Here is a 72,089-nt window from a genome sequence, read left to right on the forward strand (position 1 = left end):
ATGCCAACTCAGCTGCCACGTAAGCAGGTAACCAATTAAAAAATTTAAGGGGATACCAGTGAGAATAAGAACTAAACGGCGGAGCAAGCATCAAGTAAATCCAAGTCCCTTGATGCCTGCTCCGCCGTTTAGTTCTTATTCTCACTGGTACCCCCTTAAATTTTTAAATTGATTTCTTTATAGATTGTTCTCTACATTGCACTTTTGTTGTTTGTCACAATTGTTATTTACCTCACAATTATATCTAACTTGAGTTATATTTACAATATTAAGTATTTTCCTTAGTTTCATGTTTCTATAAATTTAATGTGCTTTACAGTCATTCTAATTTTGATTTTCAGTGCACTAGAATTATTTTCTAGTACTGGAATATATTGCAAGCACACTACCAATGACAGATTGTGTTCTAAAAATTAACTATATAGTACTTTACCCTTGTTTTTCTAATATCAACTATACAGATAGATGATTATTCATCTTGTCAATAAAAATATTTCAAATGAACCAACTGAAAAGTCGGTTGTGCAAAAAAAGTTAACTGATGTTTGGTAATTAGTACTTAGTATTGTGTTTGGATTTTGGATTGCTATTTTAATTTGTTATATAATGTTTAGAGATTGGATTTGGATTATGTGATTATGTATTATTTGGTAGTATGTTCGAAAAATTAGGAAATGTTGAAATTAGGGGATCTTAAACCGAACCGAATCGTTTCAAATCGAACCGAAATCGAACCGAACTCTAAAGTTATATCGAATGGTTTAACTTTTTTAAAACCGAAAAACCGAAACTAAAACCGAAAAAAATCGAACCGAAACCCGAAACGCCCACCCCTAGTTTTGGATATAAGGAATGAAAGTTTGACATTTTGAAATCAAAAATATAAATTAAATCAAAAGTCAGCGGTACACGAAAAACTAGGACATACCCTGATTACACTAGAAACTAAAACTAAAAAAATTAAGTGTAGAACAATTTTAAACAAAGGATTTAAATCAAAAGTCAATGGTACACGTAACACCGGGACATACCCCTGATTACACCAGAAACTAAAACTAAAAAATTAAGTGTAGAACAATTTTAATTTTTAAACAAGGGATTTAAAATACACAAATTATGTTCTGGACACGAGTCCAAAACAACGTCATGTTAAGGAAAAATGCGGCATTTCAGTTAAAAAAAATTGATTTTGTCTCGCCGTTAACGGCGTTATTCGTTTGTGGCATTATGAATGTACAGTTATGGAATTATGAATGTACAGTTATGCAATTATGAATGTACAATTATGGAATTATGAATGTAAGTTATGGTATTATGAACACGAAGCTCTGACACTATGAACTTACAATTATGAATATATAGTGATAAAATTATGAACATAGAGCTCTAAAATTGTGAACATAGAATTTCGAAAATTATGAATTTACAGTTATTGAATTATGAATGTACAGTTATGCAATTATGAATGTACAGTTATGCAATTATGAACACAGAGCTCTTACTTTATGAACTTACAATTATGAACATATAGTGATAAAATTATGAACATATACTCCTATAACAAAATGGTTTGAAATTAAAAAAAAAGAAAAAAAAAATGGAAGAGAACGGTGCCACTAACGGCACCGTTACTGTGTCCAGCATGCATGCTGGACACGGATCCATAGCATAACGATTGCTCATAAAAGGGTCTTGAGACTGTGTGTGTGTATTAAATACACAAAAAGCTATTAAAAAGTAATTGTTGATACTAAGATTTGAATCCTTGACCTTTACTATTTTCAATACACATACTCTACCAACTACTTTAACTCACTTCTTGTTAACATTTAATAATTTTTTTTATACTAATACTAAAACATGTAATATACATATATACATACAATTATACAAAGACTATATATGGGATAGGACTGGGGTGAGGGGACAGCTGCCCCCTGCCCCCCTCTGGCTCCGTGGGGACCCAAAAGGGTTCAAACCACAAGTCTTACCATCTCAACAAACTTAGAATTCATGAATGTAAATGTATATTACATAATTATTATATTGCAAAATTCTATATCTATACAACTTTAATAAGAGCCAATAATATTGTTAGATTCCTAACAGGAACTAAAAAATGTAAGTCAAACAATATGCTATAAAAGATTATACTTTGTGCTCTTCCATTTAGACAATGCCACATTAAAATCCTAATCTAGCCTCATTGTTTTTTGTTTTACCAAACTAAAATGAGAAAATTTCAGTTTTGATCCTATGACTATAGGTGTCTTGTTAATTTCAGTTCATGACCAGGACCAGGAGAGTACGTGTTGGAAGTTATTAGCTTGGATGGGGGGTACGGTGGAACCAGTGGTATGCTTCTACGGATCATTACCACCTTGAACGTTTTGGCAAAGAGGCAGATGGTAAATCTATACGAAATTTTATGGTGGATGCCATTTGTTGTCATTTTGGGGCACATGAAAAATTAACAGCACAGTATAGTACACCAATGTGTGTTACTGAAAGATGATGAGGTGGAGCCGATGGATGAAAATATGTATGATTTTTGTTTGATATCCATTGAATTTGATTTTAATTGTGAATTCAATTCTTATTCTTATCTGTTTCAAATCCTACTATTATATTCTTATTATTATTTTGCAGATTAAGGAAAAGGTAAGCATGGAGACTGGCCTAATTTACCAACTTTCACATAAAGAGCTCCGGGAAGAGTATGAAAAATTTGTTGAATTTTGCAAATCTGCACTCACTTACTATGAGGAGGACCATGTATGTATATCAACTCTACTTTCCTGCCCAAATCAACTTGCCTTCGTACGTTTTCAGAAATTTTTATTTACTTTCTCACATTTATTGCATTTTGTTTTTAATTTTAATTTATTCTTAATAGTCGATATGATGGTTATTGTAGTGCTTGTATTTATATTTAATTTTTAATATCATTAAAACTTAAATAGAGTTTGACACGTGAATTTACTTTTTGCTCAATATAATTATGTCTGTAATGAATTGATTGACTCCATTAACTTTTAATAAAGAAAAGTAAAGTACTAATCTCATGATTTGGAGTCTGGAGATTGTATTTTTAAAATAATAGTTAACAAATTAACAAATAATTGATAATGATAAATTGCAAATGTATTTTAAGAGTCAAGTAAATAGTACAATATACTTATATCTTATATGTCATTCATCATCATGTAATCATCAAATGATATATAAGATATAAAATACATTTGATGGTGGACCATCAAATGTATTTGATAAGGACATGGGCCGTTCTTGTGAGGAAGCCCAGAATGATCATTTGATGGTGGACTACTCTTTGGTTTCCATTGAGCAAAAAAACTCGTTAGAGGCGGGTCCTGTGTACCAGGCCCGCCTAGATCAATGAGTCTCTTATCCTGGAACTGCCGGGGCATAGGCAACCCCGAGACAGTTCAAGTTTTAGTGGACCTTGTCCATAAGAGGAAGCCTGTGTTAATTTTTCTTATGGAGACCTTATCAAATAGCGATAGTATGTTGAGTATTAAACAAAGACTAGGATGGCATGGTTGTTTTACGGTTGATCCAGTGGGCCGGGGAGGTGGTCTAGCACTTTTATGGAAGGAAGAAATCACGGTTACTGTTACTAGCTCCTCCCTAAACCACATTGACACTGAGATCCAACTGGAGGGTAGTGACGCTAAGTGGAGATTTACTGGTTTCTATGGTATATCGGATAGAACGAGAAGAGTGGAGTCCTGGAATTTGCTTACCAACCTTGCGACTCGTAGTAACCTTCCTTGGCTGCTTATGGGGGACTTCAACGATCTCCTTCATCATCACGAAAAAAGGGGCAGACACCCTCATCCCGAATGGCTCCTTAGGGGCTTTCGTCATGCAGTCGACAGTGCGGGTCTCAGGGGACTATTTTTCGAGGGCCACCAATTCACTTGGGAAAAAGGTAGGGGAACGGAAAATTGGGTCGAGGAAAAGTTGGATAGGATCCTAGCAAATGATTCTTGGTTCGAAAAATTTGACATGGCTAGAGCCATCTCCGAAGATGTCCCGTCTAGCGACCATTTGCCTCTTATTGCAACACTTATCCCCACTGCTAGAGGTAACAGAGTAAGGAGATTTCGTTTTGAGAATGTCTGGATTAAGGAAAGCAGATGCAGGGAGCTGCTGAGTTTAATATGGGAGAATTCCAGAGGCGAAGAAATTCCTTTACGGCTGAACAAGTGTAGTCACGCCATATAGAGATGGGGCAAGGATCTGACCAAGAATTTCAATTTGAAAATTGAGGGATACAGGAAACAGATGGATAACTTGCGTGAGAGGCATGACCATCACAGCATGATTTCTTTCCGCGAAGCTCAACGAAACTATCTAGCCACCCTCAAACAACAAAGTGATTTTTGGAGACAACGAGCCAAAGTGTCTTGGTATAGAGAAGGAGATGCAAATACTAAGTTCTTTCATAATGTTGTTCATGGTAGAAGGAAGACAAACAGAATATACAAGCTCATGGATGATCAAGGTCTTTGGAGGCATCGTGGTCCAGACTTACACAGCCTCATATCCACGTACTTTCATAACCTCTTTTCCAGTAGCCCAGGAGACTCTGAGAGGGTCATCAACTGCTTATCACCAAAAATCACTAGTAGCCAGAACTCGGTCCTTCTCCGTAGAGTGTCTCATGACGAGGTTAAGCAGGCCGTTTTTAGCATGCATCAAGATAAATCTCCGGGACCGGATGGCTTTAATCCGGGATTCTATCAGGCTTATTGGGACATCCTAGGTAATGATTTGGTTCATCTCTGTAATTCTTTCTTTGCCTCCGGTACACTGCCATACGGGATCAATCATACACATATTGTACTTCTCCCAAAGAAGAACAATCCACAAACGATGGGGGACTTAAGACCTATTGCCCTTTGCAACGTCTCTTACAAGATCATTTCAAAAGTCATCGCCAACCGTTTGAAGCCGCTGCTTAACTCCTTGGTCTCGGAAAATCAATGTGCCTTCGTTCCACAAAGGCTCATAAGTGACAATATTATGTTGGCTTTCGAAACACATCATTTTTTGAGGAGGAAAACGCAAGGGAAGGAAGGTTTTGCAGCTATCAAGGTGGATATCTCAAAGGCTTATGATAGAGTAGAATGGTCTTTTTTAAAGGCTATATTGCTCAAACTGGGATTTGATGTAAAATGGGTCAACCTGGTTCTGCATTGCGTTTCTACTGTCTCCTACAGTGTTATTCAGGAAGGGGAGGAAATTGGCCACATTCTGCCCAAGAGAGGTCTTCGCCAGGGGGACCCTCTTTCCCCATATTTATTCATTCTCCTTGCAGAAGGGCTAAGCGCGATGCTGAGCAATATGGAGTCTCGAAGCATCATTCATGGTATTGCCATTGCCAGAGAGGCCCCGAGAATATCCCACCTCTTTTTCGCCGACGACAGTTTTTTCTTCATCAAATCCAACCAACAGGAGAGTATGGCGTTGAAAGAGGCTCTTGATTACTATGGTCAGGCTTCCGGGCAGATTATCAACTATGATAAGTCAGCCGTGTTTTTTAGTGCTAATGTTGGCAGTGGCATGAGAGAGTTTTTCAAGAACATCCTCCAGATTAGGAATGATGGTGCAGCCGGCAGCTACCTGGGACTCCCCTCTATCATTAGTCGTAACAAAAGGAACATCCTCAGTTTTATTAAGGAGCGCATTGTCACAAGAATGAGGGGATGGACAAACAGATTTCTATCTAGAGCAGGAAGAGAGATTTTGCTGAAGAATGTTATCCAGGCTGTTCCTCTACATGCGATGAGTCTTTTTCTCCTGCCCAAAGAACTAATTAGGGACATTGAACGAACCATGAATTCGTTTTGGTGGAGGGGGGAATGCAATGGCAGACGGGGTATCAACTGGAAGGAGTAGAAACACCTCTCTTGCCCAAAAGAATGGGGCGGCCTCAATTTCAGAAATATGAGAGATTTCAACTTGGCTATGATCACTAAACAGTCAAGGAGAATGTTACAAAACCCAGGCTCATTGGTAGCAAGGGTGTATAAAGCAAAATATTTTCCCAATTGTTCTATTTTGGAAGCAAGAAAAGGGGGCTGCCCGTCGTATATATGGAGCAGTATTGTTGAAACCTTGGACATAATTCGCAGCCATACCAGGTGGAGAATTGGTGATGGAAGATCAGTTAGAATCTGGGGTGATAAATGGCTGCCAAGCTTAACAAACGCAATGGTGCAGACACCACCTTTCCCTCTGCTTGAGAACGCACCAGTATCTACTTTGATTAGGGAGGAGTCTTCGTGTTGGGATGCTGATGTTATCGGCGATATCTTTGGGGAACGGGATGCAAATCTAATTCTTAGTATTCCCCTCCCTATCGCTGCGAGAAAAGACAAACTTATTTGGAATGATGATAAGAATGGTATAATCAGTGTTAGGGGCTGCTACAAGGCAATTTCTACTCAGTATGATCCTATCAACAAGAAGAAGTGGTCTACCATGTGGAAACTAAATATTCCTAGAAAAATCAAGGTCTTCGCGTGGCAAGCTTGCTCAGGATGCCTCCCAACAGCTGATTGTTTGCGCTCCAGAAGGGTGGATTGCCAGTATTGCTGTTCTTTGTGTCAATCAATGGAGGAGACAACTTCACATCTCTTTATCAATTGCAGTTTCGCCAAGGAGTGCTGGGATCTTAGTGGCATTCCAGTCAGTACCAGTGTCTTCCCCTCCTTTGAGTTTTGGGTCGACCACCATGTGGCCATGCTAGATAAGGATCAATGTCGTCTTCTGCTATTGATCTGTTGGAGAATCTGGCTTGCGAGGAACGACAAGATATGGAATAACAAGATCACCACCAGCAGAAGACTTGTTGAGGGTACGAAGTTGTTCTTGGCGGACTGGAACTCAGCTCTAGAACAGGCCTCTAGTTTCGCCAATACAAGATTACCAGTTATCCGCAAATGGGAGAAACCATTGCCAGGCTACCTGAAGATGAACACTGATGCTGCTATTAATTTAGAGAATAACCGTGCGGGCTTCAGATGGGTTTTGAGAGATGACTGCGGCCAGTTCGTAGCGGCATCAAGTATTCCAGGTGAAGGAGCTTCATCACCGAAGGAGGCAGAAGCCATGGCCATCAGAGAGGCTTTGAGCTGGATCAAGAGGATCAATCTCCACAACGTGCAAATTGAATGTGACGCACAGCTGGTTGTCCAGAGTCTCAACCATGTTCAAGAAGTGTCTTCATGCGATCTTGTGCTTCTTGATGTTATCGATATGCTTCGTTCCCTTACCGGCGTTGCTATCTCTTATGTTAATCGTACTGCGAACAGTGTTGCCCACATTCTTGCTCGGGAAGCCTGTTCTATGTCTGTACGTCAGGAGTGGGTGTCTACTCCTCCCTCTTGTATTGTTAACGATCTCTATACTGATTTAAGTTAATGAAGTTTATTTGATTTCCAAAAAAAAAAAAAAACCGAAAACCACAGATGCTCACCCCTAAGTGTACGACGCGGTGCGGACACGTGGCGGCACATGAGATTGAGTGTACAAATCACCCCACTGCCCCACCACTGGAGGGTTAGGTGCCTTCGCCTACTGCCTTGTCTGTCGTCTTCATCCAAGTGGCTGCTTGGACTTCTATTTGGCTCTTCTCCATCTTCTTCAATAATTCTTCTTCTTCTGCTTGCTTCCTCCAAGCTTTTCCTCAGCAGAGGTACACAGTTTTTGCTGCGAGATTTAAGGTGTGAATCTTAATAAGGTATGGAAATGGATCCATGCCCAAAAGGCCTCAAGAACTCCACAGATGCAGATAACTCGCTGCCCGAGTCAACTCAGTTGCCTCCTCCTTGTGCGTTTCCAGATGAGGTACTGGAAAAGGTCCTTTCTTTCCTGGAGTCCCACAAAGACAGGAACTCAGCTTCGCTTGTGTGCAAGGACTGGTACCATGCCGATAGGCGGAGTCGAACTAAGGTCTTCATTGGCAACTGCTACTCAGTGTCTCCTGAGATTGTTGCCAGGAGGTTTCCCAAGATTAAGAGCCTTACTCTTAAGGGAAAGCCCAGATGTTCAGACTTGAATTTGGTACCTCAGAACTGGGGTGGTGATATTCATGATTGGCTAGTTGTTTTTGCCAGAGCCTACCCTTTGCTTGAGGAGTTGAGGCTGAAGAGAATGACGGTGAGCGATGAGAGTTTGGAGTTGTTAGCTACGTGGTTTCATAGCTTTAAGGCGCTCTCTTTGTTGAGCTGTGATGGTTTTAGCACTGATGGGATCGAAGCCATTGCTACTCACTGCAAGAACTTGACTGAGCTTGACATACAGGAGAATGGTATGGACGATTATAGTGGCAGTTGGCTCAGTTGCTTTCCAGAAGACTTTACGTCACTGGAAATCCTCAACTTTGCGAGCCTGAATAGCGAAGTCAGTTTTGACGCCCTTGAGAAACTTGTGGGTAGGTGCAAATCGTTGAGGGTTTTCAAGGTTAATATGAACATCAACCCACTGCAATTGCAATGCTTGCTTATGCGGGCGCCTCAGTTGGTGGAGCTTGGTAGTGGGTCGTTCCTGCAAGATCTCACCCCTCGGGATTTATCCGAGCTAGCAGATGTGTTTGGCAAGTGTAAAAATCTGAGCACCCTTTCGGGTTTATGGGAAGTCACCTCTATTTTTCTTCCGGTTCTGTATCCAGCTTGTGCCAATCTGACGTTCTTGAATTTGAGCTATGCAACCATTCGGAGTAGTGAATTTGGCAAGCTTCTTAAGCATTGCCCAAACTTACGTCGCCTCTGGGTTCTTGATACAGTTGAAGATAAGGGACTAGAGGCTGTCGGGCATAGCTGTCCATTGCTGGAAGAAGTACGAGTCTTCCCCGCAGATCCTTTTGATCGCAGGGTGACTGAGAAGGGGTTTATTGCAGTGTCTCTACTTCTGCAGGCAAATGACAAATGCTGCTGTTGCTACCGTTGTGCACAACTGTCCCGATTTCACCCATTTTCGTCTCTGCATAATGAATCCAGGCCAACCCGATTATCTCACAAACGAGCCTATGGACGAGGCCTTCGGTGCTGTGGTAAAGACGTGCAAAAAACTGCAGACCTTACGTTCGAATATATTGGGCAGTATGCCAAGAAACTCGAAACTCTCTCAGTGGCATTTGGAAATGTTGCACTGCTATCTGGGTTAGAGAAGTATGAATCTATGAGGTCTCTTTGGATGTCGTCCTGCAATGTCACTATGAATGGGTGTCGTTATCTGGCCAAACAGAGGCCGATGTTGAACGTCGAGGTTATTAAAGAGGAGGAGGGGAGTGATGGCTGCGCTGCTAATAAAGTATATGTCTATCCAAGTGTAGCAGGACGAAGGAGAGACGCCCGGTCTTTTGTTCTCACCTTTTAATGTCAATACCAACAGGAATTTCGCACTATTCCTGCTCTATCTTTCTAATTTGCAGACGATCGAGTGTAGAAATGAGGTTTCTTTTCCACCTGCAATTTGATTCCTGGAAAAGTTTAGGCTCAACTGCAGAACACCCATCCAATCCCAGGTGAGATTGCAACCATTGTTGAAGACATAAAAAGATTTGAAGAGCTTAGATTACTCTTCATCACAGGTTGTTTTGGACATCATTTGTAGAACAAGTGTTGGGGGTTGTAGAGTTGAGGATTTCAGCGGAGGAACCAAAACAATAATGAATTATCGAAGCTTGTTGTCTTTAATCTGTTTCTTATTCAAGAGTTATATATAGGATAGTTCTTTAGTTTCCAATAACCAGTGGAACTCATGTAACCTGTTTATTTCAATTTGATTTCTGCTATTTTATAAATTTGGCCTTTCAATAGTTTCAAGAAAAAGTTAATTAACATGTTATCTCCAAATAATAGATAATTTTTTTTTAATTTAAAATATATTTTTTCAATTTAAATAAAATAATTAAATTAATTAAAAAAACTTCCCGTCCAACCGGTCAGAGAAACCTGTCGGCTCCTCTGTCTAGTTGGATGCTCCATCCAGTTTCGTCCAATTGGACGGAGAGGGCTGCATGGCTTTTCCGTAGAGACGCCAGATTGTTGGCTTATCTTATTATTATTATTATTATTTATAAAAAAAATCAATTTTACCTTCTATTATCTTCAATTTACTTATAAAATAAGTTAATTGTTCAGAATTAAATAAAATGCAAGAACAACAATTTAAGTTTCTCTCTAGGGTTTGCTAGAGTTTTCTCCTCCCCTAGGGTTTGCTAGGTTTCCGACGGTTTCCTTCGTTTTCCGGTGATCATCAATGTTTGGCGACGCTAGTCGCAGCGAGCAAGTGCGTATGGCAGCGACGGAGGGGGATGGTGTAGCGGCGCTGACACGGCGGTGGGCGGACATTGTTCTAGACGAGGAGGAGGATGCCGTGTTTGCGCCGACAGGGACGGCCGAAGACGGTGGCCAGGCGGTGACGGAGCAGACGTGGGGCGTTGTGGGCCGTTTTCTGACGAACAAAATCATTAAGGCAGAGTATATGCGGCAAGTCATGGCATCCGTTTGGCAACCGGTACAAGGGGTTCAGGTTTCGGAAATTCAACCGAATCTGTTCCTCTTTGTTTTTTATCATGAGACGGATGTGGAGTATGTGCTGGAAGAGGGGCCGTGGTCGTTTAACAATCATTCGTTAGTTTGCAAGAGGGTTCCGGATGGTGTGATGCCGATTGATGTTGTGCTGGATACGATTGATCTCTGGGTACAAGTGCATGATTTACCGATGGGATACACGGGGATCCCGATTCTTGAGCAGGTTGGGAATTTTATTGGAACTTTTGTCAAACTGGACGAGAGGTTTATTGGGGAGCCTTGGATCACGTATTATCGTATTCGGGTGTCTATACCGGTTGATAAACCGATTAAGAGAAAGATGAAATTGCTGAAGAAGGATAGAACAACATGTTGGGTTAACTTCAGGTATGAGAGGCTGCACACTTTCTGTTTCTGTTGTGGTATGCTGGGTCACTCCTATAAGTTTTGTATAAAGGCTCGGGAAGCAAGAATACCGGTGGAACGGTATCCGTACTCTGCGGAACTATGAGTGGCGGGGAACCGAGGGCCACGGGAGATAGGGGACCCTTGGTTGGTTCCTCTTGGTGGAAAGCCGAAGGACTTTCCGATGCATGGGAATCCGAGCCGCCGACCGGTGGTACGGAGTAGCCCGGTTGAGGAGGCCGAGAGGTCCGAGGCCGAAGAGGTGGTGGCGGCAGTGGCAAAGCGCCGCCGTGAGAATGGAGGGGATGGTACAGATGTGACGATGGTGGATGGCTCAAAAAACTTGTTTACGGCGGGTTCTGGATCACAGACCCGCCCAGCCCAATGAGTACGCTGAGTTGGAACTGCCGTGGCTTGGGTAATCCACGGACAGTTCGAGAGGTGGTGGACATGGTGTCCAAAAAGCAACCCGACTTTGTATTTCTAATAGAAACTAAGGTGGCGCGAGATCATGCTGAGCGTCTTCGTGTTACGATTGGTTTCGAAGGCTTATTTTATGTTGACAATGATGGTTTGAGTGGTGGATTAGCGCTATTGTGGAAGAAGAATAATACGGCGAGACTCCTTAGTTACTCAAGAAACTACGTTGATATTGAGGTAACTATGACAGGTCATCCAGCCTGGAGAATGACGTGTTACTATGGTTATTCGGACCGTAATAGGCGTGCTGAATCATGGGATTTGTTGAGAATGTTGGCGGCAAAATCGAATCTCCCGTGGGTGGTGGTAGGGGATTTTAATGATTTGCTATATCAGTATGAGAAGAGAGGGGGAAATCCACATCCGAATAGCCTTCTTCGAGGGTTTGGGGAGACGATTGAGGATTGTGGATTGTGGATTGAGGCTTTTGCATATATTGAGGATAAAATACGCCAAAGAATTGGGTCGTGGAATAAAAGGCTATTGTCTCAGGCAGGGAAAGAAATACTGTTGAAAAGTGTGGCACAATCTATGCCTACCTTCTCAATGAGTGTTTTTTTGCTACCTATATCAGTATGCACGGCTATAGAAAGAACGATGAATAGATATTGGTGGGGTTTTGGGACGGACAACCGAGTTCACTGGAAGGCTTGGGACAAGCTATGTGTTCCTAAGAAGTATGGTGGATTGGGTTTTAAGGACCTACGTGCATTTAATCTAGCTATGTTGGGGAAACAGGCATGGCGAATGCTCACTAAGCCTGATTCCTTAGTAGCTCGTGTTTACAAAAGCCGATATTTTCCCAGGGATACTTTCTTTGATGCGCAGGTAGGAAATAATCCCAGTTTTTGTTGGCGGAGTATAATGGCATCAAAGAGCATAATTTGTAGTGGGGTCAGGCGAAGGATTGGGAATGGGGAAACTACATCTATATGGACCCATCCATGGTTACTGGATGACCAGGACCCTATGATACAAACAGAGATGCCTATACAGTTACGAGAGGCCAGAGTAGTGGGGCTAATAGATCAACAAACTGGTACATGGGATAATGAAATTTTATCAGATTTATTTCAACCTACGGATGTCGAGAGAATTATGAGAGTACCTGTATCCCGGGATTATAATGATGCATGGTATTGGTACGGGGACCCGAGAGGATTATATTCTGTGAAAAGCGGGTACAGACGATTGGTGGGAGATTATGAGAATAATCAAGGCCCCTTTATTAATTGGTTAGCTTTATGGAGACTAAAAATTCCACCAAAGTGGAAAATGTTCCTCTGGAGAGCTATTTGTGATATTTTGCCTACAACTACGAACTTGCTTTTAAAGAGGGTGGAGGTGAACCCATATTGTGCTATGTGTGGGATATCACATGAGAATACAATGCATGCATTAGTCTTGTGTGATTTTGCAAGAAACATTTGGGATCAATCCAACCTTACAATCCCCAATATTGTCACGGATATTTTTCATGTTTGGTTTGGGGAACTTCTAAATATTTTAGATTCTGATGGAATGTTATATGCAGCATCAATTCTATACAATATTTGGAAAGCTCGAAATGGTGCAGTTTGGGAGGCATTTTTACCACGCCCGGGGTCCCTACTCAGAGCCGCAGCGGCAGCCAAGACCGCATGGACTCAGTCCCGCCCAGCCGTGGCTGCCACTGCCACTGCTACGCTGCCGACGGAAAACCGCCACGCTGCCCAGGCGAGTCCCACCGCCGACCGCGGTGCTGCCGACGCCGCCGGATCCTCTGTGCCGCCAGTGAGAAGATGCCGGGTCGATGCGGGATATCTACACGAGACAGGGAATGCAACTGTAGGGACCGTTTTATTAGATGGAGATGGAGCCTATATCTCGGCACTAACCGCGCCACTACCGGCCTGTACGTCACCACTTATGGCTGAGGCTTTGGCGTGTAAGGAAGTTTTATCATGGCTAAAGGATCGAGGTGAACAGAATATTGAGATCTACACGGATTGTTTGACACTACAACGCTACCTTACATCATCAACCACTGCGTTTCGCTCTTACGTTGGCTATGCCATTGATAGCTGCAGGCAAATTGCCGTTTATTTTCAGTCATGTTCTTTTAATTATATTTCTAGATCGGACAATTATTTAGCTCATGCTTTAGCCACTACGGCTTATCAGCAACCTGATACTATGTACTGGGATACTCACCCACCAGACATTATTTCAGCATTTTTCTAATGAAGCACCGCAGAAAATTTTCAAAAAAAAGTTAATTGTTCAAATTTAAGAAGTTATGGGTTAAATTGCATAAAATCGAAGAAATGAAGTGTCAATCCATATCTATTCCAATCATATTTTACTAATTATTTATTATCATCCTCTATATAACAATTGTAGGTATTGCCATTGACAAACTTGCAAAACAATTCATCTCAACAATGAATGGAAATCAAAAGATGAATGACTTCATTATTTATTGTCATCCTCTATGAGTCTGTTGGTTTCTTTTTTCCAGTGAACTACGAAATTATTTTTGTTTGTCTACTGGAATAGCTTTATGATTTATTCATTTCATGTATCTGTTTTTTGCTTTGAAAGATTTACAATTCTGTTCATGTTTTAAAATTAAAATATCAACAGTATGCCTGTGTTCGAAGTGGTGGTCCCGGCGACTCATCTTGGTCAACGGCGATACACAAAGATTTACAATACAAAGTTCAACAGCTCTTCACCGCCGGCAATTTGCTATTTTGTCTTTTTCGATCAATAACGACAATTTGCTTTTTTTTTTTTTTTTTTTTGTCTCTATCTGCTTGGAGTTTCCGATAATTACAAACCCAGTTGCGGTCACGTTTTTCCGGAGACAACAAGAAGGTTTCTCCGGTGTTTTTCACGCTGCGTGTTCTCCGGCGAACAAGGCATCTCTCCGGCGTTGACTTTGCTTCTCAAACGTGAGGCAGGCTCTCGACGGCGCTACCCAAATCGTCCGGCAGCCGAGACTGTGGACCCACTGCCGGCTGGTTTTGGGGGTGAGTTCTTTGCTCCAGCGGCGTCAACCTTCTTCCCCGACGTGTGGATCCTTCCAGGTGGTTCATACTTTGGCTCTCCATGTTTCATGGTGGCCGGAGGGGTGTGTCTTGGACGTCCGGCGACGGGAGGTGTGCTCTGTTTGTGCTACTGGTTTCGTGAGGTATTTTCCGGCGAAACATTCCGGGTGAGTTCCTCTGCTAATCGGTGCTTTTATGTTGCTAACGGGTGGCGCCGGAGTTCCGGCGTTTCGTCCGGTTGTTCTTGGGAAGGAAAGGTGGCTGTATTTGGCATCTCCGAGATACTTGGGCGGTGCAATTAATGCATGGTATCTTTCCATCTAATATTAACGCGTTACACTCATCTGCCTGAAGATTCACGCGTTACAAGCTTGGACATGGTCAACGTTGGTCTCTACACATCTCCTTAAGGACGTTGATCATATTAGCTCAAGATCATTTAATTTCTAGATGTGTTTAAACCTTCAAGCTGGCGTAGTGGACTTTAGTGGGCCTTCAATGCACTGGATTTGCTTTAGTGATGCACAACAGATTTATTTGTCTTTCATCTGGGCCTGGGCCTATTTTAAAGGCAAATTATGCCTTGGACCCATGTCCACAGTGAATTGTGGACACGGGCCCAAAACGACGTCGTTTTAAAAAAAAAAAAAAATGTGTCATTTAGTTATAAAAAAAAATCGCGTGTATTTTGTCGTTAACGGCGTTATTATTATTTTTTTTTTTGAATTATGAATGTACAGTTATGCCGTTATGAAATTGTGAACACAGAGCTCTAACATTATGAACTTAAAATTATGAACATATAGTGATAAAATTATGACCATAGAGCTTTAAAATTGTGAATATAGAGTTTCGAAGATTATGAATGTACAGTTATGGAGTTATGAATGTACAGTTATGAGATTATGAATCTACGGTTATGGAATTATGAATGTACAGTTATTGATCGAATTATGAACAAAGAGCTCTGACATTATGAACTTACAATTATGAACATATACTGATAAAATTATGAACATAGAGCTCTAAAATTGTGAACATAGAGCTTCGAAAAATATGAATGTACAATTATGGAGTCATGAATGTACAGTTATGGAGTTATGAATGTACAGTTATTAACATATAGTAATAAAATTATGAACATATACTCCTATAACGAAGCGGTATGAAATTTAAAAAAAAAAAAAAAAAAAAAAAAAAGAGATAACAGTGCCTAACGGCACTGTTACCTGCATGCTGGACACGGGTCCATAGCATAACAATTGTGAGACCACCATATTATATATAATTCTAACAATAGATCTGCCAAGCAGAATTAAACCCATGGTGAGCCTTCATATAATCTCTCTTCAACATGCATGCATCACCATTCACCATTGTCCTATATATATCAAGCTTGGTATAACCTCCTTATTCCTCCTCTTTAATCTCACTCATCATCATCTCCAGAATGGATCCACATCAGAACTTTTAGGCTACTGCTACAGTGCTATTTACCACAACCACTCGTCAACCATTCTATTATTCTTATTACCTACAAACCAAGTAAAGAGAACTTACTAATGAGACAACCGTACCACAGGTGTTTTAATTTTGTTATCTCAGCTCCAGATCAGAGCCGCCCTGCAATATAATATGCAAATCTCACATCTACCATATTCAATTGTAATATACAAAAATTCAATTTTTTATAAATATTTAAAATTTGAGAGGTAAAGTAGGAAATTCACATTTTATTTTCCTTCTTATATCAAAACTACTTTCACAACATTATTTTTCACTTTTTAGCCTCTTATTTCTAGTTTGTTCAATTTTAAAAGCATTTTAATAACTTTAGTATGACTCGTTTGGAACTTAACTCTCGTATAACAAATTTAAGACTTAGCACAAACAAAGAAACACTTTATTATTGTCTTCAGACGTGTGGAACACACTATCCTATCAATTTTCTTTACTAAGTAACAAAGGTAATCAAACTAGAACTTTTGAGATGCATAATGATGTCAAATTTCTCATGTTTCTTTTATGCTTTCAAATGCTCAATTTAATGCCTACAAGTGTATCTATGTCTTACTATTGTGTAATTTAAAAAAAAAAAAAAACAAAAAAAATTACTTAGCATTCAAGTGAATTCTTTTTTTTTCTTTCGATGCAAATTTTTTTTACCTTCAAGTACACAATTTTATGCCTTCAAGTGCATGTTCTTTTGTCTTCAAGTGCACAACTTTTGGGCTACATTTGTTATATATTGTGCATTTTTTTCAATAACATATAACTAAATTTCTAATGAAATTTGTGAGATTTACAAATGATTTGTATGAGTAATTGGTTTAATAACACTTAAGTTGAATAACCTCACTTTTTGGTATCATAAATTGCATCAATTGAATTTGCCTTTGAATGTAATTTTTGTTCGCCTTCAAGTACACATTTTTATCTTTCAAGTACATGATTTTAATCTGTCATAATTTAAAAATTAAATTCTTTACCAGGACTATGTGGTCCAATGGTACCCGGGTTGGACTTCCATTTGGAAGATTATGAGTTCGAGCCTCAGTGGAGGCGTTATTGGTTCTTTGTGTTTCAGTAGATTGAGAAAGTATATGAACAGATACTACAATGTAATAGAACCAGTAACTTTCAAAAAAAAAAATTAAATTCTTTTAATTTGTAAATACAACTCCCTTAATTAAAATTGATAATATGAAAAATAATGAAGAAAATGAAATTATAAAATTAACTAAATGTTTATTCATAAATATTTAGAAATTTGCTTAAATACATACGTATTCTTAAGCATTCAATAAAAGTTAATTATAGAAACACGCATTGAATAAAAGTTAATTATAGAAACACGTGATTGACAGATTATTCACTTATTTGAATTAAGTGAAAAAATTGCATCTTTGGTCTTTAAGTTATATCCAAGTTTTGATTCAGTCCTTGAGTTATCACTGTATTCATTTTTAATTCCTCAATTATGATCGAAGTGGTGCATTTGGTCGCTAATTAACCGTTAAAATTAACGGAAAAAATAAAAAATATTTAAAATATAATTTATTTTGTATATAATTTTATTTTGATTATTATTATATTATTACATTATATTATAATAATAATAATAATAATAATAATAATAATAATATAAATTGTCTTTTAGTTATACACTTATTATTATATTGACTCATAGATGTTAAACGGATTAACTCATAGAAGGACTAAATTAATTAACGGTGAAATAATTGAGGGATCAATCCTGTTCAAATTGAGAACTGAGGATCACATTGCATATGGGGCACCAATTGAGGGACCAAAAGTGCGATTTCCCTATATATAATGTGAATGTGAATATCTGCCCGTGATCAGTCGAAGGCAACTTTGAATGAAGCTCTTATTGATGAGGGGGGAAAGAAGGATGCGTTGTTTTTTTAGCTTGCAACTCATAGCTTGATAGTTGAGTTTTGGACAATATATGATAGATTGAAACTACATTGGAGTTAGATTTTTGAAAGAATGAAATGGTATATTCCTTACTAGTCTTGTCCAAAATTTGTATGTGAGTTAGTTGTAGCATCGATTGTAGTTATTATAAATGGGTATTAGTTGTCGGAGGACCAAAATGGGTATTAACTCTAAAATTTATATGTTGTTTCTGTTTCAGCTACAAATTATCAGAAACCAAGGTGTTGTTTACTTCATTTCTCTGTTTTTCCATTTCCATTTTTCCATTTCTCCATTTTTCCAGTTTTCTATCTCCATTTCTCCAATTTTCCATTTCTCCAATTTTCTAATTTTCATTCCCTATTTCCAATTTTTCATTTCTATAATAATAATAATAATAATAATAATAATAATAATAATAATAATAATAATAATAATAAATGAAATGGAAAAAAGAGGAAGACGTGGGGGTGGGGGGGGGGGGGAATAATAATAATAATAATAATAATAATAATAATAATAATAATAAGAAGAAGAAGAAGAAAGAAAGAAGGACGAAATGGAAAAAAAAAAAAAAAGAGAAATAAATGAAATGGAAAAAAGAGGAAGACGTGGGGGGGGGGGGGGAGGGAAATAATAATAATAATAATAATAATAATAATAATAATAATAATAATAATAATAATAATAATAATAATAATAATAATAATAATAATAAGAAGAAGAAAGAAAGAAAGAAGGACGAAATGAAAAAAAAAAAAAAAAAAAAAAAAAAAAAAAAAAAAAAAGAGGAAGACGTAGCCACGTAGGGGAAAAGAAAGGGAAGAACAAAACACAGACAAAGCGCCACACGCAAGATTCGATCCCAGGACCTCGTGCACTGTTCACGCGATTTACTGTTCACCCGTGTCCACTCCTCCATTTGGAGAAAGCTTTTTATCTATTCTCCAAATTTGTATTAAAAGAGGAAGAATGGAGATAGAGATTGAATTTGGAAGAAGAAATTTAGTAAACAACTTCTCCAATTTTCCATTTCTCTACTTCTCAATTTCTCCATTTTTTGGAAAATCCTCCATTTTTCCAAGTTAGTAAACGACCCCCAAACTTTTTCCTTTCCCACATTTCTTCTCTTCCTTCTTCCCTTACTCTCTGCCTCTCTTTTCCTTTCCGGCGAGACCACCTTGAGCCACCACCAACCTTCATCTTCTACACTCACCACCGCCTAGCTCTCTCTGTTCCTTGACCCCGCTTTCTGCTTAGCCTCGGCAGTCAGCAGCAAGGAGGCCGGCGACCTTTTCTTCTCCGGCGTGAGCAGTGACGGATTTTTTTTTAATTTTTTTTATTGAGCATTGGTCCCCATGTACTTTAAACAATTGGAAGGTAGAGTCCAAATTGGAAGCATTGGCCCCCATGTAGTGTATAAAAAGCATGTAGTGGCTAATTATTAGCAGGATCAGTTTTTTGATTTTTGTGGCTCTGTTAGGATAAATAAATAAGGCCTACCAAAATTAAAATTTATAAAACTCATACCGTAATTTTATTATCTAAATATATAACAAAAAAAAATTATCCGTACATCGCACGCACACTGCACGGAAGGAACAAATCGGATAGTCAAGGGTTTATTTCGTCCAAATTAAAAGACGAGGACCAATTTTTTGTTTTTTTTTTGTTTGCACTTTACACCTAAGAATAAAGAGTATTAAATTAGTTAGATTAGATGTCATAATCCTTCTCTACCAAAAAAAAAAAAAAAAAGATGTCATAATCCTTGATGGCGTAATTAAGGGCAAATAAAGAAAAGATGCTTCACACTTAATGATGGATAATTGGATACATGTACCCTCTTCAGCATGTTATGATCAAAGTAGGGATGTTTTCACTCTTTTTTTCTTCTGTCTCCATCATGCACTATTGCACATACACATACCTTAAACTATGAATGGCTAATCATATCTACCAATCCATTTATACATAATAAACTCTAACAATAACGAGTGGAAGTGGCTCATCCATATCCTTAACTAAAGGTTAAGAGTTCGATCCTTGGCTTTGGGTATGGAGCAGCCTACAATTCATCCATCCTTAACTAAAAAGTCAAGGGTTCAAAAAAATAATACTGGCATGAAAAATGTTGATGTGGAAACAGACTCCCAATTGGTTTTTAAAGCTCTTAATTGTTCTTCTTTTCTTTCTGCTTTTGGTTTAATAGTAATTATATTAAATAATTAGCATCTTTGATTGATGATGTTGAATTCCGTTTTGTGAAGCGATCTGCGAATCGTGCCGCCCACACTGTTGCTCGGGAGACCGTTTCTGCGTCAGGTTGCAGAGAGTGGTTTGATACCCCTCCTCCTTTATCTTGTTTGTTGTCTTTTCGATGATTTAATGAATTAAACCTTTGTCTTCAAAAAAAAAAGTCAAGGGTTCGATCATTAATTTTGAGTATGGAACAATCTTAAATCTCCAGATCAAGGGTTTGATAATTAACTTTGAGTTCATCTATACCCCAGATCAGCTATCTCATTCATTATAGGTGCCTACAATTCAGCAAGAGGATTAATTAGTCATTGTGAACGGTAGAAACCTAGGTACAGAAAAAAAAAAAAAAAAAAAAAAAAAAAAAAAAAAAAAACTAGTAATATGGAATTACAAGACACAACCCATCACTTACATATTAATTTTTAATTGTTTTTTTTCCCTTTAACTTGGAGAAAGAACAAATGTCAAAATGTAATTTGTGAAAAAAAATAAAAATTTAGACTTTTAGCCTCGTAATTAATATGACACTTGGTGGAATGTCAAACCATTAAAAATAAAATTAAATATATGACCACATAGTGCAATAATGGATTATCGTGTCAGACTTTGAATCAGAATGTCGTGGGTTCACCTCCCACTGTGGTTACCATGAGACCAATCTATACCGTGTTCAAAATTTTGCACCAAATTAAAATTCAAATTAAAATACCTACTATTTAAAAATGAAACATAGTGATTAGTAGGGGATCGCGCATTCGCGCCCACAAATTATGGTTCGTTTAATCCTTTTAAAATAAAACATAAGAGAGTTTGGATTTAATAAAAATTAAATACTTGAATAAACATTCATCAAGTAAAATAGCAATCCTCAAAAGTATGCGATGCAAGTAGTAAACTTTCAAGAGATAAAAATGTATTTTCACAATAATTTTACACAATAATTCACAGTTGCACAAATAAAACCAATGATTATTAACTAGACCCGACTTGGTTATAGAAACTCGAACACTCGCATGTGCACCAATTTTAATTTCTTTAAGTTCATTGATAACTTTGAGACCTCTATAATTATTTCCCTTAAAAAACAATTGTCCCAAAAATCTCATAAAATAATCAATTTTTATTTTTTTGAAAACATAACATAATCAATTTGATAGCATTAAAAATTAAAAGGATTCAAGCTCTAACCAACAAACACATTGCATTCATTAAAATCATATTATTGATTCCTCCTTAACACAAACGCACCCCAAATTTATGCCAAGTACAATTGTATTAAAATAACAAGTATTGATAATGGCATGTTCATAAATATACTTAAAAAATCAATTTGAAATTTACAATTATACATTTTAATCGTACTAATATATAAAATTTACCATTACACATTTTAATTCACCCCAAATAAGGAATGAACCCTACTCAAATTAACCCCTCAAATATCATTTTTAATTTATTAATTTTTTTTTCTCTCTCATCTTTCAATTGCAAACTTGTTATTCACATTACCTTCCACATCATCTTGAAATGAGTTCACTTGCTGGGATGAGAATACTCTTATATGTAATCATGTGACTCCTTAACCAACAAGTACTAGTTACTAGTTAGTATAAGGTCATTCACATGCATTAATGGATTTTGGACCCATTTTAATTTTGAGGAAAGGTCAGTGAGGTTGAGAAAATGTGGTCTCGCATGGTTTTTGCCTAAGTTTATATCTACTATCTAGCTACTTCATGCTTGAAAATGTAATATGGTTTTATCCTTTAAATCCTTATTTTTATCAGAGTAAAAATATCCAACATAAATAACTTTCTTGATTACTTTAATTATAATCCAGACACCCGCCGTCAGGGCCGATTTTTAGATTTTGGTGGCCCTGTTTTAGTAAATAAATAAGGCCCTACCAAAATTAAAATCTTTAAAACTAATACCGTAATTTTATTATCAAAATATATAACACAAAAAAATTATCCGTGCATCGCACGCACACTGCACGAATAATTGGGCAATTATTTGCTCGAATTCAAGCAATGATAACATAAAAAAAAAAACATAATCGATACAACCCATTTCATCAATTGCACTATATAATATTCGTTGTTATAATTTAAAGATTATAACAAATCTTTTCCGTGCAACGCACAAGTAAAAATAGACATATTATGGAATAATAATAATAGTGTGCACAAGTTTTGAACCTTAGACCTCAAAGTTAAAATACAATAAATATATGTTCCTACCATTTTTTATAAAGCCTTTTAGGTTAAATTAAAAAAAATTAATTTTTATTTCTAAACTAACTAGGTAAAAATAAAATATTGAGCTTCTAAAATTTGGGACCCTGTGCAGTAGCCCAAAATACACTGTCAAATATTGATAGATTCATTTTATTTTCTTCTATTTTAATATATACATTTAAAACGTACACTTGTTGATATGGATTGAAGAAGCTTTTCCCTTTAGTGGAAATTTGGCATTTGATGGTGGATGTCTACCTTACAACCAGTGGCGGACCCAGGAATTTTTTTCAGCGGGGACAAAATATTAAAGCAAAATTGATAATTAGAAAAAAAAATGAAACACTTAAAAAGTATAGCCATAAATAAATAAATAATGTTGGATATAAGAAAATTATAAAACACATCAAAACATTATAAAAATATTCATAACAAAATATGAACAAAAATAATTCGAATAAAAGATCCATTATAAATTATACTCCCTCCGTCCCGAATTGGATGTCTCATTTACTTTTTGCACGCTTTTTAATGAATCAAAAGTAAATGTTATGCACTTTCCAATTATGCCCCTCACTTTTTCACTTTTGGAAATAAAAACAATAAAGAAAGCAAAAGCTAGAAGGGTAATTTGAAAAAAGTAGAATGATGGTGATGTTCAATTTTAGAAAGTGGACAACATTTTGGGACAAACTAAAAAGGAAAGTAAGACACATAAAATGGGACAGAGGGAGTACATCTCATTATTAATATAATAGTGAAAATGTGAAATAATGAGAAAAGGTAGTGTTAATAAGAAAATGAGATGTGTAAAGTAGATAAGGGGATTTGAACCTTGGCATACGTTCAAAGTTCAAACAAACCAACGCTCAGCTAACTAGATAGAGGGGATTCGAACCCGGGCATGCATTTTGACAACCCACACGCTTAGCCAACTAGACTAAACTACACTTTGTTAACAATTCTCTATTTTCTAAATTTTATACTAAAACTTATACTATATATACACATATACATACAAGGGTTATATAAGGGGTGGGGGTGGGGTGAGTGGGGGCAGCTGACCCCACTGCCCCCACTGTAGGTCCGCCTCTGCTTACAACACTGCTACTGGGAATGAGAGGCACATGCATGTAATAGCTGCTCTTGTGTCACTACATTATATTCTCATAAAAAGTCAAATTTTATTTTCCTACCTAGTTTGAAGCTAAGGTTTTTAGTTGTCAAAATTACTTTTTCCCATGTGCTTTATTTGGAAAGGGAAGCTACCCGTGATCAGCATAGAGTTTAACCCAATAACTCAAGTGTCACGTATTTTGAAAATCTTACTTCAGCCATAGAGTAGAGGTTCAATTCCCACAGCTTAAAAAATTGATCAGAGATAGATGAAGACCTTTTAGAACACATTTGAAGCGGATTTGACATAAAACAACTTTATAACGCAATTGACATAAAACATGGTATAAAGTACGTACGTGACTCATTACACATTAAATAAGATAATAATGGTCTCCATTTTAGAACACAATTTTATCAGATGAGCTTCAACGTGCAAGTTGAAACAGAGTCTGATCTCTCATTGTGGTCCAAAGGGAGAAAACCATGGGTGGGGTGACACTAATCGCACTCCCAAATGGCCAAATGTACAACTCCCAATTTTAGTCATATGACTATAGGGGCTTTGTTAATTTTAGTACCTGACTTTCAAAAGTGTCAATTTAGTACCTTGAGTATGTAATTTTTGTCAATTTTGGTCACTTCGGCCAAATTACCGGCCAAATTTTGCCGGAAAAAAGACGATTTTACCAGAATTCAAAAGACGATTTTGCCCCTCAAATTATAGTCTAAATGAAGGATTAAGTTTTTCCGGCGAAATTTGACCGGCAATTTAACCGGAGTGACCAAAATTGATAAAAATTACATAGTCAAGGTACTAAATTGACACTTTTAAAAGTCGGATGCTGAAATTAACAAAGCCCCTATAGTCATATGACTAAAATTGAAATTTCCTCTTCACAAAAATTCAAAGTGTACTGTTGTGGCCAAATGTACAGCTCAAACCTTCTTAATATTCACAAAAATTCAAAGTGTACTGTGGTGGCAAATTACAGCTCAAACCTTCTTAAAATTCACAAAAATTCAAAGTGTAGTAATAATTTAAAGCACAATACAAAACATAGCTTAAATAACTCAAAATAATTTGCCTCGTTATCACGTATTGATACCTAAAGTGTTGGTTCAACTAAATTTGCTCAAAATTCAATCAAATTACATTGTTTTCAATGGACAATGAATAAATTAAATGTTCATTTTTAGTATACTGAATATTCAATTTTAATATACAAAAATTCAATTTTTTATAAATATTTAAAATTTGAGAGGTAAAGTAGGAAATTCACATTTTATTTTCCTTCTTATATCAAAATCACTTTCACAAAATTATTTTTCACTTTTTAGCCTCTTATTTCAAGTTTGTTCAATTTTAAAAGCATTTTAATAACTTTAATTAGTATGACTCGTTAGGGACCTGACTCTCGTATAACAAACTTAAGACTTAGCACAAACAAAGAAACACTTGATTATTGTCTTCAGACGTGTGGAACGCACTATCCTATCAATTTTCTTTACTAAGTAACAAAGGTAATCAACCCAGAATTTTTGAGATGCATAATGATGTCAAATTTCTCATGTTGCTTTTATGCTTTCAAATGCTCAATTTAATGTCTACAAGTGTATGTGTGTCTTACTATTGTGTATTTTTTTTTAAAAAAAAAAAACTTAGCATTCAAATGAATCTTTTTTTTTTCTTTCGGTGCAGCTTTTTTTTTTTCCTTCAAGTGCACAACTTCTGGGCTGCATTTGTTATATATTGTGTATTTTTTTCAATAACATATAACTAAATTTCTAATGAGTGAGATTTACAAATGATTTGTATGAGTAATTGATTTAATAACACTTAAGTTGAATAACCTCCCTTTTTGGTACCATAAATTGCATCAATTGAATTTGCCTTCAAATGTAATTTTTGTTCGTCTTCAAGTGCACATTTTTATCTTTTAAGTGCATGGTTTTAATTTGTCATAATTTAAAAATTAAATTCTTTTAATTTGTAAATACAACTCCCTTAATTAAAATTGATAATATGAAAAATAATGAAGAAAATGAAATTATAAAATTAACCAAATGTTTATTCATAAATTTTAAAAATTTGCTTAAATACATACGTATTCTTATGCATTGAATAAAAGTTAATTATAGAAGCACTCGATTGACGGATTATTCACTTATTTGAATTAAGGGAAAAAATTTCATCTTTGGTCTCTAAGTTATATCTAAGTTTTAATTCAGTCCTTGAATTATGACTGTATTCATTTTTAGTTCCTCATTTATGAACGAAGTGGTGTATTTGTTTCACAACCGTTAAAATTAACGGAAAAATTAAAAAATATTTAAAATATAATTTATTTTGTATATAGTTTTATTTTGATTATTATTATATTAAAAATATATTTTCACAATAATTTTATTAACCAGACCTGACTTGGTTATAGAAATTCGAACAATCGCATGTGCACCAATTTTAATTTCTTTAAGTTCATTGATAACTTTGAGACCTCTATAATTATTTCCCTTAAAAAATAATTGTCCCAAAAATCTCATAAGATAATCATTTTTTCTTTTTGAAAACATAAGATAATCAATTTGGTAGCATTAAAAATTAAAAAGATTCAAGCTCTAAGAGCATCCACACTAGTAGTTATTTAGGAGTTATTTCTACATGAATTCTCTCCACTCAAAGTTAATAGCTGATGTGGGGAGGAGTTATTTCAAAAATATTTCTTATGCAAAGTATGGTATATTTGTGGTCCCAATAAATAAGAGAAATAATTAAAATATAGTGGGTGCATAAAAAATTGAGAAATAACTCAAAATTGATGTGGAGAAGGGTTTTTTATAATTGAATGAGATGATAGAGGATGAGGTGGATGCTGGGACCCACAAATAACTGAGAAATAACCTCAACTGATAAGGATGCTCTAACCAACAAACACATTGCATTTATTAAAATCATATTATTGATTCCTCCTTAACACAAACGCACCCCAAATTTATGGCAAGTACAATTGTATTAAAATAACAAGTATTGATAATGGCATGTTCATAAATATACTTTAAAAATCAATTTGTAATTTACCATTATACATTTTAATCGTACTAATATATGAAATTTACATTAGACATTTTAATTCACCCCAAATAAGGAATGAACCCTACTCAAATTAATCCCTCAAATATCATTTTTAATTTATTAATTTTTTTTCTCTCTCATCTTTCAATTGCAAACTTGTTATTAAGCTTGCAAGCCATCTAAGCTAACAAAAAATAAATAAATAAATAATCCATACACACACACACACACACACACACACACACACACACACACATATATATATATATATATATATATATATATATATATATATATATATATTTTGAGGACATTATTGTAAATTGATCCATATAACCTTAAATATAACCTTGAACCAAACAAGGTAATATTATATTACATCATCTAAACCAAACACATAAGGTAATCTTACATTCCCAAAATCTCACATTACCTTCCTGGAGGTAATCCAAGATTCCGTGAACCAAACGCCCCCTTATATGTAATCATGTGACTCCTTAACCAACATGTACCCATGACTTTTGATCTTCACTTTTTAATTTAGACAGAATTGGTCTCTCAATTATTTCACTGTTAGTCAATTTAGCCCTTCTGTAAATGGTGTTAAACGGGTGAACCAAACACCCCCTAATTATTATAAAATATATATTTTATGTGGACTTATTATATGCATCGCACGGATGCAAATACTAGTAATACATTATACGATAATTTATTCTATGGATGATTCCTGACCTAACAAAGAAGGCTAATCATACAACTTAGCTTCCTAAACCCACAAACAAAAGCATTGGTCCCCATTGACAGCCATAATTACACAATTAATTTTTTTTTTTTTTTGGTAAATGGTAGTAATCACTACTTTTCCTTAAGATTCCACTATATATGGTATATATCTACGGTAATTTATTACGATGCTAATCATGGACCTTAGCTTCCTAAACCCACAAACAAAAGCATTGGTCCCCATTGACAGCCATAATTACACAATTATTTTTTTTATTTTTTTTTTTTTGGTAAATGGTAGTAATCACTACTTTTTCTTAAGATTCCACTATATATGGTACATTAAGCTTTTTCTACCAAAGCAGCCAAGAAAAGCACATACCCACACAGTTGGTTTCCCCTTGCTAGCTCTACCCCAAAACAAAATTTATGAAACCCCCATTTCCCTAAATCGCCTCTTTTAAAACGACTCCACCCACCCCTAACAAAAATTTAACACAATTTTTTATAACATGGCATGGGTTTCTTGGCTTCCTCTAACTAAATAAATTATTGTGTGAACCATGAATATCATGTACATTTTAATATATTAAAAGTACATTATTTTAGTATTGAAGGTACATTATTAAAAGTGAACTTTCAAATAATTTAGCTTACATACATAAATAATGTACCCTTAGGGGGCGTTTGGTTCAGGTTATATAACATAACCAAGGGAATGTGACATTCCAAAGCTCACATTCCGGTGTTTGGTTCATATTATCTTAGGGAATCTGACATTCCCAAGGAATGTCATATTCCCTCCACATAGGATTTTGAAGGGAATGTGATTCCCTTCAAAATCTTAGGTAATGTAAGATAACCTTGATTATCTTAAGGATATTATAGTGTGTATAAAAGATAACCCTAAACCAAACATGATTATATTACATACCCCAATTTTAACCAAACACAGGAATCTAACATTCCCAGTAATCTAATATTCCCAGCAATCTAACATTCCCTAAGGTAATCTGACATTCCGTGAACCAAACGACCCCTTAGTATATTAAAAATGTACTTTTTATTTATGGTCCACACAATTGTGTAGACTATGGTGCATGCAATAATGATTTGCTCATATTATATTCTAGTGAGTATTTGCACCGAAGAAATTATATTATTTGAATTTAAATAAAAATTTATTAAAAATATTAAAATGTATAATATAATAATACAGTTCGACTTCCATATATTTGTCAAGTATCTATTTTTATATCATACAAAATTAAAATTAAATTTAAATTTATAAATTTAGACGTGGGTTGTCTGATTTCGTATCTTTTACAATTTTTTTTGTTTGTCCATAACATTGCAAAAGTTTAGACGTGGCTTAATTAATTTTTCGTGTAAAATTCAAGAGTCTATTTTGCCATTTTTAATTTTTGAAATAGTAATTTAAGAAGATTTAATTAAATTCTAGCATGAAAATGGACGACATTCAATTATTCATAGAAAATTTATTTTTGGACTCTTGTAAAGTAAATTTTTTGTCAAATTGGTCAAACTGTTAGTTTGATAACTACAATGTTTCAAATTTAACTTTTAGTTAAAGTGGTCTATTGACAATATTCTTCAATCGTTATACCGTGCACCAGGGCGCACAAAGCAATGTGTGTCCCGTGCCTTCCAAAACGACGTCGTTTTGTATTCTGTTATAACATTATGTATTTTCAGGTATAAAATTATGTGTTTTCTATTATATAATTATGTACATTCGAAACATGGGAGTTTTCAATTATAAAATTATGTGTTTTCAAGTATAAAATTATGTGTTTTATATTATATAGATTTGTACATTCGAAACATGAGGATTTTCAATTATAAAAATTCTGTGTTTTCAGGTATAAAATTCTGTGTTTTCTATTATACAATTATGTACATTCGAAGCATGAATTTTTTTTAAAGAGTTAAAAACAAACACGCGAACAAAGTACAAAACGACGTCGTTTTGGGTCAGGACGCACAATGCATTGTGCACCCTGGTGCAAGGTATAATTTGCTAATTATTCTTGATTTGGACTATTCAATTATGGGTAATTTATGTCATTTTGGTCAATTGTCAACTATAATCACACGCCAAGATTTTTCTTTGTTGGCTAAAATTGTTGAGTGGGATTTACCTAGTGCAATTCTTCAAGCAGTAGCTCTAAATTTTCCTAATCACTCAAACTTTTGTGAAGTCTCAGGCATGAATATTCAATGGTAAAATATGTAGTACGTAGTAAATGTACCGCTGTTAAATTCTTAAAATATATTATAAAAAATAATATCTTTTAAAACTAAATAATGGTTGCTCATCCGTGTACACAAGAAAAAATAAATTCTGCTTGCACAGACTTAACTCATTGATTTAGTAGGTACATATTCTTATTGTATTTTAACTTGTGTGGACCACGGTCCATACAATAATGATTGTTCAGATTATAAATTTTATGTTATGAGATTATTAGATTATAAATTTACAGTTATGTAATTATGAAAAGGCTGTTTTTATTTTATAGATCACCCATGATTCACCAAACCTTTAATCCATATATCATTGCCCAGACTTGAGACCACCATATTATAATTCTAACAATAGATCTGCCAAGCAGAATTAAACCCATGGTGAGCCTTCATATAATCTCTCTTCAACATGCATGCATCACCATTGTCCTATATATCAAGCTTGGTATAACCTCCTTATCCCTCCTCTTTAATCTCACTCATCATCATCTCCAGAATGGATCCACCTCAGAAGTTTTAGGCTACTGCTACAGTGCTATTTATCACAACCACTCGTCAACCATTCTATTATTCTTATTACCTACAAACCAAGTAAAGAGAACCAGGCCAAGATCAACTTACTAATGAGACAACCACAAGTGTTTTAATTTTGTCGCCGGTTCTTCACATTGCCGAGGGAGCAAAAGCTCCTCACTCTGGGCTCGCCGGGAATCCCCGCCCGCCCCGGCTACGACATCATCCCCGCCTCTTGCGTTTACAAGAGTCTGATGTGGATTGAAGGATTCACCGTTTCCGAAACGCCGGTGGAGCAAGCATGCCTGGTTTGGCCAGAAGATTACTCCCCTTTTTGGTATTCATACACATTTTTTTAATTTTTGAAATACAATAATTCTTTGTAAGATAAGCAGGTTGCAAAAATGGCATCTCGGGGGGCGGCTGAGGTTTCACTGGGTTTATGCATGTGCAGAGAGAAGTTAGAGATGTATTAATGGGTTAATGAGTTAATGTAGAGAGAAGTTAGAGATGGAGTTGAAGGGTTGGGTTTACGTGAGAGAAGGCTCGGGGAATTGGGGAGGATGGTAACAGGCTAACAGTGGGCTAGTTTGTCTCTTTGAGAACTGAAATTGGGTGGGAATGGTGAGGTGGCATGGGGAAGGCAAAGTATTGCATGCATGCTTATTAAATTAAAATAATAATAATAATAATAATAATAATAATAATAATAATAATAATAAATCGGGGCTAGGTGTTTTTTCAACCTTGAAGATATAAGTTAAATGTTACATACGGAGTATTTGAATTGAATTATATGTTTATCTTTATATATATATATATGTATTATGAATATATATACATACTCAACAAGATGCCGCGTAATTATTTTTTTATTTTATATTTGTTGAAACGATGATATATACATTATTGCTGCCCCTTTGTTTGTTTCAGCACTACTGTTGACCATTACCAAGAACAACTTATGGGTCTGGCCATAAAGATAACTTCTTTGATATTCAAAGCATTGGGTCTTCCTGAGGATGATGTGGACTGGCTGAAGTCCAAAAGCACAAGTGCGTTCCTACATTTCAACTCATACCCAAAATGCCCATACCCAACCCAGGCGCTGGGCATAGTTCCACACACTGACTCCTCACTTATCACGTTGCTATACCAAAGCAACACCATCAGTGGTCTACAAGTCTTTGGGCCCAATAAAAATGAGTTGATGTCAAGCCCATTCCCGATGCACTTGTCGTAAATGTCAACGACATGATGCAAATATTTTCTAATGGACAATTCAAAAGTGTAAAGCATTGTGCGATTGTGTGCCAGGCCTCCCACCGTATCTCCATCACGTTTTTCTTTGGTCTAAAGATTAACCTAAAAATTTCATCTCCACTCAAATTGGTCAAGGACCGTGATTCCATGTATCCCCCATATCGTGGAAAGAGTACCAGAGGATTAAGGGGGTGCATTTTGACAAGCGTTAGAGGTGATCCAAACTAGTGATGATGAGGCACCACTGGGTGGAAGGGTGTATGCGTTTGTAATGCACCCGAATCAACCCACACAACATTTCTTCAAAAAAAAAAAAAAAAAAAAAAAAAAAAAAAAAAAAAAAAAAAAAAAAAAAACCACAACACATTACAGAAAGCTTACACCCTACTACCCCGTGGTGCCTCATCATCATTCGTTTGGATCACCTCCAACGCCTTGCCAAAATGCACCCCCTTAATTCCCCGGTACTCTTTCCACGATATGAGGGGATACATGGAATCACGGCCCTTGACCAATTTGAGTGGAAATGAAAATTTTAGGTCAATCTTTGGACCAAAGAAAAATGTGATGGAGATGCGGTAGGAGGCCTGGCTCACAATCGCCCGATGCTTTACACTTTTGAATTGTCCATTAGAAAATATTTGCATCATGTCGCTGACATTTACTACAAGTGCATCGGGAATGGGCTTGACATCAACCCATTTTTTATTGGGCTCAAAGACTTGTTGGACCACTGTTGGTGTTGCTTTGGTATAGCAAAGTGATAAGCGAGGAGTCAGTGTGTGGAACCATGCCCAGTGCTCGGGTTGGGTCTGGGCATTTTTTGTATGAGTTGAAATGGAGGAACGCACTTGTGCTTTTGGACTTCAGCCAGTCCACATCTTCCTCAGAAAGGCCCAATGCTTTGAATATCAAAGAAGTTATCTTCATGGCCAGGCCCATCAGTTGTTCTTTGTAATTGTCAACAAGTAGTGCTGAAACAAACAAAGCAGCAATAATGTATACATCATCATTTCAACAAATATAAAATAAATAAAAAATGATTACGCGGCATCTTGTTGAGTATGTATATATACTCATAATACATATAAAGATAAACATATAATTTCTATTAAAATACTCTATATGTAGCATTTACCTTATATCTTCAAAGTTGAAAAAACGCCTAGTCCCGATTTATTATTATTATTATTTTTTTAATTTAATATGCATGCATGCAATACTTTGCCTTCCTCATGCCGCCTCACCAATCCCACCCAATTCCAGTTCTCAAAGAGACAAAGTAGCCCATTGTTAGCATGTTACCATCCACCCCAATTCCCCACAGACGTTATGCCATGGAACCGTGTTCACCATTCATGGTGAACACGGTTCCAACGGTGTTAGTGCACCGTTATCTTTTTTTTTTTTTTCTTTTAATTAATTACGTGACTGCCTACACATTCACTTTGGAACCATGCCTACACATTCACTTTGGAACCATGAGATTATGAATTTTCTGTTATGAGATTATGAATTTTCTGTTATGAGATTATGAATTTTCAGTTATGAGATTATGAACTTTCTGTTATGCGATTATGAATTTTCTGTTATGAGATTATGAATTTTCATTACATTCATAATTTCGGAGTTTCGGACATTCATAAATTATGAATTCATGCATGCACATTCACTTTGGAACCATGCCTACATATTCCCGTCCGAAATCACGGACATTCATAAATTATGAATCCATGCCTGCACATTCACTTTGGAACCATGCCTACACATTCACTTTGGAACCATGAGATTATGAATTTTCTGTTATAAGATTATGAATTTTCTGTTATGAGATTATGAATTTTCAGTTGTGAGATTATGAATTTTCTGTTATGCGATTATAAATTTTCTGTTATGAGATTATGAATTTTCATAAAATTCATAATCTCATAACAGAAAATTCATAATTTGATCAGTAACGCGCCGTTAACTCCACATCCGCGATTTTTTTTTTTTTTTTTTGCCTAAAAACAACGTCGTTTTGACTTGTGTTCACCATTCTTGGTGAACACGATTCCACGGCATAATTTGCGAATTCCCCAAGCTTTCTCTCACATAAACCCAACTCTTCAACTTCATCTCTAACTTCTCTCTACATTAACTCATTAACCCATTAATACATCTCTAACTTCTCTCTGCACATGCATAAACCCAGTGAAACCTCAGTTGCCTCCGAGATGCCATTTTTGCAACCTGCTTATCTTACAAAGAATTATTGTATTTCGAAAAAAAAAAAAAAAAAAAAAAAAAAAAAAAAGAGGTGTATGAATACCAGAAAAGGGAGTAATCTTCAAGCCAAACCAGGCGTGCCTGCTCCACCGGTGTTTCGGAAACGGTGAATCCTTCCATCTACATCAGACTCTTATAAACGCAAGAGGCGTGGATGATGCCGTAGCCGGGGCAAGCGGGGATTCCCGGCGAGCGCAGAGTGAGGAGCTTCTGCTCCCTCGGCAATGCGAAGAACCGGCGACCTTGATGCTCAATTCCGCCAAGAAGCGCCAGTGGAACGCCGTGGTTGCTAACCTAAAAGACACCCCAATTTTCACAAGCCCTTTTTATTTTCTCCACGGCTTGCGGGTCCTCAAGATCAATAAAGGGAACAACAGATTTGTCGCTGGAAGAAGAGTTGAAGCAAGGGGAGTCGACCCAGGTGTGGGAATCGGGAACATCGACGGCGTTTTCGAAGTCCATCGGGACGAGATGGTTCAGCTCTGTGTTCATGGTTACGTTGACGATGATAGAAAAGAGAGAACGAAGTTGGAAGAGGGGTTAAGGAAAGAGGGCTATTGAAAACCCCTCCTCGAAACGTTGTTCATTTACACCATGAATTTTAGGCTGTCTCATGAAACTCAACAAGGTAGGCATATAATGGTTGTTTCTATTGAGTAATATAAAAAGAAAGGATGTAATACCATTGGGGGAGTAGATGCTGATGATGAGGTGGATACTATAATAATATATTATGTCTAGAGTAATATAAAAAGAAAGGATGTTATACCATTGGGGCTTAGAATTACTTTGTGAGAATTAAAGCATGTAATTTCAAGAAGTGGAATTCTCAGATCACGGTTAAAGCATGTATGCAAGTAAAAGTGTAGGAGTGTAACATAAGACTTTATACGTGGTACAGAAATGCAAATTAATAGAGAAAATATATAAAATTAATTAGCCAAAAATGAACTTGCATTATTCCGTCACTCGGTTGAATAATGAATGACTACTGGAGTATGTATCTAGAGTTAAACACTCTTTTTACCAAAATAATTATCATACACTCAACTGTCTGTACAGCCCCATATTCATATTCCACTATTATCAACAATCTGTCGCCATGCATGGGTGCATTATATCACCTCTTTTGGAAGTTGAACGATTTGATTGCATAAGCAAAAATAACTGCAAATAAAATGCAAAAGCCCACCACCATAAAACCAGCAATGCCAATGAAATCATGCCTGTATCCGAACACAACCTTCACTAATAGATTCAAAGGAGTGGACTCCACCCCATCTGATAGTTTAATCGCTCTTTCGCTGTCACTATACTGGGAAGCAACAAGCCCGTAAAGACTCCAGGCGACCGGATTTGCCCAGTAATACCATCTCCACCATATCGGTATTCTCTGCAAATTAAAGAGCAGATGAAGTCCATTGCACTATTGCATACTACTATTGAAGATTATTCAGAGCAATTTCATTTAAGATATGATAGCTGGATGGAAAGGGAGTGTATGTTGTTTCATTACCTTGTGAGGTATCATAAACCCGCTGAAAAGGTTCCAAAGCATATAGAAAGGGGCGGCAATAATGGCAGCCACATTGTGATTGGGTGTCACCGCAGTGGTCATCATTCCATAAAAGGTGAAGTACAAAACTGTAAAATACATAAAGAATATATACCAAAGAAATTTTGAAGCAGACCATTCAAAAGCTGCCAGGGAATAGAATATAGCGCTGTAGATTAGTGTTTGCCCAAACACGTATGGGAACTCAATAACAACCTGTAGAAGACGAGAAATAAAGCATTGCTTAGCAAGCTTATCGAGGAGGAGCATAGGCGGTTTTACAATAGCATTAAAGACCTAACCTGGGCAAATGCAAATGGTAATGCTGAATACATCCCTGCAGCTCTCTCTCTATATGACACAAATCTTTCAACTGAGACAACAGGTTGAACAGCAGTGGCATTTGTGATTCCAATGAAGAGTACTGCCGCATACATGGATCCCATGGCATTGAATATATCCTGCTGTGTTTCTCTGTAACATATAGAAATGAATTAATTAAAGCATCACAGGGAAGAGCTACATAGAACTTAAAAGAGTAATGACTGACAAAAGCCATTGCAGAATAGGATTTTGCAGGAAAGTAATGCTAAAACAACAAACAACAAAAGTGGAATATAGTTAATTTCTAATTGTACAGTTTTGGATGTCATTTCTTGGCTATTCGTCTATTCATGAATGGCTTCTTATGGGAATCATGAGTTTCAGTCATCATAAAACCTCAGAATGTGATGATGTGTAAGACAAATCAAAAGCATCATGTAAAGATCAATCAAACAAAACTAAGGTTATGATATTCTCAAAAACACACCTTTCAGAGCCAAATCTCCAACATATTGTCCCCAACATTAATGATATAATGAGTGTATAGAAGAAGCGAACTGCAGTGTATTGTGGGTTTCTCCAGTAAGACAGATTTTGCTTCCACAGGCAGGCCACAAATTGATTAAAATACGATTTGGAATACTTGGTAGGGAAACTCAAATCCTTTGAATCTTGGCTTGGCCTGCTTAGCCTTTCAACCAACACTTTATTATACCTGCAAAGAAATAGGGGAAGATGACTGACTGGGAGAACAACATTAGGGAACACAAGTCCAATAGCTGGAATTTGACAAGTACACATACTGAAATAGATTGGATTTTCGATATATATCTGCAAAATCAACCCCAAGTCGGGCTTCTTCAATTGATGATGTAACCTCTAGCATCCATGTGGCAGGGTTATAACCAGGCCTGATTTTTGGCACTCCATCAATTGCCTACAATAACAAGTATAAGCTAGCACCCACTTGTCGATGTCCAAGTAACCAAAAAACATTTAAAAAAATCACTTTTGTGATGCACATGTACTATATATTCTATAACCTCAAAATACTCAATCAGGTTGCAAGATTTAGGACCAAGCACTCCAGCATAAATGAGCTCTCCACCCCGCTTCATCAACAAGAGCTGCAGCATTACATGGGCGTAAAAGAGTATTAGCAGAAGGAAATGAAAATGTGTTCACGAATATAAAAGTTATTGCCTTTGCATTGAATCATACTTAACTAGATTACTGCTACAACATAACTTAGAAGGGATAACAATTCTATATTTGGAAGCAAGGATATAAATGCATCATACATTCATACCAAGGGAAAGTTAAATGATTTGGAAAGGAAGGGAAAAAGGCTCTCCATGGAGAGAGAGAGAGAGAGAGAGAGAGAGAGAGAGAGAGAGAAGGACCTCATCAAAGGATTCGAAAATATCAATACTGGGCTGATGGATTGTGCAAACAATTGTTCGGCCAGTGTTTACAATATTTCGTACAGTCCTCATCACAATTGCTGCAGCTCTTGCATCCAACCCTGATGTAGGTTCATCCATAAACACAATTGAAGGGTTTGCCACCAATTCAACAGCAATAGTGAGCCGTTTTCTTTGCTCCGTTGATAATCCGTCAACTCCAGGTAGGCCAACCAATGCTCCTCTTAGTGGAGTTAGCTCCACAAGTTCCATTACTTCCTCAACAAATGCCTGAAAGCATAATCTCTTAAAGTCAAATCATGCCAGAAACATATAATGCAACATTCCATCTATTGTTTACCTTCTGAGTTTCCAAATCAACATCTGATGCTAAACGTAGCCAAGCAGAGAACAGTAGAGATTCAAGAACAGTCAAACAAGGAGAATGAATATCATTCTGCTCACAGTAACCAGAAATTCTAGCAAAAGTCTCTTGCTTTTTGGGGTGGCCAGATATATGAATATTCCCTTCAATGACCCCACCGGTTTTTCTACCAGCTAGCACATCCATGAGAGTGGTTTTACCAGCACCACTTACACCAACCAATGCGGTGAGCACACCAGGTCTAAATGCTCCAGTCACATTAACCAACAGTTGCAATCGGTCTTCCAGTATGCCTTGTTGTTTCAGCTCCTGAAGCATATGATACAGGTAAGTAGTTTCAATCAAAGGAGTGCAAATAGATCTCATAACAGAAATTAGAGATGCATGTACCAGGGGCACATCAACATAATAATTGATATTGCTGAAAGACATGGAAAGTGGTTGAAATGGAAGAACCATGCCTTTCTGTTTGAAACTTTTTCCTGAGGTAATTACAAAAAATCACATGTAGTTCTGTTAGAGATGATCTGGCAAGAACATACACAAAAACAAAACCACACTAGAAAGAATAACTGTACTCAGACTGTGGTGTTCTTACTAGCCAGTGAGCCTGAAAACTTCAAGTATTCTCTTAACTGAATAATAACTGGTTCATCCTTCCTAGCAATATTACTGTCTTGAACATCTTCCTCAGAAATAATAGCTTGATGTTTCACCAGAGCTATACAAAAAATGAGAGGAAATGAATATGCTGGTTACTAAGACTTCACTGGGAATATGTTGTTTATGAGCATGTCCTAACTTGTCTTTCCTTACGCACCACATTGTTGGATTAATTTAAAGATGACTTACGGTCAAGGTAGGCCAGGAAGAATGTGAATAAGGAGTTGAACAAAATTGTATATCCAAGTAATGCTCCAAGGCCAATCCAGTACCAATAGCTCTGTGGGAACAAACTGCGTGCCCTCAATACTGCCTCTCCTAGATTCAAGTTAGAGTTGTTGCTAGATATCTGCAGGTAGAAGAGTGAACTGTTGGTAATGTTTCTACTTATGAAGAAAACTAGACAATCTGATATATATCTTGAATTCATGAAATCCTATATACTCCATGATAAGAAGATTCAATCATGAGTAGAGTTCTGATATCTTCATTCACTCAACTAAATTTTAGTTTGACAATAACAAAAAACAGCTGAAAATAAGTAAAAGGAATCTCAAGATTGTGAAGAAAATAAAAGAATTTGAGAATGCGAAATTGTACTTTGTCCCAAGAATGACCAAGAAATTCATTCACAGAAGCCGCATCTTGAGCATACATCAGTGGTGAAATCCAAAAACCCCAGATCCACCAACTTGGTATTCTGTCTGTCTCAAATAAAATGAAATGAGCATGTAAATGATTCTGGAGCTCCTCCAGGGGAGAAAAAAACATCAAAGCATCCAGAGAGGAATTTTAGTTTTACCTCTCGAAATAATGTATCCTCCAAGCACCATTACAATTAACATGGCAAAAGATCCAAATGTATTTGCAACAATCATGTTGCGGCCAAGCGCTCCCATTAAACGAAAAAGGGCAAGAGACATTTGGTGGAGAAAGAAAAATAGCAAGAACTGCCGAAAAAATCTATAGATAAAATAAATAAATAAAACATAACACATAGAATGTGAGTTAAGCTAGAGCCGATACCTCAAACTACAAACAAGATCTGGAAATGGATTTACCTTATAATATTTGGATCATATCCAACCACATAATAGGTAACTGCCACCCAGAAACCAGATTCTATTAATGATGTGGGAATACTCAAGATCCAAGAAGGAAGAGTGTAGGCCCAGCAAGGGTAGAAATGCAAGTCCCTATGCTTGTAAATAACTGGAAGCTTGGCAACCAGCATCGAAACTTCAGTAAATCCATTGAAAAGAATAATAACCATTGAAAAATACAGAGCCCCAAGAAAGAGGCCTCCATCATCAATTGTGTTACGATGCAGGGTTGTGCGGAAAAAGACACTCATTGTAATCAACGCAACCAGAAGGAGCTGGTAGACAGCAGACAAAATTCAAGAATGAGAGTAAAGTTTAGGAAACATAGTATCAGATTTTTAATTCCAAAAGCAGTCGAAATTCAAAACCTTAAAAAAATGTTTACAGATTCAAGAAGCGTTGAAACAAAATTTAGTACAGTCAGAGTTGAAACCAAATTTAGTAGTCTTAGACTATTTGTTAAGTCATAAGTATATAGTTGTGCTTGGACAGATTAAACATGCCAACAACACAATGACATTACCTGAATAAATTTAAAAACGTAGATAAATGAGTTCCTTTTCATTAGCAGCAGCTGCCAGTCAAAGCTTGTTCTTAGAAGTTCTCTCCTGCTTACTCCATACTTGGAAGTTGATAAGGCTGCTGGATGATTATACCTTCTGTCAAAAGGAATACCCAGGTCTTCAGATAAACTTTTCCCTATCCGGTATGAACGAAAAGCTTCAGCAAATTTTGCCACAGGAGTGTATCGGAAAGGACGATCAGCCACATTCCAGTACTGCTGCTGGTCCTTCTTGGATACAACCTGAGAATACAACGTTTGAGTACACTATTACCAAAAAAAATTCACTCTAAATGCAGATGGACAGAAAGCTACTTCTTGAAGGAAGTCTGCAACATTTTTGCGCTCTGGGCAGTGGAATCCCATAGATGAAAAAAAATCAAGTACATCCTCACGTGGACCCTGATACACTATCTGCCCTTCAGACAAGAGTATAATATCATCAAATAACTCAAATGTTTCTGGAGCAGGTTGAAGAAGAGAAATTATTGCCGTTCCATCTAGAGCACGGGTTGAATGCCTAAGATATCTGATGATTTGGTAAGTACTTGAACTATCAAGCCCAGTTGAAATTTCATCCATGAACATAACTCTTGTTGGACCTACTAACAATTCACCTTTAAAAACCATCAAGCACACGTCAGAACAAATATAATCACAGGCTCCCATTACAGGATGCAAAACCTAATTCATGTACCTGTTGTGAGCCGTTTCTTTTGGCCCCCAGAGATTCCTTTGAGCATTTCATCTCCTACCAGGGTGTCCGCACAAATTTCCAACCCTAGAATCTTTGTCAGATAACTTTTAGTACTTCAGGAGGATGATAGGAAAATCAGTGTGGTTTATCTAGGTTGATGGTAAGGCTTAGTTGTGTTCAGATAGGTAAGTCAATAACACCAAATTGTATTATTAACTTAAACAAAGTTGCAAGTGCAGTAATTCAGCGAAGATACCCCCTGCCTCACATATACCCTCATCATTACAATTACAATCACATTAATAATTCTAGTGCCAAGTAGGTTTTCAAGATTTCAAATTGCCCAGTCCCTCTTGTTATCATTATGTACAAGTAGTCCAGATGCAAAATTCTGGCATTTAGAGAATGACAAGGATGCCTTACGTTGTAATGTGCAGCTGCTTTAATACAGAATAATGAATGCCGAACAGAAAAGACAGCATGTAGAAAATACCTTTAAAATGTATTCCACAACAAGACCAGTCTCCTTTCCCTCCAAAGCCAATGCCTATAATAAGTAGACTCATCATGTACCTATAAGTCAGTCTGAGATCATTAATAAATAACAGAAAAGACACTATCATGCCTTTATGAATATGTCAAGATCTTCATCAGGTATTATTCCACCAATCTTTTCTCTTCTTGAAAGTTCCAGAAGCATATCTGTCACAGGATTCAAGCTTTCAGCAACTAGCTTTTGCATATATACAATCATAATCTCATAGAACTTACCATGCTTGAATCCAACACCCTGACAGCGTGCTGAAAGGTCCAGAGTTTCCCTAACTGTCATCTCTGCAGCATGCCAATCTTGTTGATTCACATAAGCAGATGTCCTTTGTGGAACAAACTCATTTAGGCCATGTCCATTGTAAGTAACTTTCCCTGTCACCTTCAGATAAATCAATGAATAAGTGGAATGTACAGTTGTACATTAAAAAAATGCCAATCTTAAAATCCCATTACAAAACACATAAGCAGCCTGCCCTGGATCCTGAGTTCCTGACCTAGGTTTCTTGAGGCAACAGAATCTTATACCTGCAGGTCTGATTTAAGGCGTCCAGCAAGAGCCATCAGTAATGTTGTCTTTCCAGAGCTCGGAGGACCAAGTAAAAGTGTCAACCTTGAAGATATCATAAGCAGATTTGAGTTATTGAAATTCTTGTAGACAATATTTACTGTAAAGCTCATATTACTATCTACCTGGAAGGTCGAATTATACCACTGACACTGTCCAATATCACCAATTTTCTTCTCTTGGCAGAGTATATCTTTAGAGTCCTCAAGAGACCCTTTATGTTTTGTATGCATGAAATAAAAAGGGAAGAAATTCAAATGTTGGAGTTGACAAAGTTACCTTAAAAAAAATGAAAAAAAGAGTTTGACAACCCAAATTTACCTCAGCCATGTTGGAAATAAAATTTGGAATGGTGGGTAATGCTCTACTACCAACATGAACAAAAGTTTCAATATTCAAGTTCTGAAATCTGACTTCAACCTTTGGAAATTCCAAGTCAACTCTGCAATGTCACCAAAAAAGAAACAAAAGAAATTCTCATTACTACACATATAGCAATAATTAATTAATTAATTAAGTTTAGAAAGAGTTAATATCACATCATTCTTAATGCCTCAGTTTTAACTATGATTGGTATCACATCACATCATTCTTAATGCTAATTCCTCACACCAATCAACCAGCAAACAATTTTCTTTCTAAAAAGATCCAAAAAAAAAAGGAAATCAATCAATTTCTAAAAGAAAATGAAATTATTTGCTGGACTGAGCTTAATTCACTATGAACCTCTGCGCTTCAAACTTGAAGGTAAAAAAAAAAAAGTAATAGTAGTTTTAGGCAGCACCAGAACCAGAAATGAGTTGCAAAAATGGAAAAGAAAAGTAAACCTCTCGAAACGCCGTCGCATGCGGTTGAAGAACCTCTCCCAATCATCGTCCACCGAGTCGAACAGGCGGCCGAGGAGGACCTTCCGCTCCTCATTTTCCAGCTTGTCCACATCGATCTCCTTGACGTCACCCAGGATGTTCCTGAATATCCCCCGCCGTACACGAGCGTACGTCGGCAGCCTCTCCAGCGCCGCCCACCGCAGCGCCTCCTCGTCGTCCCCATCCTCCCTGAACGACGCCGACCGCACCGACAAATTCTCCGCCGAGTTCCACATTCCGCTAAATACCTTTATCCAACCCTCAAACTCCGAAATTTCCAGACAACAATCCGTTTCATCTCACATCAACCTTTCATCTCTGTACCCTATAAACATATATATATACACACATTATATAATATAAAATAGCACGAGTATATATGTGAGTGTGAGTACAGTAAAATTCAACTACTAGTTATTGCATCCTCACAGAAGTAGCTGAGCTTGCATTTATGGCGTCTCTTCCCCGGCCATCCGCCAGCCACCCCGCCCGGTGGGGCCCTCAGATTTTATCATCAAAACGAAATTACAGCCAAAAAATAAATAAAAGTAAGAAAAAAAAATAGAGAATTAAATGCAGCTATAGTTGGATAGACTTCTCTTTCGATTCACTGTTTGTGTCTGTGCTTCATTAAATGCGTAGCGAAGGACACTGAAGAAAAATGGCGCGGCGTTGAAACCAGTTGGTTGGGCCACTCGCGAAACCACTCACTACTCGCCTCATTCCGCGTGGGTAACACGTTCGAGAAATGATAGTAAGGGGGGCGATAATGAGGCTTCGTCGCGGGGTGAGCGAGTGGGCGTTGGAAAAGGCGGTGATTTGAATCAGTAACGGTTGGCAAGTGGCGACGGGCGAGGTTTTTTTTTTGTGGGGCGTTTACTCTATTTTATTTACTGTGGTTTTGATGGGTTGGAGAAAAAGGACGGCTGGCCGTTATTGGTTTTCTATTTTATTTTTTTTTTTTAAACGGAAGGATTTGCGTGACACCGTCTGAAAAAAATGAGTTTTAAGGGCGCAAAACACGTTTAATTTTTAAGAAGTATGGAGACATTGGCCTAGTTAGATAGATAGTTAGTTTATCATTTAATTTTAGCTTATTTGATCAGTATTAGTTGTTTGACTTAATTAAATCATCAATGTGAGTGTTTGATTAATTAATTTTTTTAATTAACTTTTTGAGAAAATATTGTTGAATATAATCAGCTATCAAATAACAACTAATTTACCAAACATTTTTCTACAATGAGCTAATGCTATCAACTAGTCAAACACACTAACACAATCAGCTAACAACTATTTACCAAACACGTCATGGACTTTTTGTGCTTCAATATGTTGAGAAATTATGTATGAACGTATATTACATTGTAATAGAATCAGTAGTGCTAAAAAAAAATAAGAGCATCTACACAAAAGGATATTATTGAGTTTTCACAGATAAATAACTCAAGGAGGAGTTTTTAACAAGTGTGGGGAAGAGTTTATTGGCAAGTTATTTCTCCTGCAATTTGAAGTTTATTGTGGAGACCACCATGTGAGAGAAAATGCATTGCTACATTAAATCACTGCGCGTAACGCGCATGAAGCGTGCCCGCATTTCTAGTTACTTTTTTATTTTTTAATTTCGTCAGTTGCGTATCAAGCTTTTCCCCATTTTTTTTTTCTTCTCTTTGTTTATTCTTTTTCCTTGTAAGAACATAAAAAAAACTGTGAATAATTTCAAACTGATATTGATGTTCTAAGCACTTAGTTATTTCGTTGAATTATAATAAGAGTATCCTCATCAATGACTTCGATTATATAGAAGGTAGAGGTTATGAGGTGGAAGGAAGAGAAGTAAAGAAGTGAAAGAAAATGAATTTGCAACATATGATTTTTTGTGACCTATGAAAAAAAATCCCGTGATGCGCACAAATTACGCTCAATGAGCGCGTTAATACGTTTTTCCCCTATTTGAATTTTTCCCATGTTTCCTCTTCGCATCTCCGACAACAAACCATAATTGATGAAGATGCTGTATTTTTTTTTAGTACTAATGACTATTATAATGTAATATCTGTCCAAATATACTTTCTCTACCTATTGAAAGATGCTCTAATTATTATTTTAAAAATATTACATTTCAATTTAAAAATGATACTCCGTAAATTTTATTTTAAATTTGTTATTTGTTGTTTTTTTATTAAGTATTTCCTTTTCAATTCAAAAAATTATTTATATCGTTAGAGGTCCAATACGTGTAAATAAAGTAAATATATATGCACAATAAAAGTTCATAATTATGGATAAAGGATTGCCTTTGTTTATCTTTTGACAAAAACTTCACTTTTAATTTCCCATTTATGGTATCAAAAGTTAGTTATTAACTTTAAAATTGTTGAAGTTTCATTTTGCAACTTTTGCGCCGATTTCAATCCTCATTTCACTCCAATAATATTTATATAAATTCATTATTTCATTCTACTTTTAAAAATTTTCTGACAATATTTTAAATTAATTTAATGTGTTTACTTTATTAATTTTGCCAGAGACCCGAACCACTATCCTTCGACACAAAAGCAAGCCTCGATAAGCTCATAAAGGGATTATTATTAACACCCTCATATTCAAATTTATTACATAAGATTTTTTTTAACATGATTTATTTTTGCTGTGTGATTAATTTTTTTTTTTTTTTTTTTTTTTGAGTACAGAGGAAGGGCCAAGCCCCGGGAGCAAAAAGCAAAAACACGACCTAGTCCCCTCTAGCGGAGGGCATCCCCCTAGCGTCACAATGGATAATCCTTCTTAAGTCTCCAGGGGCAGGTCGAAAGCAAAATATAATTTAGATTAGGACTAGAATGTCTAGCAAGCCAATCGGTTGCTTGGTTTTGTTCCCTCAGAACATGGCAGCATTTAACGAGCCAGTCTTTTCTCATCAAATTCTTACTCTCAGCAATGATGTTGTTCAACGACCTACCACCTCTAGCTGTGTAATTTGGATCATTAATCCACCTTATGACATTGGGTGAGTCGCTAAAAATGCAAGTTTACACCGTGCATATAGCAATTGCGCATTGTATAGCTTGACAGCATAAGCGATCCTTATGGTTGTATATTATTAAGTATATATTATCAAACGAAAGTTTAGTTGAATTGAAATGATACTTTACTTGTACTTAAATGAAATTACAATATGTATAAAATGAAATTGAGTAATGTCTCACATATTGAATGTATATTGTCAAATGGAAATGTAGTTGAATTGAAATGATACTTTAGTTGTGCTGAAATAAATCTACCCTATGTATAAAATGAAATTGAATAATATGTTTTAAGTGTATATTGTCAAATGAAACTGTAGTTATATCAAAATGATACTTTAGTTGAATTGTAATGAAACTACAGTATATATAAAATGAAACTGAATAACAATTTCACATATTTGAGTGTATATTGTCCAATAAAACTGTAGTTGAATTAGAATTATACTTTTATGGTGTTGTAATAAGACTGCAGCGTGTATAAAATGAAATTCAATAACATGTCTCACATATTGAATGTATAATGTCAAATGTTAGTTGTGACGAAATATGAAATTACAATGTATATAAAATGAAAATGAATACGTCATACAAACAGAAATAATTAAATGGGACGGATGTCATTTCTTTTAATTAAAAGAAACCGCACCATTTTGGAGCATGGTACACAGTAAAATTTGCCTTGAGAAGGTGAATCATGGTGGGCGAGGATAGGATCCTAATTTTTATATTACCATATTGGAGCTATATATTGACAAGCAAATATCGAGTGAAATGGAATACCTCAATTTTGTTAGCGAATCACGTTGGTATGATTTGACTATGTTATGTCTTATATGTAATTTTTTTCTCATATAAAAAAAATCTCACAAAAAAACATTATTAATCAATGCAATAAATAAATAATAATAATTTTATATTGTGTGACAACAAGCTAAGTATTAAATTTCTTAGATATTATGTAGTCTCATTGCCTCCAAGAACCCTTGGGCATGCGCACGATTCATTACTTGTACATATTTGTAGGAAAGTGACGGTATATATTTGTAGGAAAGTGATATTCAGGAGAGGATAATAATGTTAGTGAACTTGGACGAATTGTGAAAGAATATTAGATAATTTGGTCATGGATCAATTCATCGATTAATTGGTTAAATCAAATAATAAAATTAAAAAAAAAAAAACAATTTGAGTGTTAAAATGTTGATAGGCCACAATGATATTCAATTCATGTATGTTAAAGAATTATTACTCAGGTAATTTGGATAGCTTAATTAGCATATGTGAATATTTATTAGTATAAATGTGTATTATATATATATATATATATATATATATATATATATATATATATATAATCAAACAAAAATATTTTTTTTTTAAAGCAAGAAATCAAACAAAAATAGATTATTCTTGTTATCAGTTTTTTTTTTCAATATTCCTAACTTCTTGGAACTTCTAAACACTCAAAGTGTGAAATTTGAGCATAAAAAACATATATAAAGAAATAGCAAAATAAAGAAATCAAATTAACTTCATTATTTTGTCATTTGGTTACCAAAATTATAATAATTTTCATCATTTTGAACTATCTAGCCCCTCTAACAATATTTCATATTTTCGTTTAGACTTTACAATGTAGTATCTATTTATACATATGATCAATGTCCACACACTAGGGTTCAAACTTAAGATCTCTTATTTGAAGGGCCACAGCTATGCTGCTTGACCACAAGGAATTTTGCTTTTTAGAGTGCCACCTAAAACATTAACTTGCCACTATTAATATTAATAAACAAAACCCTAAAAAAGAACAAAAATATCTATTGATACAGGGACTATGGACAATTAGTTGACAAAATAGTAATATTGTACCGTTGGTTTATGTTATTAAGATTGATTTGTTTTTCTTTATTAATTGAGAAGCAATTCTTTATTTACTCGGATTATTGTTTCTTTCTTTAATTTCTTTGAAATAAAAGCGAATTTATTAATCAATTCAAATTAAATCTCAAACTAAAAATGAAATAACAGTATTTTCAAGGTATTGGTCTAATATATAGATAAAATACCTATTTAAAACTACTTCTAGTAATAAGGTGGCAGTTCAATTTCTTCCAAGAACATCGAGAGTTTGATCAAATTTAAATTCGATTCCTTATGTATGTATAAAGTCACAAAGTTAAATTATCAAAAATTCATGAGACAACAAAATTTCATGACTTGTGGACTAGTTAGTCATTGTAGGTACATATGTGATCAATTGACTTAAATAAACTTGACACTTATGTACTCCCAGGGAGCATGTACCATGTTACGTCTTTCTCTAACTTTTGCAGATTTTTTTATTTTTTTTACAGTAGAATTCTATGATGATTTAAACCATAATATTCTAATTATACTTTATATTTTTTTTATTATAAGGAAGGGGGATACCCTACATATACATACTATTGCCTCAATTGAGGTTCGAACCTTACACCTCCCACTTAGGGGAGCAATCCGATACCAGTGGACTACAAGCCACTTGGTAATTATACTTTATATTTGATAATATTATACTTTTCTCTTTTAATAAATTCATAAAACAAAACTATAGTAGTTTTATTAAAGACATAATATGCCAATGACCTATAGTGTCGATCGGCATGCTGAGAATTTTACTCCTTATGATATAGTTATCATTTTCTTTGGTTTATAAAGAAAAGACAATAATCTTTAATTTATGCATGAATATTAGACATTTAGATTAGTTTCTAGAAGGCCAGGCCAATCAAATTAATAGAGGGACCTCATAAAATTGGAGTTGTTTACAGCCGTGCTCTCTGGTATACTAGCTGATGCAGTAATCACATGGCCACCACTCAACCAATATTTTGTGCTTTTAATGTCTCAATACCCATCGTACCAATTCGTAAACCATGTCCATACAAACACAATATATATATATATATATATATATATATATATATATATATATATATATATATATATATTCTGGCTTATTCCTATTCAAGACATCCTATTATATATAACATGCTTTTTTTTTTATCCACCGCTCTTTGAATTATTGTCATATTTAGTTGATATAGAGAGCATTATTTATAATTGTATTAAAAATATTTGTTGAATACTTGGTGTTGTAATTGTAATAGATAAATTATGTATTTATCATTTTGATAATACACGCACAATTATATATTTACTAAATATTATCAGGGAAACGATATCGAGCCACTACAATCTAAAAAGTTTTGAGGGTTGTACTAGGTGCAATGTGGAAAATGTCTCCATTGCACTCATGACAAATCTCAAAGTGTTTGCATTCACTTTTAGTTATACTTAACATAATTGACACGTTAGATTTTATGATATAACAAATATTTGTAGGAAAATATTGAAAAGTTTGTTGAGTATATACTTTCACCATACGTCATAATCGTAGCTCACTAATTAGATCGAAGGTAAACAAAAATGACCACAAACATTCTAATATGGTCCTGTTTGGTAAAATAATTAGCTTATAAGTCAATTTTAGCTTCTTTTTTTTTTTTTTGAAAGGAGTCAATTTTTAGCTTATTTGATCACTATTAATTGTTCAACTTGGTTAAAAAATCAACATAAGTGTTTGGTTAATTAGTTTTTTTGTAACTCTAAAATGCTAAAATTCAAAAAGCTGCTCAAAGCAACTTTTTCAATTAACTTTTTTTAAAAAAAAAAAAATTATACCAAACAACTATCACCTAATTTAACAAATATACTGAATGAGTGTTCACTGCATTGCTATTCGAACTCAGGCCAATATCATTTTGCCTATCATAAACCCAATTATCTATATATTATCCAAACCCGCCATATTACTATTTGAAAGAGTATATATATATATATATATATATATATATATATATATATATTACTTAAACCCATTATCATCCCAAAAATTCCAAAATTCCCAATCCCCTATCTTCATGTAAGTGGGGCCTTATATTATTAGCATCAACTACTAGAATAAAGTCGTCGATCATTAGAACTAACGACTTTTGAGTTGCAAAATTAGAGTTCCCATAATTAGACCTAGGAATTTGTGTATACGGGTCCATTAACGGGTCGACACGATAACGACATGAACACGATAAGGCTAAATACAGACACGACATGTTATGGTTAACGGATTCAAATTTTTAACAAGAACACGATATGTTAACGGGTTGACACGTTTTGTTAACAAGTTTCAAATCGTGTCGACACGAAACTCGTTTAAACCTGCTATTCCTATTAATATATTTAAAAAACTAAAATTTAAAGTTAAGGTATATAACCTACAATTCAATCCATCAAACAAACTAAAAAATATTTAATTCATAATATTCATAAAATGATAAAATAACATAAAAAAAAAACAGAATTAAAGAAGTACATACTAGTTTTTAGAATAAAATTGAACACACACAAAATTCAAATTTTAAATTGTTAAGCACCAGCAATATAATTGGTGTAATATCTTGGGCTAATGTAGTAAATTCATCCTTAGTCATGTTCATAATATCTTTTGTAATTCATGACAATGGTTCTTAACGGGTTATAAACAGGTTTGTGTAAACAGGTTCGTTAACACGATAAAATTAACGGGTTAAACGGGTTCTTAATAAGTTTAACGGATTGAGCCGTTAGGACACGGAACATAACGGGTTCTTAACGGGTCAACCCGTTAACGACCCGAAATACATTAAGACTAAACACTAATCTGTTATTTTCGTGTATGATTTCGTATCGTGTTAATGAGTCGTGTCCATAATTACCAGTTCTACCCATAATGCATGTCCTAATTAATCACACGAAAAAGAAAGAAAAAAAATCTATTATAATAATAATTCTACGTACATTTTATTGTGTGTTAGAAAAATAGGAGACATAGTACAACTATGTTAAGTAAAGAGGGTGGTTGTTTGTAGTACAGCACTATAGAAAATTAGCTATAGTTTTTGGCTAATTAAGTGGGCGCATTACTTCACTTTAAATTGCTACTTTTTTCTCACATGGCTGTCACTCATTAGACATTAATTGTCAGAATAACAAATGAGTCCTCTCGACGTGACAAACATCTACCTTATGTGTTGGACTTTAATATATGAATATTCTTTACAAGAAAGCACATCTTTATTTGGGTGACATAAAATTTGTGGTCCGTGTATCCTAAGAAAGACTAAGTATTGGACTATATTGGTTAATTTTAGTATGGTCCTGGTTTGAAAGAATAATTAAGTCTAGAATGGATGAATAAACCTATTTAGCTTAAATTTGATCACAACCAAATAGGTAATCAAAACTCAAGTGTTTGACTACATGCAAGAGTTAATTTAACAATACTAATCTTAACTTCTTCTCTCTTTTTTATAGTACTATTGATTTTATTACAAGGTAATATTTGTTCTACATTTTCTCTATCTGTTGCAGTTTAAAGAGTCAATACTCCACCACCGAGGTTTGATCATGTGACATTCCCTCAAGGAGAGCCACAGAGATGTCATTTGAGCACAAGAAAAAATTTTATTAGAGTTAATGGCCAAAAATAGCTCATCAACTATTACAAAATTATTGATTTAGTTCTAGACAATTATTCTTGTCTAATTAAGTCATCAATTATACAAATGTTAATTAATTCCTCTATTAATGTCACTATGAAATAGCCGTGAAATCTGAGAATAAAAATATAATTTTACATGTTTAAATGTTTAATACATGAAATGGTCCTTGAACTATGACAAAATTTCTAAATTGGTCCTTTGATTGTGAGAATTCACTAAAATTGCCATGATATATAACTAAAAGTTTATTATTACGTCCCTAAGATATCCTGGTGTCTATCTGCATCTTCACCTCTGCAACATTATACTTTATCTCTACCCACCTACACCCACGACCCTTATTGGTGGAATTTTTCAAAACTCACCTCGTCCCACTACAGGTACCCACCAATTATTATCTTATTAAAAGGATAAAATAAGATTTAAATTATACTATACACCTAATAAAATAATGAAATTCATTAGTTATATTAAAATATAAAATAACATAATAATTAAATTGTTATTTGTAAAAATAAAATAAATTATTAATTAGTTTAGAATTAAAATTAGTAAAAATTATAAAAATGTGTATAAATATACTAGCACTTATTTTACTACTAGCATTTCGTACGCGCGATGCGCGAAAATTTATGCCCAATATTAACACATTGATAAAAACAAATAATTAAAAATTATAATTTAAATTATATATACACAAATAATATATGTATTTTGTACACACACATATATAATTTATCATTCATAGAAATTTAATTAAAATATAATTAAAAAAAAAAAAAGGAAAAAGATATGATAGATATAGGTGTATGATAATAATGATGTGTTGTCAATGTTAGAATTAAAAACTAACGGTGTTATAACGGTGTAAGGGTAATTTTGTATTATAACATTGAAATGTACAACATTTAAAGTGAAATGTACACCTTTATTTGCATACAAAAAGAGGGACATAAATCAAGGATATAACTTTAATTGAGGCTTATTATGTTTTTAGATTATACACATGTACACACACATATATGCACACACAATGCTAAATATAATAAGAAGCAATGTTGGTGAGGTTATGACAAGGATAAAAATTATGTTGGTATAATAATGTGAATTGATAACTTGTACATTTTGATTTATTATATTTTTTGTACAATGATAAGACATTTTCCAAAGTTACTATATTTCCCTTTTTACTTTTCTAGTTACGTACAAACTTTAGTAACGAAATATTCGATTAACTATTTATTATTTTTAAATTACTCACTGCAAAATATTTTTTCACTTTTTAATAATAATAATAATAATAATAATAATAATAATAATAATAATAATAATAAAATTATTTTTTCACTGCAAAATCCTGAAATTTTAACTTCCCGCCCAATTCCTAAAAAATCTCTCTTCCCAATAAAATATATTGATTTCTACTTTCCCATTCGTACAATACTTCTGGGTTAAAATTCTATTCTAATATTATAAAATTGTGTAATACTATTCCTATTCTATCTATACTATATATCAGTGTTGCAAAAATCGGGCCGCTAGCCGCGGCGAGGAAGGTCGGAATCGCCCACTTCCGCGACCGCCTCGCCGGCTGAACTGAAGATTATTTTATTTTATTTTTTTAAGTTGTAAAGTGTCAAAAGTTCGGCAAGGCATAACTTTTGACTCGGTTGTCCGTTTTGGACAAATATTTTTTTGAAATCGTGTATTTTTTCGAGATCTATCCACCAATTTCTATAAAAAAAAAATGCTTTATTAAATAGTTTATAAGAAAAAACTATGAGAACCTTATGTTTTATTAATGAATTTTTAAATTTTTTAATTAAAAATTTTCCGTGCATTATTTAATAATCTCTCTTTATAATTGGTCAAATTATTTAATTATGGTAAATTTGGAAATAATTAATGATGGTAATAGAAATCCTAGAAGAATATAGAATTGAAGAATATTTAATTATTGTTATACTAGTATTTGCACCCGTGCGATGCACGGAATGAATTTGTTGTAATATATTAATAATATATGAATCAATATATAATTATTTAAATTAGAATATCAAATATAATATAGTACAATTAAAGATATGATTTGGATCGTTTATATATTTTGATGTTATCATTGATTGAATTTGTGCAAATAATTGCTCAAATTGATAGCTATATTTAGATGTACGCATGCGGTGCTATATTTTGAAGATTTTATTTATCATTGTTTAGTATTTTCATAAATTAGGCAAATGTGCTCGTTATCTAACAACTCAGTTATAGAAATGAATTGCTATCCTTATTCACTTGTATGGAAGATTTACATTTTTTTGTCAAGATATATAGCATTTTTTTTCATTTTTTTTTTTTTAAAAAAAACTTAATATCACCGATTATATTTACACATTATTGAAACCTCTTTGTAGACGACATTGGTAGTGACAACACAATCTTGTTCATCTTCGTCTAGAGCTAACACTTTCAATCCATCAAGACGGGTTACCTGGGTGAAAATATATAATTGTAGAATATCACTTAATTAGTTATCCTTTTATATTTTCAGTTAATTAGTAATATCATATTCATTTTTAGCCAATTATTTTTTTTAATATTTTCAGTCAATTAGAATATCAAATGCAATGATATTTTTACCTAATTTTCGTTCCATTTTTATTTGATGATGTTGATATTATTATTGAAATATTTCTATTTCATTTTTAATTTACCTTTACTATTGTTTAAAATATGCATTTACTATTGATAATGTAGAATATTATTATTAAAATATTTTCCTTCAATTTTTAATTGAAATGCAATGATCTGACCATTTCTTTTTTTATTTTAGTCAATTATGAATCATTTTTTATTTGCAATCAATTATTAATATTCATTTCCTTTTATATTTTCAGTCAATTAGTAATATTAGATTCATTTTCAATCAATTATTCTTTTTTATTTTCAATCAATTAGTCAATTATAATATAGATGCAGTGATGTTTTTACTTAATTTTTGTTCCATTTTAATTTGATGATGTAGAATATTATTAATGAAATATTTTCGTTCCATTTTTAATTTACCTTTACTATTTTTTAAAATATGCCTTTACTATTTGATGATGTAAAAATATTATTATTGAATATTTCCTTTTCATTTTTAATTTTCCTTTACTTCTCAACAAATAAAACAACAACAAAAAAAACTTTGGACTTCTCAGTACTTGTCGACATTGATGAGCAAGCAATTATGTTGGTAAGAGGAGCTGGAGATCAAAATGATCGCACATCATTTACAAAAGGGAGCCATGGGCTCCCTTTTGTCTTTTTTATTTTTTATTTTTTTATATATTTTAATTTTATTTTGTATATCGTTTTTTTTGGATTATTACTATTATTATTATTATTATTATTATTTGATTATTGACAATTTCGTCAAAATTTTAACAAATTCGCTATTTTAACAATTTATCTTTAATCAAAACACCAAAATATTATTTAATAACTCAGTAATTTGCTCGCTCCAAACTGCTAAAAACTAAAACAACACATACATTTTGGGTTAATCTTTCCCAAACCCCACTAATAATAAATAAATAAATAATGAAAAACTAAAAAGAAAAAAAAAAAAGCTACGGTTTCTTAAATATGAACATTTTGACTTCTCAATACTTGCCACATTGATGGACAAACAATTATGTTTGTACCTCTTATATAGAAGAGCTCAAGAGCTCCTCTTTCAAACATTTTCAATGTGGGATTAAAATGATCTCACATCATTTACAAAGGGAGCTCGTGGCTCCCCTTTGTCTTCTTCTTCTTCTCCTTTTTTTTGTTAATTTTAATTTTATTTTGTATTTAGTTTTGTTTGGATTATTACTATTATTAGTATTTTCACCCGTGCGATGCAGGGAATGAATTTGTTGTAATATATTAAGAATATTTGGATCGATATATAATTATTTAAATTATAACATCAAATATTATATAGTGCACTTGAAGGTATGGTTTGGATCCTTTGTGTTTGATGTTATCATTGTTTGAATTTGAGCAAATAATTGCTCAAATTAATAGCTAATGTGTAGATGTACGCACGCGGTGTTGTAGCTTTGGAGATTTTATTTATCATTGTTCAGTATTTTTATAAATTAGGCAAATGTGCTCGTTCTTTAGCAACTCAGTTATAAAAATGAATTGATATACTAATTCATTTGTATGAAAAATATATTTTTTGTCTAGATATATAGTAATTTTGCCATTAAAAAAACAGAATATCACCGATTGTATTTACACATTATTGAAACATCTTTATAGACAACATTGGTAATAGCAACACAATCTTGTCCATCTTCGTCTAGAGCTAACACCTTCAGTCCATCAGGATGGGTGACTCGGGTGAAAATATATAATGATAGAATATCAATCAATTAGTTATCCTTTTTATATTTTCAGTCAATTAGTAATACCATATTCATTTTCAGCCAATTATTCTTTTTTTTTTAGTCAATTAGACTATTAGATGCAGTGATATTTTTACCTAATTTTCGTTCCATTTTAAAATGATGTATAATATTTTTATTGAAATATTTCCGTTATATTTTTAATTTACCTTTATATTGTTTAAACTTTAAAATATGCATTTCCTATTGATGATGTAGAATATTATTGAAATATTTCCGTCTAATTTTTAATTTTTGTTCCTTTTTAAAAAAAAAAAATTAAAATGCAATGATCATGACAATTTCTTTTTTTCATTGTAGTTAATTAGTCAATTACTCAATTAGAAATATTATTGTCACCAATTAAGCTTTATTAATTTTTTACTATTTAATTAATATCCATATTAATTTGGGCGGGAATGTTGAAAATGAGAATTTTACTTTTATTAATAGTATATTTGAATTATTTATTTTTTCATTAATTATTCGCATGGTAAACATAAATGATATTGCAATAATTAATTTATAATATTTATCAAATTGTATCTTTTTTAAAATATAAAATTTTCACATGTTTATGGGTTGAAAAAATTTTAAATTATTTTTATTTTAAAAATATTTGTCAGCAACCCAAACACTCCATTAATCTCCCATAAAAAACTGATAAAGAAAAATCATTTTATTAAAGAAATTAAAACTAATTAAATTAAATCTAATCATGCTATATTTATTTGTAATGTATATTAATTTTATTTTGAAATCATTGATTCACATATTTGAATTTTTTTTTTAATTATTCTCATTATAAACATAAATGATATTGCAATAATTAATTTATGATATTTATCAAATTGTATCTTTTTTTTAAATATAAAAATTTTTCATGTTTAGGGGTTAAATAATATTTTAAAATTATTTTGAATACATATTATACATTAAGTGTATATATATATAGACACACACACACACACACAAAAACACGTACATTTTTAATTCTATATTGATAAGTATAGTCTGTGTATATGCTTTAAGAAAATATTCATTATTGAAAATGAGATATAATTTAAAAAGTAAATTATTAATTAGATTACCTAATATAATTGTCCGACTAATTGATTCAATGCTAGTATGTATAATTCATATATTTGAAGACTTGTTAAAGCTAAATACCTATTAATTGCCTTAATAATAATTAAGATAATTTTTAGTCAATCAATATTCAATAGTACTAAAAGTATTACTTTGAATTTTTATAAATAAGATATAATATTATTAAACCAAAATAATTAAAAATATGTGTCCATAGTACAAAAGATTTTATAATAGTAATTTTTATTGCCTAATAGAATTTGTCAATTATTAAACATTATTTGTGGAAGATTTTACTTTTATTAATAGTATAGATATAGAGTGGTGTAAATAATAATTAATAAATTATTATTTCCTTATAAAATTACACCGAAATTATAGTATAGATATAGATTGATGTAAATTATTATTTCCTTATAATATCACTGGCTTGAATTACACATTAATGAAAATCTCTTTGTAGATGACATTGGTAGTAGTAACAGAATTTTATCCATCCTCGTGTAGAGTTAAAACCTTCTGGCCACCAGGATGGGTGACTCGGAAAAAAGTCACGTACAATTGATCGTGATTAAAGACTGATTTTTTAAGTAATAACCCAACGTGAGTTAGTGTTTAGCCCTGACTTTTGTTGACAATCATGGTATATGCAAGCATCAACAGGAATTGTTTATGCTAGAACTTGAAGGACAATCTCGTATCAAAAGGAGTAAGAGACATTTTAATGAAATATTTTACTTTTATTAATAGTATAGATATAGATTGGTGTAAATTATTATTTACTATTATTAAACTAATAGTATAGATGGATTAATTTCATTTTGAAATCATTGCTTCACATATTTGAATTATTTATTTTTTCTTTAATTATTATAAACAGAAATGGTATTGTACTAATTAATTTATGATATTTATCAATTTGTATTTTTTTAAAAAAATATAAGATTTACACATGTTATTAGGGGTTAAAAAAATATTTTAAAATGATTTATTATTAGTAAGTATTTTTATTTATAAAATATTTTCCGGCAACACGAACACTCCCTTAGTCTCCCATCAAAAACTGATAAAGAAAAGTCATTTCATTAAAAAAAAATTAAAACTAATTAAAGTAAATCTAATCATGCTATATTTATTTGTAATTGTATATTAATTTCATTTTGAAATCATTGGTTCACATATTTGAATTATTTATTTTTTTTCTTTAATTATTATAAACAGAAATGATTTTGTACCAATTTATGACATTTATCCAATTATATTTTTTAAAAATATAGTGTTTTACCCATTAAATTTTTTTGTTATTATGAATTTAAAATTAAAATAGAAAAAATAAAAAAATGTTAAAATGTACAATATAATAATATAGTTGAACTTTTATATATTTGGTCAAGTATCTATTTTCATAACCTACAAAAGTAAAACTAAAATTTTATATTGTTAATATAATCTTTAATCATGTACATATTTAGATAAATTTATAGCAAAAATTCATATAATTAAGTTGATTTATTCCAAATTGTATTTCATATATATTATAATGCTAAAAATAAAAATAACTAAGAGAATCGTACTTAGAAATCAATAAAAATATAAATTCTATATTTTGTATGAATAAATATAAACTCTAATCGGACGCATATCCTTATATGATTGTATAATACATTGTATATACACATATTGTGGCAATTTTTGTTATTAAGAATTTAAAATTGAAAATAGACAAAAATGAAAAGATGTTAAACTGTACAATATAATAATATAGTTGGACTTTTACATATTTGGTCAAGTATCTATTTTCATAACATACAAAATTTAAATTTTGTATGGTTAATAGAATCTCTAATCATTACATATTTAGATAAATTTATAGAAAAAATTCACATAATTAAGTTGATTTATTCCTAATTATATTTCATATATATTATAATTCTAAAAATATGAATAATAACTAACAAAATTATATATACTTAGAAATTAATAAAAAAATTTAAATTTTAAATTTTGTATGAGTAATCTTAAACTCTAATCAGACGCATTTCCTTATATGATTGTATAACACATTGTATATACACATAATATTTATTAATATGTATATAGGAAAATTATATAATATAATTTCATTAATTATAATTTATATTGATAGATTTTATTGAGCGGTTAGCATTATTATGATTTCTATGTTAGTTTCTCATCATTTAGCTATTCTTTGTGTATATAAAGCATGTAACCTTATTCTCTAAAACACACTGAAATAAACACTATTATATGCACTCATCCATTTATAATTAAAAATTACATTTAGATTTTTTTTTTTTTTAAAAAGTAACATTTAAATTTTGTATTATTATTAGTATAGTACATAAGTGTATGTATGTATTTTTATCTAAAAAAAAAGTGTATGTATGTATATTTTTTAAAAATTATAAATATTCATGTTTTGTTAATTTTATAATTTCATTTTCTTAATTATATTTCATATTTTATTAATTATAATTTAATAAAATTGCCATAAATATTTTCACGGAAGAAATCTTATATTCATTATTGAAAAGGGGATATAATTTAAAAAGTAAATTATTAATTAGATTACCTAATATAATTATCCTACTAATTGATTCTATGGTTGTATAATTCATATATTTGAAGACTTTTTAAAGCTAAATACCTATTAATTGCCATAATAATAATTAAGATTATTTTTAGTCAATCAATATTCAATAGTAGTAAAAGTATTACTTTGATTTTTTATAAATAAGATATAATATTATTAAACCAAAATAATGTATCCATAGTACAAAAGATTTTATAATGCTAATTTTTATTGCCTAATAGAATTTGTCAATTATTAAACATTATTTATGGTAATTATGCTAAATTTACAACATCAAATAATATCTCAAAATCAACTTAGTACTTAAAAGTGAAATTACTATACAACAATATTTTTCTCAAAATAACAAATAATTAAACTTTATTCCTTCTCAACTTGTTCATCCCGAATTCCTATCCATGTTCACCTGTATAAATAATTTTACACAAAAACAGAATGTAGAAAAAAATTAGTATAAGCTAAGTAAGTTTCACTTCACCCTGTAAAACAATAGTTTGGATTTTTTATATTTTCAAAACTCATATAATTTCATACTTTTCCAAAATACATGTGGAGTTATATATTTTTTTTTGTATGGAGAATAAATAGTTATTTATGGAGAAGTAACCAAACTTTTTGAAATCCACTTTGAAACTGGACTAAAACCTATGTGCACACCCTAGAAGATTCCAAGCCAGTGGATAATATATGATCCAAGTAGTTAGGTTTTCCTACCTACTACCACTCAAACAATTTGGAAACTGAATCATAACTTATGTGATACACTCTCATGTGATTCCAAGCCCAATGAGTAGTAAATAGTCCAAGTAAACAATACTCACTCTTACTTGGACACCACACAATATATTATTTTCTCAAATTTTCATTATTTCTCCACAAATAAATACTTTCTCCACAAAAATACAATTTTCTCCACATGATTTGTCCAAAATATAATTATAGTCAATAATCCAGTATTAATACAATTTCACAATACTACTATGTATTCAACACCAAAAATTTCAAGCCAAGTATTTACATAATGCACGAGTTCTACAAATCAAAACTCATTCTCGATATTTCGAGAATCACCACTCACAATATTACCATTTATTGATAAATGTACTTGTGTTCACATGAATAACATATATCATATAATATCACATATAATATCAATACATACAGTACTCGGAGAAAATAATAATTTTGGTGAATATAAAATCTTACCCTCGAAGGCAAACTTTCTATCAACCTTAATAGCATCCTAACCACCTTGATAAGAAACCTGCATGTGAATAAAATAAATCCAATAATAATAATAAGCAAAGCATATTATTCATTGATCATCATCATCAATCTCAACAAACTTAGATTTAAACAAAAGAATTTGGAGAGTAGAAACAATTACCTGAAGTAGAGATTAAGTGAATGAGTTTTGCTAGGATTGAAGAAAACGTAGGAATATATTGAAAATCATGAAGAACCAGTAGTGTGGGGGAAGATGAATGAATGCCAAAGTCTAAAAATTTGTATTTATAGGTAAAAATAGTAATTCGAAAGAAAAGTCTAAAATAATTTATTTAAAAAATATAGAAAGTAAAGTAAGTAATAAGGTAATAAAATTATTATTGTTATTAGTATATATAGATTAAATTAAATATTAAATGTATATAATGTCTATATATATATATATATATATATATATATATATCACACAGAATATTTACTATACTTAATTATTTAATTATTCTTTTACTACCTAATTTATATATTATTACTATCAATATATACATCTAATATATATATATATATATATATATATATATATATATATATATAATATCACACGTACATATATATGACTATATATATAAATTTACTATCAATATATACATCTAATATATATAATATCACACGTATATATAAATGACTATATATATAAATTTTTATATCTATAATTATTATTTCCATAAATAGAATATATATGAATTTACGTAAATGACCCTAAGTTTTGGGGGGAAAAATTGGTTTGGAGGATTTTACTTTTATATATATATATATATATATATATATATATATATATATATATATATATATATTATTGTGACTCACGGAATACAATACAAGAATATGTAATTATGGTTATATTATTATTGTGCTTCGCGGCCATTATATACTAACAGAACTTGAAAAGAAACTAATAATAATAATGTAATAATAATAATATAAGTGGTAAAAATAATATCTAAAAGTAATTAAGTGTTAATAATAATAGTAAGAATATTAACGTAAAGAATTATAACATAGAATAAATAGTAATAATTAATAAGTATAGTCTAGGATTAAATTTGAAATTGTCAGGAAAGATAAGCGACCTCTGGTGAAATTAACTCTTAAATAATTATATATCGATTTAAATATTCTTAATATATTACAACAATTCCATTCCGTGCATCGCGCGGGTGAAAATACTAATAATAATAACAACAACAACAAAAATAACAACAACGTTGATAGAAATTTTGTTTTTATATTATTATCATAATAATTAAATTTGTGTACACAAAATGGAACTCATTTTATTTTTTAATTTTTTAATTCTGTTTGCAACTATTTTCTTCTTTAATTTGGTAAGAATTAAAATGTAATAATATTTATTTAATTTGATTTGTTTCTTTTAACTATTAAAATATATTTTGTTGACTCTTCATCCTAAAAGGATATGACTGTCAAACTATAATTATTCTAAGAATATATTATCTACTCTTTAGTCTTTATCGCATAATCGGTCATTGATAATTGTAATAAGCCGAAACTAAATAAATTGAAGAAAAAAAAATAAATGTTTGTTTTAATATTTTTGGCTATGGCCTGTGGGGCTGATCCAAAACTGTTATTGTTAGGCTCAACTCAATGAAAGCCATATTTTAAATAGACTAGCTCAATTAAATTTAAATAATATCAAGCTTTTTTTGTTTTTGTTTTTTTTTTTTTTTTGTTTTTGAAAACAATATCAAGCTAAATAGCTTATTGACTCACATATTTCACACCTCTCACAAGGGTAGAACATAGAGAGAGCTGAATGTAAGATAGGAATTAGGAAAATTTCATTAGAGTACAAATTTTGAAAGATATTTTTCATTAAAATTGGTTATTTTTTCTTTGACCAGAGAATGAGTATTTTTCGTTGATTTTATTTTTCATTAATAGTCAAAGTGTGAAAAATCCAAAAAATTACTTCTAAAAGTTATTTTTCAAATTTCCAAACAGACCCTAATATTAAGTCTTAATTGAGCTCCAAAATTAAATGTCTTTGTTCTCAAATCGCAATATTCTATAGGAAAAATGTGTACACAATTAGTATTTTATATATAGAAACATGTACAATGTGTATGTTACATGTTATATTTCAAATGGTGTAAACACTTGGGTACATAAGAGGCGGGTTGTTCCATCACTAAATGTGACTTATATATGGTGATATAACAACAATCTTTGCAACAAAAATGGTAAATTTGTTATACCCTAGTTTTGAAGAGGTGAATGATGTAAAAGTATCATTCTTCCAAAGGTTGAACCCCAACCCTAAGATGTAAAAGTATCATAATTTTGCTATATGGAGCGCAAGGGTCTCAAAAAAGATCAATATATTATCTTACTTATGTTATAAAGGGTTATTTGTGGAAATAGTATCATCGCGTGTGGGAAGTATAAACCCACGACAAGGGTATTCATCGAGTATGGTAGTGGTGCCAACTAAAGAACAAGTGACATAGCTAGAGGGGTTGAAAGTCTTAAAGAAAATGTTGTTAAGTATTGGAGTAGGTTTTGTCGTATCACTATAAATTTGACGTTATTCTTTCCCTTTCGCCTTTATATTTATGCATCTTGCCATATTATTTTCACTCAAAGGATATTAATCACTTAGGGATAAATGAGCACAAACTTTTTATATTCTAATTCACCCACTCGGCTAGATAAGACTTTCAAAGTTGTCTCATGTAATGATGTGTATATTGTGCTTACTTCTACTGTTATATGCTTAAAAATTCTGCTTTTATATTTCTCCTTGCTTATGATGCATTAATTATTTTTATTGTTTCTATTATCTCTAATTCTGGATTTTTCGATTGCTCCTTATAAATGGGTCGTAGCATTAAATGTACTCTCGAGTGATCGAATGACTCTCTATGACACAATTTCTGACCTATGAATGGAGCGATTCCCTCCTAACCAGGATTCTATCACGATCGATTGAACGCTTTAGTCTTGTCTCATCCAGGTTGATTGACTCCAGAGTCCAGCCTTATAATTTCATTAATTTTTCTCATTAGAAATCTATTTATTGGCACAATAGGTAATATTTGACACTCTGAAAGGGATAGCCAATTGGATTGAGAATGATTCTCATATTAAAAGGTCACAAATTAAATTTGATTCTTACCAACATTCTATCGGTTGCTTGTCACATTAGAAGTAGCTAAAAACTCCCCATTAATATGGTGTGTAGTTGTCAACTCTTACTTCATAATTATTACATTTTATTGCATTTCTTTGGTGCATTATATATGAACACATACTCATTCCTTTCTAGTGATATAGGGTACTAACATTTCACATGACCTTTTTTGTATCAATGAGAGGGCACCCCAAGAATTCACATGACATTTAAATGAGCATAAAAACCCATCGTATTGGTATATTGTACTAATTAATATATATATATATATATATATATATATATATATATATATATAAACACACTATATTCTCATATTACAATTTCTCATTTTATTAAAATTATGTATGGTAAATCATGAAAAGTCCAATCAATTATATTATTCACGTTATATGGATTACATTTTTTTTAGTACTATTAATTCTATGAACTGCATACTTAATCACTCTTTTTATATTTTTTTAAGATATTAGAAAAAGCCAAATATATATATATATTCGTATCTAAAAAATACCATATTTTAAAAACACGTTCTATTGATATATATTGGAGGCTGCAATTAGAGTGTCAATCTAAGAATGTATGTGTTGTATTCACTCTTATTCTTATTTTTTATTTTTGTAATTGCATTTCGGTTTTGCAGTTGGGAAGGCAGCTCTTGGTCTCCTTTGCCAATAGTCTTCTCCTCTTTTCAACTCTCTTCTTTTCTCCTTCTCAAGCTACTTCTTTAACCTATAAGGTGCTTGAAATTTTGTAAATCATTTTGAATTTATTGTTTAACTTGAATTGTTTTTGTTTCTTTCAACGTAACGGATGTGTTTGATAATGGAGTGTGTAGAATTAGATGCGAATGAAGAGCTTTCTTAGGTCAAAAGTGACATTAAAAATGATTTACCAACTATATGTTATATGTTATTTGGAGCATTAGCTTGTCACTTCAAGTAACGGTCGAGATGGTCAACATTTTAAGTGATGACTTCATTGTGGACAAAAGAGTAGAAAATCAAGTTGGAAATGCAAAGAATGTGCTACAATCTGAAACAAGAGAAAGAAGCTTCCATAATTACTTATTCAATCTATAATTTTGCTTCTCTCCCTTGTAGTGAACTCATTTTTCAGTGAGTTTAATTCCCCTTTCTTTGCAATTTAATTTTGGTTTTTTTTTCAGGTCATAGCAGGCTTTTGGTTTAATTTTGCAAAAGGAAGTCACTAATGTTTGCTACTTTGCCCTTAGAGAATAACCATCCGTCTATGGCTTAAATTTCAAGTAAACCGAACTTCACATTTCCTATTCAGAGCAAAGTTAAGACGAAACATACCCAAACTCTCGTCCTTAGACTACATTATTGTCTATAGAGGAGCTGGCAAAGAAGCAAAATGGCATGCTGCATATAGAGGAGATTCTCTGCAATACCTATGGAGTTTGAGTTCTATTTTTCTTTTAATTTCTAAATGCAATACCTATGGAGTTTGAGTTCTATTTTTCTTTTCTAAAAAATTAAAACCTCAATTGTAGTTAGGTGTAGTTTGATTATTTCTTATGCAACCTCTTCTTATTATTTTAAAATACTAATTTTTTTCTTTTAACATTATATTTGTGTTAAAATGACGAATGTTTGATTTAAACAAAAGGAAAACTATTTCTTAAAATAATTTAGTATACATACATTTTTTTTATAATTATTTCTTATGCAAACTTTTCTTAATATTTTAAAATACAAATTTGTGTTATAACGAAGAAGGTTTGATTTAAGTAAAAGGAAAACTATTTCTTAAAATAATTCTAATATGACATACAGTTTTTTAGGTTAATGATTTGAAAATTAATATCTTTCTCAATCCCGTCCCCACGACCTCGTATTTGGGAGAGTCTCTTCTCCACACTAAACCACAAGGTCATTGACAAATATTATTATATTTTAATTCTTATCTTAAAAAACAAAAACAAAAAAAAAACAAAAAAAAAAAGAGAAAAGAGTTGCAAAAAGAAAAGAAAAATAAAGTAAAAAATATCATGAGTTCTTTTCGTGTAAACTAATTTAATAATAATAATAATAATAATAATAATAATAATAATAATAATATAAGCAAAATGTTGTTATTGTTGTTATTGTTGTTATTATTGTTATTATTAAAAGGTTAAAACCTAACTCAACTAAACAATGAAACTAAATACAGAGTAACATTTATATTGTCTGGCCTCCGGGTCCTAAGGCTTAACATAGTTGGTTCGTTGCCGACTTAAAAGGTCATTATTGGAAGCGATAGTGTGCATGGGGTTCGAATCCCACTAGAAATATGTAAAAAAAAAAAAAAAAAAAAAAAAAAAAAAAAAAAAAAAGTTTTGATTGATTAGATCCCTCCGCAATAATTCTAAGGCCAAAGGTCCTTTGGACTTGGGATTTGTTCGGCGGAATCGGGATCAACTAAGTTTTAAAAAATTGTTTATATTCTATTCTTTTTGTATTTCATTTATTTTTAGTCCCTCCATCTTCATTCAGTAAATCAAATGTCACGTAAATAGCTAAAAACTCCAAATATGGTGTCTAATTGCCTACTATTACCTCATAATTTTTATATTTCATTGGTGTACAAAATTATTACATATTCAATCATTCTTTCTCATGATATACTATTAGTTATTTTCTATATCATACTATTGTGATGTAAATGTTAACCGCATTTCACATGAAATTTAAGTAGTTAAAAAGCTACAAATTAAATGTGGTGTCTAGTAGTTGCCTACTATTGTCTCATAATTTTTACATTTTGAATTTGTTTGGTAAATAGCTATTAGTTGATTGGATTAGAAGGTATAATTAGTTGATAACATTAACTGATTGTAGAAAGGTGTTTGGTAAATTAGCTGTTAACTAATAGCTGTTTAGTATAATTTCTTTTCTCAAAAAGCTAATTGAAAAAGTTGTTTTGAATAGCTTTTTGAATTTTAGCATTTTAGAGATACAAAAAGTTGATTAATCAAACACTTTGATTGATTTTTTTTAACCAAGTCAAACAGTTAATAGTGGTCAAATAAGCCAAAATTAACTGATAGACTAACTATTTTATCAAACACGACATTTATTAAGTTTACAAATTACATATTCAATCATTCTCTTTATCATAATGTACTGGTCGTTATCTTTTATATATCACAATATAATGATGCAAATGTTGCGTTTCAAAAGACATTTAAAGGGATACTAAAACACTTTGTACTATGGTTGAAATGAAAACAAGGTCCGAACTAATCTCAATCACCTATTGGGATTCATTAATAATTGAAAATTTTAGTAAAAAAAACACAATGTCGATTCTATAATTATTACAAACTAGTATTTTCACCCGTGCGATGCACGGAATGAAATTGTTGTAATATATTAAGAATATTTAAATCGATAAAGAGTTAATTTCACCAGAGATCGCTTATCTTTCCTGACAATTCCAAATTTAATCCTAGACTATAGTTATTAATTATTACGATTTGTTCTATGTTATAATTCTTACGTTAATATTTTTACTATTATTATTAACACTTAATTACTTTTAGATATTATTTTTACCACTTATATTATTATTATTATATTATGATTATTAGTTTCTTTTCAAGTCTTGTTAGTATATAATGATCGTGAGCCACACAATAATAATATAACCATAATTAAATATTCTTGTATTGTATTCCGTGAGTCACAATAATAATATAACAATAATTAAATATTCTTCAATTCTAATATTCTTCTAAGATTTCGATTAACATCATTAATTATTCCCTAATTTATCATAATTAAATAATTTGACCAATTATAAAGAGAATTATTAAATAAAGCACGGGATAATTTTTTAATTACAAAATTTAAAAATTCATTAATAAAATATAAGGTTCTCATAGTTTTTTCTTAGAAACTATTTAATAAATCATTTTTTTTAGAAATTGGTGAGCAAAACCGCCTACAGCAGTTTGTGGTGGATAGATCTCGAAAAATTATGCAATTTCAAAAAAACATTTGTCCAAAACGGAAAACCGAGTCAAAAGTTATGCCTTGCCGAACTTTTGACACTTCACAACTTTAACCCAGAATTATTGTACGAATGGGAAAGAATAAATCAATGTATTTTATTGGGAAGAGAGATTTTGTAGGAATTGGGCGAAAAGTTAAAATTTCAGGATTTTGTTTTTAAATATAGTATAGATTAGATGTGCAGAGGAAATTGTATTACACTATTTTATAATTTTAGAATAGAATTTTTACACAGAATTATTGTACGAATGAGAAAGTAGAAATCAATATATTTTATTGGGAAGAGAGATTTTTTAGGAATTGGGCGGAAAGTTAAAATTTCAGGATTTTGTTTTTATATATAGTATAGATTAGATGCACAGAGAGAATTGTATTACACTATTTTATAATTTTAGAATAGAATTTTACCCAGAATTATTGTACAAATTTGAAAGTAGAAATAAATATATTTTGTTTGGAAGAGAGATTTTTTAGGAATTGGGCGGGAAGTTAAAATTTCCGAATTTTGTTTTTATATATAGTATAGATTAGATGTGCAGAGGGAATTGTATTACACTATTTTATAATTTTAGAATACAATTTTTACCCATAATTATTGTACGAATGGGAAAGTAGAAATCAATATATTTTATTGGGAAGAGAGATTTTTTAGGAATTGGACGGAAAGTTAAAATTTCATGATTTTGTTTTTATATATAGTATAGATTAGATGTGCAGATGGAATTGCATTACACTATTTTATAATTTTAGAATAGAATTTTTACCCAGAATTATTGTACGAATGAGAAAGTAGAAATCAATATATATTATTGAGAATTGGGCGGGAAGTTAAAATTTCAGGATTTTGTTTTTATATATAGTATAGATTAGATGTGCAGAGGGATTTGTATTACACTATTTCATAATTTTAGAACATAATTTTTACCCAGAACTATTGTACGAATAGGAAAGTAGAAATCAATATATTTTATTGGGAAGAGAGATTTTTTAGGAATTGGGCGGAAAGTTAAAATTTCAGTATTTTGTTTTTATATATACTATATATTAGATGTGCAGAGGGAATTGTATTACACTATTTTATAATTTTAGAATAGAATTTTTACCCAGAATTATTGTACGAATGAGAAAGTAAAAATCAATATATTTTATTGGGAAGTGAGATTTTTTAGGAATTGGGCGAAAAGTTAAAATTTCAGGATTTTATTTTTATATATAGTATAGATTAGATGTGCAGAGGGAATTGTATAACACTATTTTATAATTTTAGAATAGAATTTTTACCCAGAATTATTGTACGAATGGGAAAGTAGAAATCAATATATTTTATTGGGAAAAGAGATTTTTTAGGAATTGGGCGGGAAGTTAAAATTTCCGGATTTTGTTTTTATATATAGTATAGATTAGATAGATTAGATGTGCAGAGGGAATAGTATTACACTATTTTATAATTTTTGAATAGAATTTTTACCCATAATTATTGTACGAATGAGAAAGTAGAAATCAATATATTTTATTGGGAATTGGGTGAGAAGTTAAAATTTCAGGATTTTGTTTTTATATATAGTATAGATTAGATGTTCGGAGGGAATTGTATTACACTATTTTATAATTTTAGAACAAAATTTTTACCCAGAACTATTGTACGAATGGGAAAGTAGAAATCAATATATTTTATTGTGAAAAGAGATTTTTTAGGAATTGGGCGGAAATTAAAAATTTCAGGATTTTGTTTTTATATATAGTATAGATTAGATGTGCAGAGGGAATTGTATTACACTATTTTATAATTTTAGAATAGAATTTTTACCCAGAATAATTGTACGAATAGGAAAGTAGAAATCAATATATTTTATTGGGAAGTGAGATTTTTTAGGAATTGGGCGGAAAGTTAAAATTTCAAGATTTTGTTTTTATATATAGTATAGATTAGTTGTGCAGGGGGAATTATATTACACTATTTTATAATTTTAGAATATAATTTTTACCCAGAATTATTGTACGAATGAGAAAGTAGAAATCAATATATTTTATTGGGAATTGGGCGTGAAGTTAAAATTTCAGGATTTTGTTTTTATATATAGTATAGATTAGATATGCAGAGGGAATTGTATTACACTATTTTATAATTTTAAAACATAATTTTTACCCAGAACTATTGTACGAATAGGAAAGTAGAAATAAATATATTTTGTTTGGAAGAGAGATTTTGTAGGAATTGGGCGGGAAGTTAAAATTTCAGGATTTTGTTTTTATATATAGTATAGATTAGATGTGCAGAGGGAATTGTATTACACTATTTTACAATTTTTGAAAAGAATTTTTACCCAGAATTATTGTACGAATGAGAAAGTAGAAATCAATATATTTTATTGGGAAGATAGATTTTTTAGGAATTGGGCGGGAAGTTAAAATTTCAAGATTTTGTTTTTATATATAGTATAGATTAGATGCGCAGAGGGAATTGTATTACACTATTTTATAATTTTAGAATAAAATTTTAACCTGAATTATTGTACGAATGGGAAAGTAGAAATCAATATATTTGATTGGGAATTGGGCGGGAAGTTAAAATTTCAGGATTTTGTTTTTATATATAGTATAGATTAGATGTGCAGAGGGAATTGTATTACACTATTTTATAATTTTAGAATACAATTTTTACCCATAATTATTGTACGAATGGGAAAGTAGAAATCAATATATTTTATTGGGAAGAGAGATTTTGTAGGAATTGGGCGGAAAGTTAAAATTTCATGATTTTGTTTTTATATATAGTATAGATTAGATGTGCAGATGGAATTGCATTACACTATTTTATAATTTTAGAATAGAATTTTTACCCAGAATTATTGTACGAATGAGAAAGTAGAAATCAATATATTTTATTGAGAATTGGGCGGGGAGTTAAAATTTCAGTATTTTGTTTTTATATATAGTATAGATTAGATGTGCAGAGGGATTTGTATTACACTATTTTATAATTTTAGAACATAATTTTTACCCATAACTATTGTACGAATGGGAAAGTAGAAATCAATATATTTTATTGGGAAGAGAGATTTTTTAGGAATTGGGCGGAAATTAAAAATTTCAGGATTTTGTTTTTATATATAGTATAGATTAGATGTGCAGAAGGAATTGTATTACACTATTTTATTATTTTAGAATACAATTTTTACCCATAATTATTGTACGAAATGGAAAGTTGAAATCAATATATTTTATTGGGAAGTGAGATTTTTTAGGAATTGGGCGGAAAGTTAAAATTTCAGGATTTTGTTTTTATATATATACTATAGATTAGTTGTGCAGGGGGAATTGTATTACACTATTTTATAATTTTAAAAAATAATTTTTACCCAGAATTATTGTACGAATGAGAAAGTAGAAATCAATATATTTTATTGGGAATTGGGCGTGAAGTTAAAATTTCAGGATTTTGTTTTTATATATAGTATAGATTAGATGTGCAGAGGGAATTGTATTACACTATTTTATAATTTTAGAACATAATTTTTACCCAGAACTATTGTACGAATGGGAAAGTAGAAATCAATATATTTTATTGGGAAGAGAGATTTTTTAGGAATGGGGCGGAAAGTTAAAATTTCAGGATTTTGTTTTTATATATAGTATAGATTAGATGTGCAGAGGGAATTGTATTATACTATTTTTTAATTTTAGAATAGAATTTTTACCCAGAATTATTGTACGAATGGGAAAGTAGAAATCAATATATTTTATTGGGAAGAGAGATTTTTTAGGAATTGGGCGGGAAGTTAAAATTTCAGGAATTTGTTTTTATATATAGTATAGATTAGATGTGCAGAGAGAATTGTATTACACTATTTTATAATTTTAGAATATAATTTTTACCCATAATTATTGTACGAATGGGAAAGTAGAAATCAATATATTTTATTGGGAAGTGAGATTTTTTAGGAATTGGGCGAAAAGTTAAAATTTCAGGATTTTATTTTTATATATAGTATAGATTAGATGTGCAGAGGGAATTGTATAACACTATTTTATAATTTTAGAATAGAATTTTTACCCAGAATTATTGTACGAATGGGAAAGTAGAAATCAATATATTTTATTGGGAAAAGAGATTTTTTAGGAATTGGGCGGGAAGTTAAAATTTCCGGATTTTGTTTTTATATATAGTATAGATTAGATAGATTAGATGTGCAGAGGGAATTGTATTACACTATTTTATAATTTTTGAATAGAATTTTTACCCATAATTATTGTACGAATGAGAAAGTAGAAATCAATATATTTTATTGGGAAGAGTGATTTTTTAGGAATTGGGCGGGAAGTTAAAATTTCACGATTTTGTTTTTATATATAGTATAGATTAGATGCGCAGAGGGAATTGTATTACACTATTTTATAATTTTAGAATAAAATTTTAACCTGAATTATTGTACGAATGGGAAAGTAGAAATCAATATATTTTATTAGGAATTTGGCGAGAATTTAAAATTTTGGATTTTGTTTTTATATATAGTATAGATTTTCATGTTTACAATATTTATAAAACTAACTTCGTCTCATTTACCATTAT

The 72,089-nt window shown here is 32.4% G+C and overlaps 2 protein-coding genes and 2 pseudogenes across 4 annotated transcripts; 3 read left to right on the top strand and 1 right to left on the bottom strand.

Moving 5' to 3' along the window:
- Positions 1 to 3,396: 3,396 nt before the first annotated feature.
- On the top strand, positions 3,397 to 4,248 carry LOC109186215. The gene has a single exon (XM_019336146.1). It carries the CDS (start codon positions 3,397 to 3,399, stop codon positions 4,246 to 4,248), a length of 852 nt encoding a protein of 283 aa, XP_019191691.1.
- A 3,391-nt stretch (positions 4,249 to 7,639) lies between these two features.
- Positions 7,640 to 9,408, top strand: LOC109186216 (annotated as a pseudogene).
- Positions 9,409 to 29,910: 20,502 nt separating this feature from the next.
- Positions 29,911 to 34,216, top strand: LOC109186217 (annotated as a pseudogene).
- A 349-nt stretch (positions 34,217 to 34,565) lies between these two features.
- On the bottom strand, positions 34,566 to 42,717 carry LOC109186836 (ABC transporter G family member 32). 3 transcript variants are annotated; one of them, XM_019336998.1, is made up of 24 exons: positions 42,292 to 42,715; positions 41,786 to 41,906; positions 41,590 to 41,678; positions 41,425 to 41,509; positions 41,119 to 41,278; positions 40,973 to 41,049; positions 40,841 to 40,894; positions 40,348 to 40,438; positions 39,966 to 40,267; positions 39,612 to 39,893; positions 39,047 to 39,363; positions 38,788 to 38,948; positions 38,586 to 38,689; positions 38,175 to 38,334; positions 37,921 to 38,043; positions 37,713 to 37,804; positions 37,299 to 37,631; positions 36,938 to 37,228; positions 36,578 to 36,661; positions 36,338 to 36,471; positions 36,022 to 36,249; positions 35,513 to 35,684; positions 35,172 to 35,426; positions 34,566 to 35,048 (listed from the first exon to the last, which is right to left on the bottom strand). In XM_019336998.1, the coding sequence occupies exons 1-24, from the start codon at positions 42,564 to 42,566 to the stop codon at positions 34,776 to 34,778; spliced, it is 4,263 nt and encodes a 1,420-aa protein (XP_019192543.1). In that variant the 5' UTR covers positions 42,567 to 42,715; the 3' UTR covers positions 34,566 to 34,775. The 3 variants fall into 3 exon arrangements, with proteins under 3 accessions (XP_019192543.1, XP_019192542.1, XP_019192544.1); XM_019336997.1 differs by having other exon boundaries at positions 37,299 to 37,804; positions 42,292 to 42,717; XM_019336999.1 differs by lacking the exons at positions 41,590 to 41,678; positions 41,786 to 41,906; positions 42,292 to 42,715 and having other exon boundaries at positions 41,119 to 41,271; positions 41,425 to 41,508.
- Between the last annotated feature and the right edge of the window lie 29,372 nt (positions 42,718 to 72,089).

The sequence above is a fragment of the Ipomoea nil genome, unplaced genomic scaffold, assembly GCF_001879475.1.
Source record: "Ipomoea nil cultivar Tokyo-kokei standard unplaced genomic scaffold, Asagao_1.1 scaffold1407, whole genome shotgun sequence".
Taxonomy (NCBI): Eukaryota; Viridiplantae; Streptophyta; class Magnoliopsida; order Solanales; family Convolvulaceae; genus Ipomoea; species Ipomoea nil.

What these genes read in the sequence shown, in the direction of transcription:
- LOC109186215 (XM_019336146.1), top strand. Translation starts at nt 3,397, where the DNA reads ATGAGTCTCTTATCCTGGAACTGCCGGGGCATAGGCAACCCCGAGACA.
- LOC109186836 (XM_019336997.1), bottom strand. Translation starts at nt 42,566, where the DNA reads ATGTGGAACTCGGCGGAGAATTTGTCGGTGCGGTCGGCGTCGTTCAGG. An exon ending in GGGTGTTGGATTCAAGCATG is followed by an intron (nt 41,050 to 41,118) that starts GTAAGTTCTATG and finishes ATCCTGTGACAG; the next exon opens with ATATGCTTCTGGAACTTTCA. An exon ending in TATGATCCAAATATTATAAG is followed by an intron (nt 38,949 to 39,046) that starts GTAAATCCATTT and finishes TTTTATCTATAG; the next exon opens with ATTTTTTCGGCAGTTCTTGC.